Consider the following 57,964-nt stretch of genomic DNA (forward strand, 5'->3'; position numbering starts at 1 on the left):
CCAACCAAACCGTTCTATGATTCTATAAAATACATTTTTTTTGATCAGAATATCAGAAATTTTGGGTGTTAATAGTATTTCTGTGAACAATAAAATATTTTGCCTTTTTTTTTAATTTAGCATGTATGGAAAATAGAGCATTATTTTCATTTCAGATATCACCATTTTATGCAAATAGGAGCAAACTTCTACTGTATGCTTACAGAGATGATTTCTGTTAAACAGATCCAGTTGGATGCATGATTGAATTCCTAAGTACAGTTTTAATTATTTTTTTTTTCTTGGTCTCAGAATCTCTTTTTCTTTTTCTATGCAGTGAATTTGCAGAGCAATTTGAGATCCAGCTGACAGGAGCCACTGGTGGAGCAGTCCTTGGGCTCCACCTAGTGAGCCAGGTCACTATTGCTAAAAGTGACTCCCCCCAGGGCATCGTCCGATTTCTCAATCAAAGTCGAATTATTCTTCCCAACCCTGATACACCCACGGCAGTATCCCTGGTGCTGGAAAGGGCTGGAAGATTTTTAGGGGAAACACAGGTGGGCCCTGGCTGTCAAAGACTGGATACTTTCCAGTGACTAGGTCAAAAATCTGCGTTTTCCTTCAAGAGCTTCTTTGTGGCTGATTTCTAGTAGGATAATTGCAGATTTTTATTAAACGTTAATTGCATATAGTTGCAGTATAACAGAAAATGTTATCACCCTTTTAATCTTCTCTTTCTCCTCCTGCTTGCTTTCTTTTATTATGGTCTTTTTTACTTTGTTTTGGACTAATTCCTGATACCATTGAAAATATGGTTAATTTCATGCACCAACACTAATTTAATTTATTTCAGTTGAATTACTTCCTAAAGCTGGTCAGATTTTTTTCAGTAAATTATTTACTAGGAGTTTTGTAGATTTTTTTTTTTTTTCTCTAAACAGGCCACTGACAAAGTGAAGGTACAAATATGAACCAAGATAGGACTTTCACAGTCTTGGCAAATGACGGAAAAATTGGCATTAAAGGCCGTTAGCTGGTCTTCTCCTAAAAGTTGCCTTAGTCTTCTTTGACTTTCTCTAGGTGTCGTTGGAGAAAACTGGAAAACAATTGAATGGCGAAAATAATAATTTTGAAGTGCTGAACATGACCTCCTCAAAAGCAATCTAATATGTGGGAAATTTTGAAAATATTCTATCTTTAATCAGACTGAAGAAGTATGAATCATAATTTGAAAGATTAAAAACTTTCATTGCAGAAAATATTTGTCATTTTCAGTCTTGATATCACATTTCACAGGGAATGGTTTTGATCATGAATACTCATTTGGGGAGCAAAACTAATTATAAAAGGGAGAGAAACAGAAACTGGCCTTTTTCTTTCCTGTTATGTGCTAAAGAAATCTCAGTTTCTCTTCTTTTCTGTAACTAATATCTAAAATTTAATAAACTGGCATTGTGGCTAACTAACACTTCAAAATTTCCATTTGTAATTTGTCATGTTTATTTTTCCAAAGGATTATATAACTTCCTACATCAAATTCATTATGAATATTTTGTATTCTGTATTAACAGTGAAGATTTAAACATAGCTGGTTACCAGATACAAGAATTTTTATGTCACTTGTGCTACTCTGTCATTTCTCCCCCTAGGAGACTATTATAATGTATCACCACTCTAAATCTGAAACTGGTGTTTTCCACAGATTAATTGGGACATCTTGGGACCCAATTCAGAAGAGATTTTACCTCCCCTGAATAGTGACATTGGTGACCCTGTGAATGGATCATTCTATTTTGGAGAAGGAGAAGGAGGTCTGAGAACTATTAATCTACAAATCTATCCTCATGAAGAAGTTGAAGTTGAGGAGATCTTCATTATTAGACTGAGTCTTATGAAAGGTGAAACAGAAATAGATCCTAAAGCAAACAGCATTACACTAATAGTAAGTCATTGTTGCTTTTCTTTCTCAGATCTCTGTTGATATTGGTATTTATCCTGCAAAGCTTTTAAAAATTAATCATAATGATTGCATAGTTTCTCATTTGACTTTTTTGTCCCTGGTACTACTTAGGCATATTGTTACAACTTCACTTCTTAAAAAAAAGGCAAAGAATCTATCAGTAAAAATTGATACATAAGCCCTGACCTGGCCCTTTTATTTTCAGATTTCTGTGATTCTCTTTAGAGAGAGCATGGATTGGGTCCTCATTTCTAAATGTCGATTTGATGTTCATCCCTTCCTGCCCTTTTCTTCTCCTTCAGCTATCAGATATATAAGAAGGGAGAGAATCTGACTATTGCAGAGCAAGAAAAATGCAAAGAATTGTGGGGGAAGGCAGAGGGAGGTGTCAAAGACAAATTATTGCTCTTGAGATACTGCAGCTAAGGAAATATTTATAAGGCTGTTATAAGAAGCCCACAAAAAAATAAATCTTTCCTAGAGATGGGATTTTTTTTCTGGTCTGTTGAATGTTGATGGAATTAGCTCCTATTTCCACAGACTCCTCAGTTTCTCCTTCAGGGACCCAGGTTTATTCCTTGGACTGGAATGTTTCACCCTGCATGCCAATGAATTGGCTTCTCAATATGCACTGATGTTACAACTCCATTGTAAGTCAGTTCACTATGAGCTCTTGTTGCAGCCAGTGATTCACTCAGGTGGATCTGGATGAGCTCTATGCCAGAGGGCTGAGTTTGCAAACTGATAGTGTTAGAAGAATTTCTGTACACTAGCCCAAGGTGCCTGAGTGTTTTCTGCTTTAACATCGAAATAGTCAGATACAACATTTGAAATAAACCTCTGTCCTTTTCTTCATTGGACAGGGGGATGGAAAACTGAAAAGGGGACATTCATACTTTCTCTGCTGTCTCTTAATATCATTTTGACTCCTGTTCAATTTAGATTGTGCTTAAACTTCTTTATGTATCACTGTAGGATTTTCTCTCAAAAGAGCAAGTTACCCATAGATTTCATATAACACTCTTGATTTATGTGCATGTGCATGTTTGTGTGTGAGCATGCATGGACTTGATATCACTCCTTTCTCATAACTTGATGGTCCTATCTGCTGGCTTTTTTTGTTATTCTCTCAGTCTCTCATCGAACTACTAATGCGCTCTTGAATCTTCTTAAGCGGAGAAAACTCAGTAGGAAGAGCTAATAGATACACGCCCTGTAGGATCTAGCAATGAAAATCTTAATGGTTTGTAGAAGAATACAACTTGCTCTACATTTCTGAATTTTTGTTTGTTTGTTTACAGATACAGAAGTTTGGTGATCCCAATGGAATTGTACAGTTTGCTCCTGAATCATTAACTGAGAATAACTACACAGAACCCTCAGCAGTGGAAGGACCACAAAGCATTACACTGTTTGTCAGACGGATTCAAGGCACTCTGGGAGACATAACGGTATTCTCACTCTTTTCCTACTAAACAGTATAATCTGAAATCATCCTCAGTATCAATGTATGGAGGAATACCTTACTCTGTGCCTTTCAATTGCTTGTTTCTCAACTTCACTTTTGAAATGTTGCATTTTAAACTAAATTTAGCAAGGGCTCAGCCCTACTGCTTGCAGTTTGGAAAGTCAGATTCAGTCTCCCCTGGTCAGGGAGAAAAAAGAAAACCAGTACTGCAATGCTTCTCTCACTTTCTGTCTCCCTGTCCCCCTGTGCTTTTGATGGGAGAACAGAAGAGACTATACTTTCTTAGTGAGCTTTCTTTGAGATCATCACAATTTACTTTTTTCCCAGCCTTTTTTAAAGGTAAGAATGAGACTTTTTTGAACCATCAGTCACATAATTGTTTTTTACCTAAAGATTTTCAGAAATAAGCATATTAACAGGTACTCATTTAATTTTTTTAAAAACTCAATTAATAAAAGCATCTGCTGTGTTTAATGAGAACTCTTCACCCCTTTCTGATGTGAGGAATCTTGGAAACAGGAAAAACAGCAAGGAAATGTTGGTGTGAAAATAGAAATAGCAAAAAAATTTTCAGAGATTCTGTATAGTTTTACATAAATCTTCTGAAGATATACAAAGGAAATCTTTACATTCATAGTACTTTAGAGGAATAACACACTATTTTGTAAGATATTCTGTACTTCTTTCTATGCATACCTAAATCAATTTTTATTTTTCTCACTTGAAACCCATCTGTTCCATATCCTATCTATACTGAATCCTGAATACAAAAGTTTCTGACTCTGTGGGTAATTTCACTTTCTTTTGTTTTGTACATTTTCTAAACTCGTTTCAGGTTTACTGGGAAATACATAGTGAATCTGACATCACAGGTGACTTTCTTGGGACAGAGGGATCTGTTGTCATTGCTGACCAGCAGAGGACAGCTGAGATAATTATCTACCTGTTACCTGATGATGTTCCAGAACTGGATGAAAACTATGTGGTGCAGCTGATTTCAGTAGAAGGAGGAGCAGATTTAGACCAAGAGAAAAGAACTTCAAAGTTCAATGTATTTGCAAATGATGATCCTTACGGAGTGTTTGCCCTGTATGCTGATCAGCAGTCAGTATTCGTAGAGAGAAATCTGGATCGGTATGTTCAGATTAATGTAACTCGGCATGCTGGGGCATTTGGAGAAGTGATCCTTGAGTACCATATCATGTCTCTTCATGAAGAAGTGCTAATTGAACCTGAGAATGAGGTGGGATACCTCATAGTAAAAGATGGTGCCAGCTTTGGAGTGAAAAGGGTGCCAATAAGCAACCAGGTCTGTATTATCCTCTTAGCTCCTATAATATCTGTTGTTTCCATTTGTGTTCATCACAATACAAATGTGCTGGAATAAGGTACTAAACTCTCAATAGTCTCCACTGTGAAGAAGCAGAAAAGAGAGTTTTAATATTATGAATTTCCTATTTATGGAATACAACTGAGTTCAAATATTACATTTTCAGATAATACTTGTAAAATTGCTGCTATACATGTATTCAAATATTCAGTGTTTCCTTCCATCATTGCTTTGTGTTACTATCAGTTCAATATTTTATTATATGTGTGCAAATATTTTCTCAGGTTTCTGTTTTGGATTGTAAATAGTGATCTGTCAGTGCTGACTCATGAAGCAGCAGATAAATTTTCCTGCAGTTCTCTGCGTTCCCTGTTTGTTTGTTATTATTATCACAGTCTTACATCCACACTTACATCCTTTTACATCTGTCTTACATCTTTTTAATCCTAAGAATTAAGATCAAGCTGAGGCCCACTGTGTTAGATACAATTTATTAAAATGGCAATAGTTGCTCTACAAACTCACGTTTCAGCAAACTGCTGGTAAATCACGTTCATAATATTGATGTTTTAGCTCTGTTTCTTTTGAGAAACATAATCAACAACACATTTGTCTTGAAAGCACTGGTTTTTGTATGCAAGTAAAACAAAATCTGCATTGTTCTGCTATTTAATTCTTTGAACTGATGGATATAATTTTTAGTGGAATTAAATTTCTACCTTTTAAATTAAATTCTTTTTCTCAAAGGCATTTATTTTACTGGGCTTGAATTTTACTGTGGAACTGACTAATGTAAGCCTGGTTAGAGGAAGTGCCAAGGATGTGCCTAAAATATTAGGAAAAGCAAAATCGACTGTTCTGCTTATTCCTGAGGAAGCTGCCAATTCACAGGTCAGTAGACTGGCTGCTGTGTAACATTTCTACCACAGAAGGAAGGTACACTTAATTACGAAAGATAGCTGCTATAAGAATTGTCTCCTTAAATTTTTCATCATTGCAGCCAATCTAATGACTGACAAGACTTTTCCAGTTATTACTTGTACTGTATATTATCTTTTCTGTGACACAAATTCTTATAGAAATGTGTTAATACAGTTTGAAAATGTCTCTTGGTCTATAAAATGTAAATAGTGTAAATATTATGGTTAAATTGTACTTTTGTTTACATGAAATGGGAGCTCTGAGACTTAAAGGAAAATAACTAATTCTAGGCAATGTTATCCCTTTAAGTATAGCAGCCCCAGAGTAGATAACAGCATGTATGCAGTATTATATGCAAAAATAGATGGAGGTCATGCTGGGGTTTAATGCAGTTGACAGTATATTTGGCTAATCATTGAGTGGGAAATTTTCCATTTGTCTGCTTTGTATGAGAGCAAGGAAAAAGAATTTGCCTGTTCTAGTATGGTATATGTGCTACAGTTCCCTTTTTGTGTGTCAGGCAAAGACATCAGCATGATGAGTTTTTATCTCTTAAATTTTGTTGAAGTTCTTATTTAACAATTTTAGTTGTCTTGAAGCACTGTTCTGTCTTTTAATTTGTAATTGAACTTAATTCAAATAACCTTTCTGTAAACATTGTTTACTACCATGTATCCATTTATCATTGCTTTTAGAATGTGGGAATTATCGTTTCAGCCCCATTTGCAACTCAAAGAAAAAGTAGATCATACTAGCAAGAATAATTTTGTGAGCAATGTCATGTGGCAACAACTTACTTGCTTTTCACTGGATACATGATTAATGATTTATTTTAGACCTACGTGTATATACATAATACCACAGATATTGCCTGTGAGCATTAAGAGCAAGTTAGTTTGTTTTCCTTTTAAACAACAGACACAGAATGCTATATTCAGTCTTTTTAGTACTGAAATGTCAGTCATACTGTTTCCTTTTTCCTGAGATCTAATTCTGAGAAATCCAAGATGTAGAAGTATTGAAAGAGTTGTGAAGGAAATATGTATATATATACACACACGCATCTATCTATATGCATGCATAGTTATTGTAAAATGCCTGTTTTATAAAATATAGTACACTTTCACATATGTTATTGACCATTTTTATTCAACTTTGTTTAATAAAATCTACTATGTTTCCACAGGTTGGCTTTGAATCTGTGGTTTTACGTCTTACAGACATTGTAGCAGGGACTGGCCAGGCTGTCATAACCAGAAAAGGAGTTTACGGCTCTGTAATAGTTAGCTGGATTTCAGGATACCCACCAGACCTAATCACTGACTTTGCTCAGCCAGGCAATATTACTCCTCCATTTGGTAAGTACTTGTCTGAGGAAACAGATACGAAAATGGCATAAGTGATGATACCACCTTTTAGTTATTTGTACCTCTACATTATTCTTCTATTAATGATAAGTCATTAGAATGAAATTGTATGGTCTGATTTTTATCTGTAAGGATTATGTTTATTTTATAAGCAAAAAAAGAACCAAGCTTCATAGATACTTGGGAGTGTCTGGGAGGTAGACACAATGCTGTGCCCCTGAAGGACGGCTTTATATAGGAAAGACCCTTACCATGCAGATTTCTTTTTCCTAAATAGAGTGGAATTGTGATTAAAGTCCCTATCTCAGCATGTTCTCAGACAAAAAGAGGATTCCTATTTAGTGATTTTGATTTGTGCCCTCTCTTTTCTTTCAGGTACTGTTGTATTTTCCTCTGGTGAGCAAAGTAAAGTAATTCCATTTCAGGCTACTCCAAGCCTAAATAAACATGAGTCATTTGCCATCACTTTAACAGCAGTGCACAGCAATGTGTCTGGTGGGGCTCGCCTGAGGTAAGGACATTACTTACACTTCTGAGTTGCACAGATGCTGTAAGAAGTATGATCTGTGTACAGGCATACACCTTATACAAATTCCTATTATAGTATAGGTAGCTATCAAGTTGTAGTACCTTCTTTGATAAATTTGTATGTCTTGTCTCAGATGGAAACAATTGTCAGTACTGCAGATCTGACCTGATCAGAACTGAGGCTTTTCTCCAATTCCAGTCAATTTCATATCACTGGGATCCAAGGTGCCTAGAGTGTGTCTAGAATGATGGAGACAGTTAAGAAAATGAAGAAGCAAGATTGACAGTTTTAGCCAGGAAGCTGAAGAATGAAAGCAGCTCTTAACAGTTTTCATTAGTGTCCCTAAAAATCCGTATTTAGAAGGTCTTAGATAGCAAACATTATTTAAAATAAATAAGATGAAACAAGAAATGCTCTGAAAACACCTAATTTATATAACTCCCCCTTTTTATTATTAAAACCGAAACCATTACATTTAATGTAGTTTTCCATCTCAGGTAAGTTGTTATCTACTCTTCAAGCTATTTTCTTTTCATTCTTCCTTGTTCATTGCTAGCTAAAAGTGGTATAAAAAGAATGGACGCAGAATAACACTGCGTATGGAGAAAGGTATTGGCTTCACCATATCACGATTATACTGGCAAATGTGAAGGAAGTAAGGATTGAACTGGATGGCTAAACTCCTGAGACTGACCCCTTCTCCTAGGCTTGTCTGTCCTGTGGACTGGTGTCCTCATAGCACCTATTTACCGTGTGAGTCAAATACCTTGAGTATACGAGAATGACCTTTCCTAGAAAACTTAAGGCTACATCCCACAAGAGGTAAAGCTGACAATTACACTGGAGAGTTTTTGGCTCCCTTAGTGGGAAAGGGTCTAGTTTGTTAACCAAAATCACTCACTGTAATTGTAGTGCCTTTGGTAACCTCTGGCACAGAATAATGAGTCAGTTCTAGAGTTAATTGTAAGACCCAAGGTTTAGCAAAGAGTAGTACTCTCTATGCTGATTTTCTAATAAGAAGGGGCTATATTTAATATGAACAAAGTAGAGCTTAAATTTATATTGATAATAGGGCTTAGATCTGGAAAAAATTACTGTGACTAATGTTGTAAGGGGGCAGTTAGTATTTCAAAGCTCCACTATAAGTTTTAAAAAACCCTTCCCTTCCTTCTCTAGCTTCCTGACAAAAACTGTAGATCTGCTAGCATCTATCTACTCCACTGTTTTCCCTTGGTACAGGAAGTTTGTTCAATAGTTAAAACTGGTATTACTTGGAGTGGCTGTATTGTAATGTATCTCCCTGCATTGTGTCCACAATAGAAAGACATCATAATTTCCTTTGCCTCTCCATTTTCTCAGGAAGACCTTATTTTTTTAATCCTTTACTCTGTATCCTGTGCTGTCTCAGGATGCGTTAAGCCCGTGGAGGGCTGTTTGATCCAATCATTGCAAAAACATTTTTTCAGGGAACCTCTTTACATCTTGCTTTGTGTCGTTGCTATTTCTACCCTCTACTGTTACACATTTTTTAAATCCACTTTCTTACAGCCATCATTGATTGTTCACTGGAAATCATTCTGCTTGGATGTTTTACTTTTCATACTTCATATTTGCTCTCTCAGCTTTGATCTGTTTTCTGTTTCAGATCAGGGTTTACAATAGCTGAAATTGAGCCAATGGGGATCTTTCAATTTGCTCTTAACTCAAGATACGTTTCAGTTGAAGAAGATGTTCAGACAGTCACACTATATGTCCAAAGATTGTTTGGTTTTCAAAGTAATCTCACTAAACTGACATATCAGACCATTCCAGAAAGTGCCAAACCACTAGAGGACTTTATACCCATCTACAACGGAGAGCTTATGTTTCTACGTTTTCAGACAAGTGCTGTGATAGAAATATCAATAATTGATGACAGTGTGTCTGAAATGGAGGAATATTTTTTTGTAAATCTGACTGCTGTGGAAATTTTGGATGTTCAACCTGTGAATCCTGCATGGAGTCCACGTTTGAATACAGCTTTCAGTGTTGCAACAGTTAATATCCTGGCTAATGATATTCTTCATGGAATGCTGAGTTTGGGGCCAGAGTTTATTTATGTTGAAGAAGATGCAAACAACAGTACCCCCAACACAGTGATACTTCATATCAGAAGGACCAAGGGTTTTACTGGGGATATTGAAGTAACTGTTAAAACCTTTGGGGGAGTGGGTGCACAGAGTGGAGTAGATTCATATGTTTTTGGAAATCTCTATGGAAAATCAAACTTCACATGGGCAATGGAGGGAGAAGATTTTGAGGAACAGTCAATCTCTCTGACTTTGCTGGATGGACAAAGAGAGAGCAAGGTGTCCATAGAAATTTTTGATGATGATGAGCCTGAAGGACAGGAATTGTTTTATGTTTTCCTCTCAAATCCTGAATATGGAGCTCAGATTGTGGAAGGAAAGGATGAATATGGATTTGCTGCTTTTGCAACAGTAATTATTGCAGGTATTATTTTTTCCGCCAGAAAATTAGTAAATACATCTGAATTAAATAACAGTAAATAACTGTATGTTCTCATGGAAATATTCATGTAAAGACTGGAATTCTATTTGATAATAAGCAAGGTATTCTATTCCCAAATCTCGAGTTTTCCAGATTAGAGGAAGCATCTAATGCACGAAGCTCCCCATGCATGCCTTAGCAACATAGCTTAAAATACATTTGTAGATGCTGCTTATTGCTGTTCTTGACCTGTTTTACTTCATAAAGGGAAAAGGCCAAGCCTGAGTGTTTTTCTTGCAGATGTAATAGCGTTGCAGGCTTTTTTGTTTTTCTTTGTCATTTTGTCACTTTTGCATTGTATGGAGTTTGTACAAAGTATAAAAAACCAGTTTCCGTTTTTGTTCTTTGATACTATGCAGTTCATATCTGCAGTGTAGTCATCCTCTGCTTCTGCAGATGGAGGATAGGAATCGGCTTACATAGACACAAGGGAAAAATTTTTCTTTCAGTCACTGCATGCTACTGTGAGAAAGTGATGTCAAATCTCCAATTTCCCTTAGCTTTTAGATATCTATCAAACTTAGCATTTGAATATAAAACAAGTTTAACCGCAATATAGATTAAGTTTTAGAAACAAGTTGGGAATGCAACAGTTTAGGCTAATCAAGAAAGTTATATGTAAGATCCAACATTTACTGGAAGTTTTGTGTGTTTAGATAGTCTTAACAAAACAAGGTCGATTTTGAGAACCAGAGTTAAACTGTGCTGTTGGATGAGTGTATGCAGCAACCAAGACCATATGCAAGTACAGAGCGTATAAAACATATCTTCCCTTCATGTGCACTGTCTCTAGAATTCACTGTGCAAATAACCAGTTGCCTGGATGTGCAAGTTAAGCAAAGAAGTATGTGCATAGGCACTGGCTAGAATTTGAACTTGTATTGAATCCCACGGAAGTGGTATACCTGCTCTAGAATTACACTCTGAGTACAATAAGTACATAAAGTAAGATCAAGAGACAATTTACATTAAGGAGAAGGGTGAAAGCATGTATCTGTATTTAAGTGTATAGATAGAAAGATACCACAGGTTAAATATTTGTGCATGTGCATAAGCAAACATGCCATTTCTGTTAATCTTCAGTATATATATTGACATTTGATAAACACTGGGTCAGAATTAGATTGCTTTTTCAGTTGCAGAGTAAAGTCATGATTACCTGTAAGGAGAAATCCTTTAGAAGCAAGATTTAATGGGACACTGTGAAGACATTAGTTTCCCCTCATTAACTCTGTTTTTTTTCCCTTCACTGCTGTTTTGCTGAAGTTATTTACATTCCCGTGAGAACAATGCAGTATTTCGCAGCTCCTTAGTTCCATACACTGAATTAAAGATGCAGGAGAAAAGTTTTTGTAATAATTTGGGAAGATGAATAGGTTCAACAACGTTATAGGCCGGATGAATAAGCAAGCTAAAGTCATGTCCTCAGAAGCCCATCTTTATCCCATAACCTACTATGGCAATGCTGTCCACGTAGGGGCACACTGAGGCCAATTTCTGTTTAGAAAGAATATGTTTTAGGTTATGGTGAACATAAAATAATATAGCTCAAGTGATATCTCATAAGGGCATTATAAGCAAGGGTTTTGACACCGTTCTGGACTACTGTAACATCTGGTCTCTTGAAGTCAAGGGACACAGAATTCAGTCAGTTTGCTGAATGCTGCTGAAAATACAAGCTTATGTGCATAGATGGTGCCAGGATTCACATAAGGAATTTACTTTCAAAATTTCTTATTCTGCTGGTTAATATAAAATTTGGAAATGACTACATTTGAAGTTCTAGATAAGTATGGAGTGTAAATTAAGAACAGAAATATTAAAAGAAATTTTCTTGAGGCATCACCAAATGGTTCGTTACAGCATGGATTTGATACCTAGTTTTTTATTTTTTTTTTAGCAGTTATCCATATGGAAATTATAATTTAGTCTCAGCTTAACTTTCTTACTAATTACTTTCATGGACTGGTTCCTATATAGGAAGTGATCTCCAGAATGGCATTTTGGGATTCATTCCAGAAGTACAAAGTGGTCTTGTACTTGATGAAGACTCAGAAAACAGAGAGGTGATGCTGATCGTCTCAAGGCAACCAAACAGGTGCAGGCAACAGCTAATCAAAGTGCATTCCCCACACTCTGTAATATGCTGTGTTGAATCACAGAAGCTGCTGTTACTGTTTATCATAGAGTTTTATAATAAAACTTTGCCTTTCAACTCCTTTAATAACTTCCCAGAATTTGGCAAGTGCACTTTTAAGTTGTGAATGTGATTAGGTCTGTCACTGTACTGGTATAAAGCAGAAACGAAAAAACAAAATATTTTCCAACTTATACCATAAGGCAGCAAATGTGAAAGTTTTGCTAAAGATAAAATATTTGCAGTGCTAAAGGTGTAACTCAAATGCTTATCAAGTGTAATATAAGTAGGTATGAATACTAAAATGAGCAAGTAGTTACTTAAGTGTCAGTACTATGCTTATGTCTTCATTCACACAGATACTGGGGTTTTTTTAATTAACATGTATGTATGTTGCATATTTATGTGTACTTTAAGCAAATATGCTCAAGTACTCTAAGTTCCTTAAACTTACAGGAAAGATAAATTCTGCCTGGCTTTCCAGGCAAATGGATACTGTAGTATTAAGGAAAGTACTTGGGCACATACTTGTCTTCCAAGCACCAATGTCTCATATTCATCTGATCTCATGTTTTCTGAAATAAAAAATGACAAGAATCTAGGTGCCCTAAATGCTTTATTTTCTTCCTGTGTTAGTTTTTGATGATCTGAACAGATTTTAGGGGAAGGAATTTAAATAAAAAGAGAGAATTTTTCATCTTAAAGCAATTTTCCCCAGTGGTAAGTTTTGAATAATAAGATGAAACGTGTGATACCTCTGTGGTTTGTGTTTCCTAAAGCAGCAGTGCTCTCAGTACATATATACTCTTTTGATTTGCTTATAGGGCTTTTGAAGATGTGAAGATCTTTTGGCGTGTGACCTTTAATAAAACAGCTGTTGTCCTTCTGAAGGATGGCATGAACTTGGAGAATGAACTTGTATCTGTGCTGGGAGCCACTACCTGCATGGCAGGTCAAACAATGTGCAACATCTCCATTGAAATAAAACCTGATAATGTAAGTAATTATTGCTTGTTTTTGTACAGCACTATGACGTTGAATTGCAATTTATCAAGATGAAAAAATCTCTCTGATCCAGAGGAACCGATAAGCAGTTTGAAGATGGTAACTTGATATCTGCTTGGTTCCTCTGGAAACATAATGTTTATTTACAGGCTTGTAGTACCTCCATTGTGACTGGTAAAAATTTGGGAAGGAGATGAATATTTAGTTTGAAGAGTAAATTGCAGAGCTCAGATTTTTATAGAACAATAAGAAAAAAAGAATGGAGTTACTTCAGTGAGATGCGTATTCATATACTGGACTCTTATCCTTCACACAGTAGATTTTTCATCTATCAAAGCACTTCTTAGAGTGGTTTATGGAAAGCATATCCTGTAAGTAATAGCATCTCATCCAACAAAAAACTTATATTGCAACTTGTACATAATTTTACATGCCTAAATGTAGCACAATGATCTGTGAAAACTACTCAGTCATAAAGCTGCGTCAGTATCTCTGAGTGTCTAAAAGTCTGTCAGTGTGCACATCCAGTGTGTGAGTGGCGAAGTTCAGTTTAGCAGCCATCATCCACTAAACCCATTTGGCATTTGTTGGTTGAGTATGCCTAAGCCTAAGACCCTTAAGAGGCCCAGCTGGCACTCAGGAATGCATACATCATTGAATTAACACAAAGTGCAGCAGCATTCAGTCATTTTTATTGAAAAGAGAAGGCAAAAAAAAATTTTTGTGTGAACATCTAGTGGTTAGAGCAGTCCCTTAAGAAAGGAATGATTAATGTTTGCCATTTTTTCCTAGTGAAGAGTTTGAAACTTTCCAAGGAATTATCCTAACAGCCAGGCTAGTGACAAAGCTGAGGTCTGGGGAATGGAAAAGGACAAGATGGGAAGGTTTCCACAGTTTTTCTGACTACATTCTAGAAAATAACACAGGATGTAGGATGTGGGAAATAGTGATTTCCCACTAGGGAATAGGGTGTATTCTCTTAGTTCAGTAAGAGGGCCATTTTCCTTCTTCATCTTCAGAGCCAATGAATAAAATATATACATGAATGGGGCACAGCCTGCCTCACTGAGTAAGCTGGGATTTTGAACCTGTTTAGGGCAAAGGAGTGATATCATTATTTAATGACAGCAGTGCAGCAGCTGCAGCGACATGCAGTTGTACCACATGAAGCACAAGCGTGTGCTGCTCTAACAGGTGCTAATGGAAGGCTAAAGGTCCCTATGGCATTCCAGTAAATTTGTGCCAGTCATCAATTAGTCAAGATCATTCCATTTAAAGAATTACTTAACAGCAACTCAATTAAAAATATATGGTATTTAAACCCCAAATATTTCCTAATTCTTCTTCCAGTTCTTCTTCCATCAGATAGCTTATGAATTAGTAACAAATACATTACAAAATGATGAAGTAATAAATGCATTCAATAAATATTTTACATTTTTTTATGGCATATGCATGACATTCTAGCTTTTGCAGGTTTTTACTTAGTCAGCTGTACTGACTTCGTTAGCTAAGAGCTGAATCCTGCTCTCCTAGAATTAAAGTAGAATTTCCAAAAATCCAGAGCTGAAACAAAAAGCTATATTTACTAACAAAAGAATTGTCTTCGATGATCATAATTTTTTTGTAACACTATTGTCTTGTAAAGAACTAGGGGTTTTTTGCAAGTTCACTGCTTCATGAGTGCATGTAATAGGTACAAATAACATATTTGCAATGATTTCTTGAATCTTAGTGATGACATGTCTATTTCTAAACATGTTATGATTGTATTGTAGGTACAAAATCAAACATGGAGCAGAGTGTCATAATTTAATACTGCTACGTTAGTTTCAATAAACAGCATTACGAATGTAGTATTGACTAGGCTAATTCTTTGACATATGAACACTAAAACTCAATAGCCTGTATTTCCACACTGACAGATTTTTCTATATCTTAAGCCTTACAAAAGTCTGTAAGATAGTATCTCTAAACTTTGGGATTTTCAATAAATTCAGTTAAGTGTTCAAGTCTACTGAGATCTGCTTGTAAAAACATGCATAGTATTTAAACAGTAAGGCTGTATGTAAAATATTTTTCAGAACTTTACCAGAATTCAGTACTTGAATACAGTCAAGTTAATTAATTGTGGTTTCAAAACTGCGTATCTCTGTGCAGTGTTTCCTCAGGTGAGTAGGTGTGTACATGCCTTTTTGTAAGGCAAAAAGAAAATGAAAAAGCAAATTCTTCACAAGATGTACATCTATGTAAATCCATAATCTGGAATGTGGAGCTCTTGGAGAGTTTACTGTCATGTATTATGGCAAATTTACAGCCACAATACACGAAAATACATAGCTACTTTATAGCAATAGGTTCAATGTGAAAACCTGACATTTCATTATTGTACATGACAGTGGTGTCTGTTGTAATATTATTTTTAGGATATACTTCATTGTACTTATTGCACGTTTCAGGAAGCATGCTTGTGATAAGTGTTAGTACAAGTAACCCATTGTGTGTACAAAATAATATATCTATTTTTAAAAAGTGAAAGTAATTAGTAGGTCTTATAATGATATGAAAATCATCCCTCATTTACAGGTACCTGAATTTGAAACATATTTTTTTGTTGAGCTGTATGGTGTAAGCACAGGAGCTGCATTGAACAGCAGTGCCAGATTTGCTTTTATAACAGTCCTTGAAAGTGATGCTCCTCATGGTTTAGTATATTTTGCTGTGGGATCTCGTTTTGCTGTGGCTCATAAGAGGACAACTTTAATCAGTCTGCAAGTGCTTAGAGATTCTAGTACATCAGTAACCACAATGGTTAGCTACAGCATGCAGGTAAGACTTTTATTATTATTTTTATTATTTAACTTAAATTTATCATTATTTTTAACATTAAATCATTGTTCATTCTCTAATGTAAATGTGACTGTAATTAGCATTTTTTCAGGAAACAGTCAAACATTTGCTGGGCCTATATGGTCTAGTTTCTTTGATTTTCCATTAGCAAAAAGAACTTGTTCTCATTGCATTGTCAAGGATGCTTTTGGTCGTAGTACCTTCCAATAGCATCAAAGACTATGGTCAGTAAGGCATTAAATACATTTCTTTTTTTTGGTTCTAAGGTTCTTATGGGACTCTAGTTTTCAAGGCTTCTTTCTCTGAAATTCAGTTTTTATCATGATGGGTATGACTACAAGATTCAAATACCAACACAGTTGCTGTGTTAGGTCACGAATTTATTAATACACAGAGCACACTTAGGAAAAGCGAGAGAGAACTTTTAACAAATTTCATTCCATTTTCTTGAAGTACTAAACTTGAAAATTGTTCTTCCAATTGAAAACCTCATGTGCCAAAGTCAACTTTATCATCCCCATTCATTTCTGTTATATTTACATCTCTGACACCAGACTCTTCTAACTGTTGACCCTTTTATCTCTAAATGAGTACCTCATTATTATTAACGGATGCTGAAGATTCTCCTTTAGCAGAAGTAACACAGCTGCAAAACCATGATTCCTTCCACTTCCTTATAGTTGTGAATCCAACATCAGGGCACAGGCTGCAAAATGGGTTCCTCCAAGTTTGCCATCGCATTGGAATACTGCTTAGCCTGATCTACTTTGAACATGTGGGATTTTATGCCTAAAAGCATTGTTTCGGGGGAGGGTTATTGTAACGAAGTGTTGTGTGACCAGTGTACTCACTCTTTGTAATAAAAGGTGTTGTATTCTATTGATATATTGCATACATACCTGTTTTAACTGCATAGGTTTACCTGGTGTTTCCATGCATTTATTATACAGTAGCTGGCCAGTGTTTTAATTAGATTGTGTGATAACAAATTTCTACATTCTTTCCAGCCAAGAGTTCATTATAATTTAGCTGTTAAATGGAGAAGAAATTGCTACTGTCCAGTGTATATTTCAGCTAAAATATAGGGGGCAATTCCTTATCCATTTATATTTTTCATATAACAATCCTTCTTTGGACATTTTATGTTTTGAGGGTCCATGGCCAAGTACCAAAGTATTGGTACTATTGGTACCTGTAAAATAAGAGACAGACAGGAAGCATGAGGTGCTAACTGGAAACAGATATTTGTCTCATTCCTACAAATGTTTCATAAACATTGTTCTTGTCGCTAGTGCTTTCATTACCACTTATTTCTCTGTGTCCTAATTCTCAGTTGGAAGGGATAAACAAAAGGAAACTTCTCACTGGAATTTGCACAGATGATGTAATCATGTTCTAGAGCAATTTTGAACAGATACACACTGCATTGATTTACCAAGTTCTCCTATGAACTCAAAAAATGTCTGATTTATTCCATAAGTAAACTTTAATAATTACAGCTAAATGTTTTCAAAAGGAGTCCAGTATTTCACAAATAAAAATCCTTGTTTTTTACAGTTGGAGACCTTTACTCTAGAGTCAGTATACAATATGTACTAATTAAATGAAGAGATACTCTTGAAAAATCATACATTTGAATAATAGCCCAGAATGTTAGTTTCCACTTAAGGAAAGTTTATTATATTACCAGATGTAATATCAAGGTTATGGCAACTAACAAAAAGAGCAAGAATTTGAAGAATGAAACAGTATCTGCAAACCTCATGGAAGGTAAAAATAGTGTTACTTCACAAGGAAATGAGGCCATATAGCATTCCTAGATAAGTTCATCTGTCTGCCTTGCATATGTATTCTATAGCGTTTGCTTTGCCTTTGGACCTAAATGGATTGTTCTTTTAAATACATATACTGGGACTGAAAATATCATGAACTGATATTAGTTTGAGCACAGATTTCCAAAACCTTTACTTTGCTTTTGTTTAGTTTTTATGTATCTGTAGTGCCTGTCTGTACCCTGAACTGACGGACTTCATGCTGCAGATATAAACTTAACATCAACTGCTCCAGAATTCATCTTATGGATGTGTGAACGTTTCTGTAATTTCTATTCAGTCAGAAAAAATTTGTGATTTTTGTTCTGGAAAAGAAAGAGAGGGATCCTGTTTACTATTGACAGTATAATTAATTCTTTCTGTAGGTTGTTACTAACTGCAAGTGACAGATTACTATTTCAGGAAGATATTTCATTTAATGTAATTGTTATATCGTTCTTCAGTGCATTTTGAAAGAGGACTTCTTTTTTACACATTTCAATTTTACCCTTTTAAAGTATGTGTGTTCTACAGCAGCTGGTTTTGAACAGTTCTATCATGAAGTTACCTAAAACTCTTTTGGTTTGTTTTAAGGAGCTACAAAAAGCTGAACCTGTTGGTCGGACCTTCATATCTCCAGCTGTGGCAGGACAAGATTTTGCCAGATCTGAAGGTTTATTGACTTTTGAACCTGGACAGAGAAATACATTTCTGGATGTGACCTTGACTCCAAAAACAGGATCTTTAAACCCATTTCCTAAACGTTTCCAGGTTGTACTTTCTAATCCCACAGGCGGTGCCAGAGTGGATGACGTGTATGGTATTGCTAATGTCACCATTGTCTCAGATTTGGACTCCTTGCCAGTTTGGGGGCTGATTGATCAACTGCATCAGCCTCTTGATGACACCATTTTACACAGAGTCCTCCAGAATCTGAATGTCAAAGTGGCTACAGAAACTACAGAAGAGCAGCTTACTGCTGTAATGCTTATAATAAATAAGGTAAACCTTTCCTGATCTTTCTTGAACGATCAATTACCTTAATAAGAGTATAACAACACGTTGACCTGTGATGACATCAAGGTTAACATACACAGCAGTAACTCAGAGGCACAGGCTGCAAAGGTAAAAATAGAAATTGTGAGGTCCTACAGTCAAGGAAGAAGTTCCTCTGCCACTAGTTAGGATGGTGGCAGGAAATCAAAAATCAAATAGGTTGAAAAGAGCAACCAGTATTAGTTTTGCATACGTACCTATAGCTCAAGATTTTCTGCTATGCAAAATTTTCCCTTTGGTGCTGTATTTCCATAGACCTTGTTATGGTTTCTGGATGCTCAGGCCACATCTTTGCTGGTTTTAACCCTGGCACAAGACAGTGAGGCCCCAGGTTTGCTCATATCTTCACAGCTGACTGCAGTCAGCACACAAGCAAATCCTACCAGGGCCAGCTGGACTCTGCTGTGCTATTAACCAGGCATGTAGCTTGTGTTTTTTCCTGCAATAGCTTTGAGAATCAGGTTGGCAGGGTAGCTGAGCACTTCAGCATTGCACTAAGTTCTGTGAAAACCCTACGAGTAGTTTTATGGCTTTCTGGCTCTCCTGAACTTGTGGAATAATGCACAGGAGCTGGAAAATGTTTAAATACCTAAACACAAAGCAGTATAACAATATTCATGAACAACAGTTCATTTTTGATAGTTGCCATTTTGACACAGAAAAGAGAGAAAGTAATGTCAGAAATTCTCAGGACTCAATAATCTTTGATTTGCAAAAGAATGAAAAATGCCACATAGTTTCTTTAATAGTCAAATCCATGTTGATAAACATATCTTTATGCAGTTTTGACATAGACTATGTCTCACGCCTTGGCAGCAGTGATCGGAAGGTGGAAAAAATATTCTGAACTTTCAGAATGAAGGTTGGAGCGAAAATAGAGGTCTTACTAAACCGTTCAACATGAGGAAATGTTATAAGCAGATTTCTGTGCATAACATATTGCTTGATTTCTTCTCCTTTCATTAGGTTACAGATGTAGGTGAAAAACAGTTACTCACTGATAAAAGTAGAAGTCTTTTCTATGAGATACTCTGTGCTCTGGCTAGCCCGAAACGCGAGGACACACGAGGATATAGCCTGCTTGCTGAGGCAACAGAGAAGTTTGCTTTTTCCCTTTCAACTGGGATAATGTGTGGATCACCAGGAGAAAGGTTAGTAAACTTGAATTCGTTATATGTTTTGGAAATACATGACAACTTACCAAATAGTGAAAATTGAAATGACATTTTTAGAAAAGGGGCTGTCTGTCATCTAGTATGTTGCATATATGAAGATGTGTTGCACTCTGTCACAATCTTACAAAGTACTTTATTGGCACTATGAGATGGTGTCACAAATAGTTGGTACACAGATACAGGATAGCTGTGGGAGTAGGAGTCAGGAGATCTGGGATGTATTGACTCACCTTTAGCTCAAATATTGCCTGGAAAAGTATTCATTAATCTTGCTAAGAAAATAATATGTAGTTGTATGATGGAGACCTATGTTCTAAGACTTAAATGAGAGTAAGTAATGCAAATTTTCTACTGGCATTTTGTAATTTCTGTGTGCTTGGTTTTGCTCACTTGAACATTATTTAAAATTTTTTTAAAGCTACTTGTAGTTTTTACATGAAGTTCAAATTTCTGGTTTTGTCTGCAAGTGCATAATATCCTGTGGTCAGGCTAATGGGCAGGGGAAATAGGTGACTGCAGAAAGAGATGACACTCATAATTATGAGACAGATGGTTTTAAACAGTGGGTTTCTCCCAGTGTAAATCAATTAAACAACTGATAGTTGAATTTAGGAAAAAAAATAAACAACTTTTTTCCCCTCAGAAAATCAGCATAGTTTAGATTTCTATCTCAATGTCTTTTGGGGATGTAATTTTTCTTGCCGTTTCCTAAGCTGTAGGGGGTATGAGGCCCATGTCAGCCAAAAGACAGTAAATGGCATAAATACCAACACTATCCTGAACAATATCCAGAGCTTGAAAGTTCAAATTCTTTATTCCAAGTTTTTTTGCATCATCCGTTGGGAAAAAGAGGTAAAGCAAGGTCATCCATTTAAATGCCTCTCCTTTTTGCAGACTCATCTCTACATCAAGTTATAAAGATGAGTATTATGATAACCTAGTTTATCATGGAGCGGTTTTGATTGCAGATCATAGTGAGCAAAACCCAAAGCAGAAATGGAGAAGCTGAAATACATAATAATTTAGCCCCTCTTTTTGTTTTCACAGACACTGAAACTATCTGTCATTTAAATGTCATAAAGCCTAAAAATGATGGATGAATAAAGGATTAATTACAAATACATTTTAGAGTCATTCTGTGAAGAATAGTGAAGCTCAGTTCCACTTACCAGCCTTGTTGCTTTTCCATTTCAACAGAGGTAAAAATATTCTTGACAGCTGCCCGTACATTGCAATAATGGCTCACAACTGGTTTCCTCAACAAATCAATGGACACAGATTTGATGGAAAAGATGGGGATTCTATTCAAATACCTGAACATTTACTAGAGGTCTCTGTTGTATTATCGCCTCCTCAAGAAGAGAATTGTGAATCTGTACAGTTCACAGAATACAGCAGTCAGCAGTGGTTCCTTACTGGAGATAAAGAGCTTGCCTTGAAGAACAAGGTTTGAAGATAATGCAATTTTTTTTTTCAAGAAATTAGTTTAATTTAGATATTGCTCAAACCATCTTAAATGTATTTAAAATAACATGAACATTTTTGTCTGTGTGTCTGAATGAAATCAGCACTGATTGTTGAATTTTAATATTAAATTTGTATTTATGTTGTATGTGTTGTTTCAGGTTTTTTCTATGAGTTTGAAGGGTCGGAGTTCACACCCTTTGAAAGATAACAATGAAGTAATTTATCGGATTTATGCTACAGGAAGTCGGATTGTTCCACAGAAGTCTCTATGTCTCCTCTGGAATCAAGCTGCTGAAAGGTTATTCTGTTAATCTGTTTAGTTTTCCAGTTTCTACCATGAACACGTATATTTGCCTAAATTGTGATAACTCCGATTAGATAATTTCCAAGTATAAAATTGATCCATTTACTATTTGTCTTTTTTCCTTGATTTTTCTGACCTCTGTACCGGCACATAAAACTTTCTGTATAATAAAATTCTTAGTTGTTCTAGCTCAGACATTTCTCAGACTTCTACTCCTGACTTTTTTCACCAAAATACTGTTTAGATTATGTAATGATGTGTTAGATAATGCCTAACAAAACAAGGCCATAAATCCCAGAAATGCATCACTTCATTAATATTAATGACTTTGTGCTCTTCACAATTGTTATCAGAGAACACTTCAAGTCCATTCTTACAGAAGTAAAGAATTACACCTGCATCTCTGGTATTGCTTCAAGTCACCAGCTGAGAATGTTCCTAACTTGCTAATAGCCACTCTTTTCTTTGGGTCTATGAAAGACACTGTGTAAGTGAACCAAAAAACCCCCAACTGTTAAGGGGCAGAATAGGGATTTATGTGGACCTGTATCCCGTCTCCAGTAGTGACTAAAAGTAAATGCCCAGGGAAGAGTAAGATCAGAACAAGCAGAATAGTAGTTCGCCTAATACTATACCCTCTAGTGACTCTATGAGCTGAATGTGATTTTGTGTATTTCATACCTCAAATGATTTGTCTACCACAAACTTATCTAGTCTTTCCTTGCATCATCCCGAATTTCAGCACATCTTTTGACAAGGAACTCTATAGGGCATCATTTTTTTTTTTTTGATTATTTTTAATATTGTTCCTACTAGCTTAAGTTGATGTCTCCTGGTTTTTAGAAGAAATGGTGAACTGCTGATCATTTTCCATTCTTGTTGCTACTCATACCATTTAAAACCATGGAATAAAGTTTTCTGTGTATACTCTTCAATGCTCCATTATTTGATTAGCCTGTCTTTCCTGTTCACACAGTAGAAATGAATTTGAAGAGAACTATGTTCTGTATCCTGCTGAGATCTAGTTGGTTTAGACATTACTTCATTAGACTGACTGGATTATATCAGTCTGTCATTGATATAAACTATTTCTCTTCAGAAAGGAGATGCAGCAGAATTTACCTGTCTGCTCTCCTTTTATCTAGACACTATATCACAGAGCAGACGTGATTTCCACTAGAAATGGCTTAAGATGTCACTTGTAGTATCCTTTTTCAAAATCAGTTCAGCAATACTGAAAGAAAATAAAACATTAATTTTAGTTTCAAACCAACAAATAACAGTATCAAATGAAGTGTTCATAATGGGGTAAAGTATTGTGCAAATTAAGTAACAAGCTATTTGAAAAGTGTGACAGACCTGTAAAGCTTGCAAAAGTTTTAAAAACATGGCCACAAAAATTCTCTAGTGAAAAAAATGTTCATTATTATAGATTTACAATTTTGTTAATTATAAAAGTAAAAAAAAGGTGATAAATAGTGTTTTAATTTCATGTAAATGTGCTATTCTGAGACCTTCACCTGAATGATTATACAAAACACCTATACAATAGTTTAGAAAGCTTGATATTTCAGAGATACAACAACAATTTTCAAGCCTCCTTACCATGTAAATTACACAAGTCCATTTCCAACTTTGTGAATCTTTTGTTTTGCAGCTGGCTGTCTGATAGCGGGTTCTGCAAAGTGGTTGATGACACGTCAGACTATGTGGAATGCTCTTGTTCTCACATGTCCATTTATGCAGTTTATGCCCAAACAGATAACTTGTCTTCATACAATGAGGCTTTTTTCTCTTCTGGATTCATCTGCATTTCGGGTTAGTTGATTTAAGAGTTTTCTCTTACTGATGGCCAGTAAGACTGATCGATTTTTGACATATTTAGTAACTGATGACAAATTTTTTATTTGGAGGGGTATTAAAGGAGTGTTAATTAACTTAATGATATTAAAGTTACCATCTGATCTGGTATTTGCACACTGACAAATTTTGCCACTGAAAAAAACATGTCCAGCAAAACAATATATTTCCTTATCATGTTTTATTGAACCGTACAAGAGAGAAATATGTCATTCATTTAAGGGGAAGAAACTTAAAATCCTAGATTCGCCTGCATCTCTAGCAGCAGTTCAGTTGTCCTCTTTGTCAGATCTTTTGGACATTTCTCTATGTAGCCAGAAAGATATTTGACCATTTACACTCAGAAGTGATAACTTGAGGGAGATAGATTCCACATCACCCATGTAGAATTCCATTACACTCTGCTGCCTAACTGCTACCTGCTATCTTGGGAGAAGCCCAAGGATTTAACCTATGAGGATCATGACTCACTTCATTGACAACTACGATAGCATTTGCAGAAGCTGCAGAACGTCAGGCAAGAAGTAGGAGATGTAAGTTTTAAACTCCGCTTGGCTTCTTAAGGAGATTGAAATTACATCTTTCACATTGCAGTCAGTTCACTATTACGTTGCAGGCAATCCCAGATGAAAGTAAATTTTTCTTTTTGTGTTCATAGGCACTGTGCAAGCAGGAACCTAAGAGTAACAGGGTCACTAAAGAAACATGCTAATGGGATTCTTAGTCTAAAGGCAATCTTAGTCTAACCTTGAGGCACTTAAATGGGGTTCTGGGTCTGCTCCTTCTGAGGTTTATGACTTCTATACGAGATCGTCACTGTCTGAGTAACAAAAACAGTGCAAGCAAATAAATCCCCTATTTATCCTCTCCCAGCAAACTCCCCTAATGGACTAAAGCTAGGATCCTTAACTGTTTTAAAACCTCAGCCATACAAAGTAGACAAAGAACGAATAAAACCCTCTGGTTTTCACCTCCTTCATAGAAATTGATTGTTTTATTTGACAATAATGGAAGAATTTTTAGCAGATAAAAATAAGCAGATTTTAAAATACAGTTAAGCTTCTAACTTAGGTTGTGTTACTGAAAGTAAAAAAAAAAAGACAAACTATGATAAACAAATGTAATTACTGGTTTACAGAAAAAAAAAAAAAGTAAATTGATGAGACAGATATGCCATAGAATGCAAAATGCTATAGAAACTGAAGGAAAAAACAATACAAAGTAAGCCAATATACTGTAGAAGCTGAAGCTAAGAGAAATATTTTGCTGAACTGGAAACAATAAAGACCTACAGATCCTTGTTCAGCACTAGTCTTTTATTGTAGTCATGTGTCATAAGAATGTATTTTAAAAATTAGAATAGTTTAGCCTGGTTAAGGGTTTGCCTTGAATATAACTACGATGTCTTTCAGCTTCTTTGGCTGCTTGAGGGTATTTTCTTATGTGATTATATATGTTTAAATCTAGTGATTAACAAATTGCTTCAGATTTAAGAGCTATAAGGATATTATTTATTTCTCTAAAATCTCCATCTAGATGTGAAGAATTTAAAAGAAAAAAAGAAAAAAAGAAAAAATAACCTCACAGCGCAAAATAGAGTATTATTATTTCTGAAGTTTTCTTATGGATATAGTCGTATAAGTATCACTTGCTAATTTTTGAAAGGTTTAGAAAAAATAATTTCTGCAATGATTTATTTCATTGATATCTTACAAGTAACTTGTAGTTGAGCAACTAATCTGTTTCAAGATAGAATAAGAGATCTGCCTTAAGTATCCAAATTCCTGCTCTTCCTGGGGTGTGGAAGTGCACAAACAATTAACTCTACATGAGCTTTAGCAGTGTTTTCCTTAGTGGCTCAGCTTTCCCAGGGTCCTTCTTCAAAGAACTGCTTACTGGTAGGTGAGGGGCCCTTCCCATTTCTGTTCTGTTCATGTTCACAATGAATTAGTGAAATGAAAAGTGGTGTTATTCTTTCTGAATGCTGCTGTAATAGATTTCTACACTGAAAACAGATGAGGTGGGAGACTGGCATTTAGAAGGTTATATCTATCTCCTAAAGCAATGCTACCCAGCTGGTGACAATTTTTTATTTATTTGTTTCTAAAGGCATTTTTGGATGCAGTAATACGAGCACTGAAGAGTTAGCATTGCTTTATGTTTGACTGTTATAACAATCATCCATATCACGAAGAAATTTCAAAAAAAGCTTTGCAAAAATGACTTGTTTACATTATGCAATTATTTTAGCTCCCAAACCTATGAAAAAGTTAAGTAGATGTTAGTACTTGAGTAATAAATTCAAGAGTGATCCCAGTGTGAACCAAAGTGAACATATTGTCTCTGTAAGATTTGGGCTTCTTTTTTTGTTTTGTTTTTTAATGATCTGCACCGTAAAGAGATCCAGCATTGTTGTTCTTATCTAGCACATTTTATTAGACTAAGCTTTAAATTTCCTTTTTGTTTTGTTTTGGTTTTGTTTCTGTGTAGGTTTCACTTTGGCTATTATCTCCCACCTTTTCTGCACCAGGTGTGCAATGTTTGCAGCTAAACTTCTCACTCACATGATGGTTGCTTGTTTGGGTACTCAGGTAAGAAAAAAGGTTGAAGTCTCTAAATGTAAATGAAGTACATCTTTCCTTTCCTTTCCTCACTTCCTTGGCCATGTCTGAACAGACCTCGTTTTCTTCTCCACAGTGTAAACATTTTTGGAAGATGTAAAATTTAAACATATGTAACTTATAATTAATCCAATATTCATATCCTATGTTGGGAATTGAATTGCAATTATATATTTTCTGAAAATATTTAGAGAAAACTTATGGATGATATAGCCACATGAGAAGATAGTCCTGTATGTGGAATAATAAATGTTTTGATGATGGGCTGTGTGATTGAGGCAAAAGAGTTCCATCATTACCATAATTATTTATTAAATAGATTAGTGTCAGTAATCATAAGTTCTGTGGGAAAGGTTTATTTTGAGTAGTAGATGATGAAAGCTCTTTTGCACTCTAATATTTATAGGAAGGTATAGTTATGAAAAATTTAAATAATAAAAGAGAATAAACTGTAGAAAGTCTTCCTAGTTCTCTCATAGTAGTTCAAATAGTAGGTAATAGAATATCAGCAAACTGAAGGAGCACATAAAAGGAGAATATATCTTTCTGTCTTGTAAAATATAACTTCCTCAGCTTTGGTACATCTGGTGGAATTGACAGCTATGAATAACTTCAAGTATTTTAAAATTACTTTATGGAAAGGAGATTTAAGAAGGAGATTTTTATATATATATTTAATGCTATAAAGATAATATAAATACAAATTTAAATATATGCTGAAGGCAGAGATACTGAGAGAATGTAGGCATATTAACAGGTAGGTACTTAGAGGAATGTGTCATGTCGGGGAAATACTCTGTAGATCATTGAGATAGCTCTATGTTACCTGGAAAAGTTTAGCAACTGACATATCTCTCAGACAAGCTTTTGTATACTGCCATGGTTAGTATATAATTTTATTCCTGTTACCTCATGATACAGTTCTTTGTTGTACAATGGAGTGCATTGATAATGTTCATTACACAACTGAACTTAAAATAGAAGGAGCGGGAAAGGTCTCTACAGCCATTCTAGACATCACTGGATACCAGCAGGTTTCTTGCATCTTAGGGCATAAGAGTATTTTGACATCTCAGTTCTTGATTTTTGAAACACATACTTACTGTTTTTTGATAGTTCTGTGTCATTACATGGAAAGCTAGTTTGTTCCAGAGACCTGTACTGTACACAGTTACTAGCATACAAATGTGCAGACTTAATTTGGGACACATAGCTCATAACACAGGTAAGGACTAGCATGTGGAAATGTGTCGAGATTATAAAAAACAAGACTACTGAGAGCTTTGCAGCTCATTTTACAGCCTAATGACAGATTTTGCAAAAGCTTCTTCTACTTTTCCTTTGCAGTGACTGTTGAATTCTTTGTGTTCCCAAAATTGTTTGATATTTTGTGTATAATGGAACTATCCTTGTCCATGTTACATTCTTTCTATCTCCAATACTTTTCCATTTCTTTGGCAATATGTTGCATTTGCAGTACAGAGAAGCTTGTTTCTTTTTACAGTGAGTTTCTTTTTCACAGAAGTCTCTTGGGTTTTTTTCTATAAGGACTCCGTACTAGGTCTTTTGGACCCATTAAAACATTTTAATTTAACAAAGAATCACACAGAATGATTGAGATAGGAAGGCGTCTCTTGATGTCATCTTGTCCAGCCCCCGTTCTCAAGCAGGGATACTTAGAGCTGGTTGCCCAGGAAGCATATCCAGATGGCTTTGGAATATTCCTGAAGATGGAGACTCCACAAGCTCTGTGGGCAACCTGTTCCAGTGCTTGGTCACCCTCACAGTAAAAAAAAAAGTGTTTCCTGGTGTTCAGAGGGAAGCTCCTGTGCTTTAGTTTGTGCCTGTTGCCTCTGGTCGAATCACTGGGCATCACTGAACAGAGCCTCGCTCTGTCCTCTATGCATCCTCCCTGCACGTATTTATATATTTTGATAAAATCCCTCTGAGCCTTCCCTTCTCCAGTTTGTACAGTCCCAGGTCTCTCAACTTTTCCTCATAGGAGAGGTGCTCCATCCTTTACTTATCTTGGTGGCCCTTCACTGGACTCTGTCCAGTCTGTCTATGTCTCTCCTGTACTGGGGAGCCCAGAACCGGACGCAGTACTCCAGGTGTGGCCTCCCCAGCACTGAGTAGAGGGGAAGGATCACCTTCTTCGACCTGCTGGCAATGCTTTGTGTAATGCAGCCTGGGATACCATCAGCCTTCTTTTCTACAAGAGCACATGGCTGGTTCATGTTCAATTTGACATCCACAAGCATGCCCAGGGCATTTTCTGCCAAGCTATTTTTTCAGCTGGGTGGCCTCTGGAATATAATGGTGCATTCATTCAAGCAAAGTTAGTTTTGCTATTTTGACACTGATTACACAGTTAAAATCATAGAATCATTTAAGTTGGAAAGACCCTTAAGATCATTGAGTCCAACCGTTAACCTGACACTGCCAAGTTCACCACTAAACCATGTCCCTAAACGCCAGATCAGCACATCTCTTAAATACCTCCAGGGATGGTGACTCAACATTTCTCTTAAGTCTGTTACATACATTTAGACCTGTTGAGTAATTTTGGTTGGAAACCACATGTGAAAACTTTCTGGTTTAAACTCCTGCTCAAAGCAAGCCCAGCTTAGATCAGGTGGCTCAGGACCCTGTCTCATTGAATTCTGAGTATCTTCAGCAGTGGAGATCCCACAAGTTCTCTGGGCAACCTGGTCCAGTGTTTGACTACCCATTGTGGAAATTGTCTCCCAATATCTAGTTTAAATTTAATTTTTTGCAACTTGTGTCCATTGTCTCTCATGCTGTCAGTATGCATCTGCAAGAAAAGTTTGGTTTTCTCATATCTAGGCATTTCCATGAGGTAATTTATAAGAATGATAAGATTTCTTGCTCCCACACTCTTAAAACTGAAGAGCCCCAGGTCTTCTGTGTATTTTGTGGTCTGAATATCTTGGTGGACCTTACCTGAACTTGCTCTGGCTTGTCAGTCTCCTTCCTGTAGTGGAGATCCCAACTGTATCCAGATGTGGTCACACAAGTGCTGATGGTCTGAATATCTTGGTTGACCTTAACTGAGCTTGCTCTGGCTTGTCAGTCTCCTTACTGTAGTGGAGATCCCAGCTGTATCCAGATGTGGTCACACAAGTGCTGGAATAGAAGGGAAGAATCACTTCCCTTTATCTTTTGCTAGTGTAAGTCAAACAGCAATACTGGGCTGCTTTGCAACAAGGCATCCTGCTAAGTCATGGTCAACTTGACATGCACCAGAACCTCAGATCTTTTTCTGCAGGTCTACTGCACTGCTGTTTGGCCTCAGCCTGTGCTGTTGCATGGTGTTACTCCGTCACCAGCAGTATGACTTTGCATTTGCCTTTGTTGAGCTTTGTCAGAAGTTAGCCCATTTTTCCAGCCTGTTGAGTTTCCTTTAAACAATAGCCTTACGGATCACCTGCACCCAGATTTTTAGGTCCTCTTCAAACGTCCAGTATGGCCCTCTGCCCATCATCTATGCCCAGATGTTTTAAATAGTGTCAGCCACTGTATCTCGACTCCTGAGAATTCCCACTGCTAACCAGGCTCCATCTGGACTTCATACTGTTGATCACAGCCCCTTGAACCTCATGGTGCGGGCAATTTTCCATTCACTTTATAATCCATCTAACCAAAGTATGTCTCAGCATTTTAATGATAATACTGTGAAAACCACAGAAACCATGTCAAAAGCCTTGCTAAAGTTAAGGAAAACAACATTTGCTGCCTTGCCTGAGCTGGTCCTCTCCTTATGGAAGGAGATTGGGTTAGTCAGGCATGATTTTCCCTTCATAAATCTAAGATGGCTGTTCCCAGCTGCCCTTATGTCCTTGCCCTAGGTACAGCTTCCAGCAGGATTTATGCTGTAACTGACCTGGGGACTGCAGTCAGGCTGGTTGGTGTGTAGTATAGAGGTATTTTTTCTGGGAATGTAATCATTCGTCTCTATACCTAAAAGTCAATCAGAAGGAAGGACAAATAAAAATAAATTGATGCCTCACCTGTACAAGAAACATCTTTAAACATGGTATTAAAGGCTTGTTTTCATAACTATCTATATCTTAAGTGAAGAGTTGAGGCCTAAGTGCATGTTCAAAGCTCTCAAAACCCCCAAATAGGTCATATGTTAAATAGTATCCCAAATCAGAATTTTTTGCACTTTGAGGGATTATTTGTGTCACCTGCCTTGGTTCTCAGTTTCGGTCTAGTTATTTCATAAGATACCTCCATCATCCTTAGAGTTACTTAGCTGCAGTAGTAGTTAGTGAACTTACTTATTTCTGAAGATACCCTGAACATGACTTCCCTGATTTACTGGTAGATTTTTAATTCCAGGTCTTAACAAGCTGCTAAACTCTTGTTCCTCCGTTCTCAGGTCAGTGCTGCAGCTGCTTTGCTGTGAAATGAACATCACGCTGTCACACACACACTTGCCCAAGCAGGTACAGCTATGGGAAACATTTCACTTGAACAGCATATTCAACTGAAATTCAGTTTTCATGAAAGTAGTCTAAGTCAACTTCTCTCCAAAATATGTATGGAAGAACCTAAACAAGGGCATTTTTAAAGCTTGACCTAAATGGGAACTAAAATAAAAAGTTGCTGCATTTTCTGTTAAATGCAGTTTTATTTAAATTAAACATATCACTTTTAAATTTTCATATACTGATGCGCAAGCATATTGTCAGTAGTATACCTAGCAGTTCTTACCTGCTGATAATTCCAGGTTTCAGACAGTAACACTATTGTAATCTCATGGGTTTCTTCTTGAGGCTGGACAGGAACATGGGCATGGGCATGGGCATGACTGGCGACCAGCTTAGGTAGAGACTAATGGCCTAGGGATGAGTTTAAATAGAGCTGCTGGGCCTTGGAGCAGAGGGTGTAGGTGGAGATTCCAGTTGGGACTGGTCAGGACCATTAAGGTATATTAGTGCACTCAGTGCCCTGACATAAAGGCAGCTTCTCTCATTTTTATGTTGATCTCTAGTAAGCGATTTAAGCAAGAAGGGAGGGTTTGAATGTCTTTGTTTTTCAATCTTTCTTCTGATAAGTAGAATAAATTTTGAGAATTAGTAAAACTATATATAAAGAAAAAGTATCTGAAAGGCATGTACTTCAATGGGTGGAGAAAAGTGGGAATTGTTAACATGGGAAAAGTTACAGATGGTAACAGATTAAGATAAAAAAGGATTTTCTGCGAAGGTCTAAGAGCCTAAAAAGGCCATTAATGCGTTTCCTTCTTCATGTACAAAAGTAATACTGATAAGTCAGATACCTCTGGCTACTGGAATATCGCCGTCAGTTCTAGCTGCTGAAGGACTTGGAAAGTGAGAAAGTTGACCTCAGCTTGGGCCCACAGGCTTTTCTGACTGCTAGCTGTTTTTTGTTTAAATACACTGCATTCAAACTTTTATATGAAGTACTGATCTGTGCAGAATACTTCTTAAGAACAGTTCCATGTGGTTTGTAAACATAGTAATTTAGTTTAATTACAGACATACTGTTTAGAATGGTTCCAAGTCCTTTTGTTATTCATCCTCAACCCCTAAAATCCATGGCTTTCCTGATCTCTTTTCCTTTTGCCATGCAATTATTCTGCAAGTTTAGAACAAAACTTTTGAAAGAGGATTTTAGCAGGGTAACTGCTTAGCCAGTTAGCTAGCTTGGAGAGGAAGTCGACGGCTTGGCAGCAGCTGTTGAAGGAAAGAAAGTGGCTTTAAGGCTGAGTGAAAAGAGAAGGGATATGTTTGACAAGAGTGAACTGAAATACTGTGCTAGCTGTTCTGAACAGCTGAAGGAAAATCTTTTTGCTGTTACTTGTGTTGTGATATGTTGGCATATGTTCTGCGTAGATAGGAAGCCTAAGTTTAACAGAAAACTCTAAATAGAAGATGTTTGTACAGCTATCCCCACCTACAAGTATATAGACAGTATACATATGATTAAATATTTACAATACAATTAAAAGTTTTGTGGTTTTGGTAACTAATGACTCTGTATGAGAGGAGTTATTTAACCTAGTTTTAGCTGAGAACTTATTACATCAAAATCAGCACATAATAATTCCTAGTTTAAATATAAAGAAAATGTTAGTACATTTTTATCTAGTAATATTTAGGTAGTGGTAGACACTGGATTTGTACCTGTTAGCTCTCAAACCACTCTAAACAATGAAGGAAACTGGTGTTTCTGTGTATAGTTACATATTTACCAGAAGAAAAAAAAACTAAGAAGCTTTTCAGGTTAGCTCCCCTGTTTTATACATACATGAATAATTAGTTTTCCTCTAATAACTGCACTGGATGTTTATTAGGCTTGTAGTAATTTTTTTAATTGCTATCAGTGCAGTAGTTACTATTATCTGTAGATGGCAGTCAAACCTTTTCAGCACATTGCTCAGAAATCTGGTCTTCCAAGGCTGTTCCTGCTTTGTGGTTGCTCACAATAATTCGTTACTCTGTAAGTGATGGGGAATGGTGATCCACAATGTTCGACCTTAATTTCATTCTTGGTGTGTCTAGAGCTTCCAGCGTTAATGGAGCATTTGTAAAGTATTCAAGAATTGGAAAGACATAAAAGTCTAGATATTTCTAAAGTGCTTTTTATTTCTTTCTGTTCTGATATTTACTCAAAGAATCATGGCGTCTCCAAGAAACATTATTTCTTGAATCATTAATTAGTCATAGTATTTTGTTTGCTTGTTTAACCAGCATGTTGTAAGTTCAGGGGACAATACCTTAAATGCATGAGGTAAAAAATTACTGGGCTGAGATTTTCAGTTTTGGAGTAAATTTATGTGAAGATTTGTGTATTTGAAAAATTAAAGTATAATGAGAACATACTTCACAGTGTCTCAATACAGTCATACTAATCAATAAAATTCTTCTTTTCAAAAAACTATAAACCTGGATTACAATATTAATAGGAACCATTGCTTATGGCACTTGTGCTTTGCCTGGGAATTCCCAGGCAGAAATACATGAATAAGCACTTTGTACGTGGCTTGTGCATGTATACTCAGCTTGATGCGTCTTGTCCACGTTAAACTTCAGTGTGGATGCACAGGCCATGTCTGCAGCACATGGTGAGTATTGCAAATGATATGAACATGTGCTATGTTCTCCATTGAGGTTTTTTGAGTGTGCGCTGCTGACTTGCTCTGTATATGTGCAGCAGCTATTTCTCTGGAATATTTGCACATTCCCAATCTGTTTACAGCAATAATTGTGTACAAATGGCCTGTTATTCTTCTGGCCAGTTATGCAAAATTAAAGTCTAAGGGTCAAACAGAAAAACAGACATATGGGGAATTGTATCATCCTATTTTTGTCAAATAATAAGTATATATTTTCTAATTTAACCAGTCCTCAGGATATGGTAGCACTTAGCATCATCATCCATCACTGTAACATCTGTAGTAATTACCAAGCTGGCATGCCAATTTCATCCTACCATTGACTTTGATAGAAATGCATGATGAAGAATTATACTTACTGTGTTTAACTCTTTGAAAACTGCATTATTCAAACTGAGCAGAAATATAAACATACATGTCAGTTATGTTTTTTAAGAAGAAACTGTGCAAACAATCCCAGTGTAAAAAAACTGTTAAACATTTATTTGAAAATTATAAACTGCATCCTTGGTAGAATTGTTGTTTTCTTGTTTAGACTTACTCAGATTTGAAGGAAGACAGAAAACACAATTCAGCCAGAACCAAGATAAATTTTAAAGTTGCGATGAAATCTCCAAGAGGTGATGAAGGAGCAGGATATGAATGAATGATCATACGACCTCTAGCTTCTGCCATTGTGTAACAGTGAAACTTCTGCATTAATTGTGAAATGTTGCTTCTGCTGTATTGTTGTTAATCTCAACCCTTCTTTTCCAAACTAGCAGAATTCTCACTTTCCCCCCAACATAATCAGAACATAAAAGAAATTTTCGTATATACCTAGATAAGGGGGAGTTTGCAAAGCATCTTCCAGAATGAGGTGGGTAGAGTGATCCTTTGTACCATCCACCACAGGGGCAGCTCCTGCCAGTGTGTGGCTGAGCGCCTGCCTCTCTCCTGGCAGTAGAGAGAAGCCTTCATGTCAATTCAGTCAATTCCTTTATGGTAAGCCCGCACTTTTTAGTCAACTGATGGAAAATGCTAATTAAAGGGTTGTTTCTGAAGAAGCCTGGTGCAGAGCTTCACTAAACTCTGTGTCCATATGAAATAACTCTTATGGAATAGGAAACAACAAATATTTTTATGCATTACTATACAGTTAGAGTCCGGTTGCCTAGGGTGAGGGAATTTGCTTTGTAAAACCTAATTGTCTTTGAGGACAGCTAGGCCTGAGACTTCCTTGCTCTGATTTCCTTGCTGTAACCTGACAGCAGTAAATAATGCTGAACATGGTAGCATCAGTCCTTCGTGAAGTTGAACAACCCATAAGGTTTGAGTGGGCACAGAGGAAATAAAAGAGAACTGCACCCAGTGATCCAGAATTGATGCCCACTCTAGAAATTCAGCCCCATGTTAATGTGTTTTATCCTGTTATTCTTCAAGGTGAAATGTTTCTGTAAGAAGAATGACAAGTAGTAGGTAGTCTTCTTCCACCCTTAATGTCAATGTTCCTATCTTTGGGATAATGATGTCTAAAAATTCTTATTTAGATAAGGAGAGATTCTACAGTTGTTACTTACAATGGAAAGTGGAAAATCCTCTTCTGTTAGAGGAATATTAGAACTTATTCAGTAAAATTGGATATTCTTTGTATTTTTGAATATTTGATGTCATTAAATTCATGAGGACCTTTCTCAATTGGGTACTCAGCTCTTAACTCCACAGATGGGATATCATAATGGCTAGATATCTCAAGGATGTTATGCAGTCTCTGTCCCATGCAATTTCTCTGTCTCTGCAGAACTTGTGTTAAGATAATTGTGCATTATTCCATTCATCCTGGGATAAGTGAACTTTCCATAGGATGGGCAGATTTTCCTGCTAAACCTTTCGATGTCATATTTCCTAGTAAAGGAAGACAACCCTTCTGGCAATTTGATCTCAGAGGAATAAATAAGTAAATATTCTTGGAAGTCCTGCTTACATTACTTCCACAGAGACTGGAGTCACACTCAAGAGTCAGCATTAGACTTCAGTTGATACCACATGATTCACTTAGTTGATCAAGTATAAGAATGACAATTACGTTTTCCAGCAACTTTGTCCGTATTTCTGTTAAAATTAGAGTTCTGTACAGCATAGCTAGCTGAGACACTTGTTGGGGCTGTCAGAAGGGAAAGATGCATCAATAAGAATGTTTATGTGGGTAAGCTGCTTTCACCAGTTCCTTACATGGCATTTGTATGATCATAATAAATAAATGTTAGTTGCTTTACAACAACAGTCACGGTGTTCCAGGATACGTGATGTATATTCCCTAGTCTTGCTGATAAAATGTCCCAGTATAATACAACATGCAGCCATTTATTGGAGTCTCATATGTTTTCTTTGTTACTTTTGCAAGAAGAATTAGCCCCTTTCCTCCCAGTGACTATGTTAGTAGGTGTCATACGGAATTAGTTAATTACTTACTAGCTGATTTTGGTAATTCCTACCAGTCAGAGCACAGTGTTAAGCTCATGCAGCTTCTTTCAGAAGCAGTTTCAGCGTAGTAATAAGTAGAACTATTTGGGCATTAGTTTATGTAAAAGACAATTTCATAGTAGAATAATCTAAATTGACTGATTTTATAGAATTTTATAGCATTTATAGAAATATAGGTTTATGATCAGTAAGGCTCTGAGGGCCCATATCTGTTACATTATGTTACTACTGGTGAGGCTGCAGTATCCAAGCAGAATCAGATAGTCAAAGCTGGAGCTAGTCAGGGATTTGTAGTAGAAGAAATTATAATTTATTTCAAGACGTCAGCGACTTTATAAGCTGTATTGATCATATATACACACATACATTTTAAATATATATATAAGCTATCCTCAGGTGATAGATAAAAGTGTCTGAGGTCCTTTAGAATTCGAGGGTCAAGAAAACTTTATCTCAAGCAGTGGGGCCCCCGATCATCAGAACAGGTATTATACATGACATAATGGTGAGGAAGGACTGTTACCGTAAAACAACAAGCGGTTCATTACTCTAATCACCTAAGCGCCATGTGAGGAAATAGGAAGAGTAGCTTACCCACAGGAAGCTTATTGCAGTATCTTTCCTTTTTTTTTCCCGGTAGAGGGAGTCATTTTGCCCATGGATTCCATCAGATCTCAAGTTGCTGTGGCTCCGAGAGCCTTGATATAGACATGATGCCATCTGCAGCTACATAAAGCTAAAGCTCAGGCATAAGTAGAAGGCAATGCACATGCTGTAAGAACGGGCCTTTAAGGTCTCAGTTTAGGGAGTGCGGAGTTGTGGAAGCAGCAGAAATACCTCTCTGCCATGGAAAGAAGGCAAGAAGTTGTCTAGTAGTCATGGCCAGGTGATGGAGCATGTAAGAAATAAATCTCCAATACTCACATAATTTAAATGTTATGTTACGTTTTCTCATCAGCCAACACAGAATTTTGGTCTCTTGCTGATAACTTATTGCTATGGCAGTACCCATTTATTTCTACTTTTGCTATTCATAGGGATAATGTTACTTTACCACCCTTGTTCACTTTTCTGATGTTGAGTCACCATGTAATGTTAATGCACAGGCTGTTAGTATCTTCTTATAGATTATCTCCTAGCGTTTGCCAAAGCTCGGATATATGAGCAATACTGTAACATATGTTAGAATGCAGTTACATTATCTCACACCTCCTGTCCTCATTGCAAACAGTCAAATGTTCTGTTTATCACTTTAAAGTATAAGATTATGAGATTTCTATCAGCTAATGCCTTCCAGCTCTTTTTTCATTATACCCTGTTTTTTCCCAACATCACAGGCAGTTGTGGACCACACACAGAGAGGAATAGACAGCAACATTCCCAAGTTGCCTGTTCATTGCTTTTCTCTGTATCTTACTGTGAAGCAGGTTATACTGCCTGCCTCTGCTTCATGCTTTTCATTGTCATTTTTCAACTCTTACTCCCATTTTCTGCTTCCTTTCTTCTTCTCCCTTTGGTCTATCCATTCATGTGTGCCATTCTGCTTTAATAAAAAGGTAGATATCTATTACTTCTCCTAACTAGCAAATCTCCTATTGCTCATTTCCCCACTAAACACTTTCCTCTGCCCTGTCTTGGTGGAGAGAAGAACCTCAGCAGTTGCTGTTACCCATAAATTCAGGCCCTAGCAACAGCTGTGCAGTGTTAATCCAAAGTTTCCAAAACATTCTTAACTTAGCTTATCTTTTGGAGGCAGAAATCCATAGGCTTTCATGAACAGTAGTGCCTCAATGGTTTTCCTTTACAGCTAATTAAAATTATACTAACCATTGAATGTTTAGCTTCTGTTTTTACTCCACCACTGTCACTTTGTTTGCTTACTTCCATGTGCAAGAATATGTGCAAGAATATTTTTAAAGGGTCTTTTTCTTTCCATTTTTAGTAGTTTTCTCATGATCTACTTCTTCATATCTCCCAGGCAGCTAATATTCTGTACAGAGTAGATTAACAAGTCCTTTTCAAGACTTAATTGGATTAATTAGTGGCATACATGAAACCAGAGCCTGACCTTGCCAGATTCATACGGCAAGCATGTTGGGGTCCTAATTCCATTTGAAAATAACTAAGAAAGATTTTCATGAATACCAGCTTACTAATGATCACAGTTAGCTGTGATTAAAGACACTTGTATAATTTTTGATAGTTTAAACGGCAGGCTATAGTAGGATTTTATACACTGGTGGATTGTGTTCATATGGTGATTTTTTTCCTCTTGTTGTATAGAAAGTGCCAGTTGTAAATGACGTTATGTGGATTTATAAGAATCAAACAAACAGGTCATAACACAAAGACACAAAGACTTTTTACTCGCTTAACAAGAGAGGGCCAGCAGTGGCCTTGGTTCTCATGGGGCTAAGTATAAACATGGGCCATTCTGCATACCAATCCTACTGATACTTCAGTAGCAACTATACACATTGAGCGTTACCAGGTCTGAAAAGCAGACAGTGTCTGAAAAACATGTAGCTGTACTTTCAGAAAGTGCAGTTACTTAGAAGGAATTTGATTGAAAGAAAAACTCCTGAAAGGAGAAATGGTCCTGTTTCAGCCGAACCAGGACAAGGTCATGTCAGTATTTTGTGCTAAATAAAACATGATTTGAAACAAAGACACTAATATAAATGTAGATCTGAATAGACTCTGAAGAATGGCCATGAAAATCATAAATGCTGGGAATGGTGGTGAATGATCAGTGAAATAATTAATGAATAGTTTGGGCTGTATATTATCCAGAGGGAGAAAGCAGGAGTATAGAAACTATATGTTTATATGCAGAAAAAAATTAAACTGATCGTGTTCAGTCATGAAAAAAGGCTTAAAACCCATGGTGGTTCATCATAGACTGTGCTATATTTCCATATTTCCATTTTAATGGGAATCTTTTTTTTATTATTATTATTAATGGATTTGGAAATTCAAGCAAGCTGAAAGATTGCTTGCATAAGAGGGCTTCATATAACAAAATTGCAAAGTGTATGACCAGATCACATAATCTACTTCAAAACACTGCACAAAGCACTTCAAACCCCCTGAGGTGCTATTTTGATGGGAAGCCAGTCACTGAAGAGACATCATATATCAAATTCTGCTCAGTTCTTTCTGCGTTAATAGCTAGGCAGCTGTTGGTCAACGGTTCATTCAAAGAACATGAAGGAATCAGGAAAGCTCTTTTTGGAATAAGATAGATGAAAGAATAGAAGCCAACTTCTAAAACACAAGGCATGTGCATCAGTAGAAATTAATTTGTGTGGCTGGAACATTTGCTCAGGATGATAGAATTTTGTGTGTCTCTAGGACTGAAGAGAGAGGGCAATAAGCAAACAAGATGTGATTAACTACTTTGTTTTACTTCACAGCTGGAATGGGATAGGAATCTTGCCTTAGTCGATAATTGTGGGTCAGCTGGCAAGAAGTAATTTGTAAAGCACAGGAATTCAAAGTCTTAAGATTGGCTGTCTTTGAGCAAACAAACAGAATTGAATCAAATGAACACCCAGCCATCTCATCATTTATCCAGGCATATGAAATGTTTGCAACCACCCAAAAGATAGATTTTCTGATGAAAAATGTTAGCCGCCCTCTGCCCCAGTATTTATCCCTGGGCCTTCCACAGGTAGTGTCCAAAGACTTACAGCATTTTATTGCGTCCTGCAACAGTTTTAGACAAATACTGCTCTAGTCCGTCGTCTGATAGAGAACTGCCTATTGCAACTGGTCCAAGCATAGATCTTTCACCATTGCATAGAAGCAGGTGGCAAAGGGGACATCATACAGATGTTTTCACTATGTTCTATGAGGTCAGGTGGATCCTCCTTATGTGTGCTTTTAGGGTGACTGCGCTCTGCAGTGTCCAGGTCCAAAATCAGAAAAACTCAGCCTTGAAAGTAAGTCAGGAAATAATTTCTCTTTTTGAGACAAAAAAAAATTCTGAAACAATAATTGAAGCCCTTGTTCATGATGGGTGACCTTTTTTTTTTAATGTGCTCCCACAATGAAAACAAAGTTTGAAAGAGAGGGATTAAGGAGTCATACAATGTAAATGGATAGCATGAAGATACATCAGTCCTCTAAATCTAACATAGGCAGATATTTTGTTTTCCCACTGCCTCTTTCATAGGTGTGCATGATTCAGCACCAAATAACTCAGAGGCAGATAGAGAAATGCATAGCTGAAAAGTGTAGATACAAAACTGTCTGTTCTGTGTAAGTTCACACTTAAAAGTGGCTCATAGTTATGGCTATTTGTTACTTCTGAAGCATTTTTAAAACATTGCAAGTTGTGCTTGAGTATAATCTATGATCTAGATACAGTAGGATACTTCAATTAGAGATGATTACATGAACATTTTTAAAAGGTCTCCACAGGAGATAAAAGACTGAGCTCTGTAACAAAATTTATCCTCATATTAAATCATGCTCTTTAATTGGTGCAGATCCTTGCAGTCTTTTACCTTGGAGCAGAGTTTTGGGTAGATGGGTGGTTAATGTGTTCCTAAACCCTCTTCTTAACGATTGCCAAGGCGTCAGTTCATTGTGATACACAGAGTCCTACCCTTGACATGGGGCAGGTTAAAGTGATGTTAGTCTATTAATCTTTATATTTTGTATAAACATATATCTTGCCTTGTACTTTATGCAGACCAATATATGGCATTAATACTTTGCAGCTCATTACTAACTTTTAGCTGATATCAGACATGATGGCAACTAATCACTTCAGGATAATTATTAGTTTCAGTGTCTCAGCTTCCCAACTTTGAAGAACAAAAGCTTTCAGGATATATTTGATGGTAAATGCTATCTGTTGTTAAAAGATCTTTTGTTAACATCAGACTGTTTTCCTAAAGCCTTGCTTAAATGTGGTTTTGCTGGAAAAGGAACGGAATAGAAGCAAATAAGGAAGTTGGATGAAATGGTGTTCACTGTGGGATTAATAAGTCTAAAGCATTAGCTCTTCAGCCACCTTCTGTGTTATAAAATCCTATGAATTAGTGATGGAAAGGTCACATTTATCTTCCTCTACCTATGTGAAATTTTTCCTCCATGATGAATTCTTGGTTATGTTTATTTAGTAGTTTTAAATTAATCTAGCTTTAATGCTTCTAGCATTTAGATTGTAAGCTTTCTTTGTTCTGTACCTGTATGCTCAGTATTACTAAAAGGATAAAATCAAAGGTGAACTTGATCTTAATTGTACTAATAGATCCTTAATTGTACTAATAGATTCCTATGTCAGGAAGCAAATGTAAGGCTATTCTCATCTGCTGTTTAGAAGCATGAATGGAAAATGGGTCTCTTTATCACAAGCACAAATAAGAAGTAACTCCTTTGAAATCCAGTGATAGCCGTGGATTGAGCCTGTGGCTGAGCTTGGCTTACTCTCTCTGGGAGCAGGAGTCACTGGGAATTTCCCACCAAACCCTCACTGTCTCATTGCCCGGAAGATTTTCCTTCAGATTTGTAGTAAACTCTTACTAAGCTCAGCCTAGTTTAGAGGCCCAGAAAGTATGCATTGTAAAATAATAAAATGTGACGAGATCTCTCCGAAGATAACTGTTCACGGCTGTCAGTTTTAACATCCTGCTGCAGTATGTAACACTTATCCACATGCACAGAACTGTGGTAACTTTCACAGCATTTGCTAATGCTTTAGGTCTTTGAGGTTTAATTTTTTTATCTTTATATTGAGACCGTTCACTTTTGGAGGCGGAAACACAACTTACCACTTTGCTGATCTAAGCAGTCTGCCCAAAGGCATGTGTAATTCTTTCCTCCAACTTCCACAATGGTAAGTGTCCTCACTAAGCTTCACCACAGGAAAAAGCACCTTCAGAAACTGTCTTTATCTGGAGATCCTGAAATGTACAGATGTTATTAGTGAGCCTGATAAATGTCAGATCCCAGTAGATAGTCTGTTTATCAAAGGAAGAAAAGCAGCAGTTTATTTTTCTAACCCCTGAAATTAACGACACATTATCTTGAAAATGTTATAATATTCTACAGGATTCTGCTGACATTTAGCTATCTATAATACGACAGTTGCCCCTTTTTCAAAATTAACTGCCTAATTAGTTAATATAGTTTTACAAAACTGGAAACATTTCTTTATAAAGCAAAAAAAAATTAATGTCAGATTTTATTTTTCAGTAGTTCATTGCCCACTTAATTAGTTCATAGTTGTATACAGGTTGTTCACTTGTAGCTTCATTAGTTTATGAAATGCCACACTATTTGTGATACTTACAATGTACTAAACATTATAAACAGAAATTTGAAGAAAAGAACTCAACTGAGGAATTTTTAGAATAAAGAATCCACTTTGGCTTTAGCTCCAGCAAACATCTTTCCTGCCTGAGGTTTCCGCTGAACACTGCATCGTATTACCCTTTCAGAATATTTTAAATTGCTGAGGGTTGTTGATTGAGAGAGATATATATAGCAGATGACTCCAACTTTGTATGTCATCACTTGCCATCAGAGATGGAAATGTAAGTGTTGTAGCTTCACTTGGCTTATTTCATATTTCTCCACAATTTAGTCTTCAGTTGACCACAAGAAGTTGCAGTGATGCTGTCCTAACATGCACTGAATGATCTTGGATGCTAAATAATCCTGTATGTCCCTGACTTAGGCATCTGGTACATTGCACAACTGTAGTCAAACACTGAGGGAACACCAAACTACAGAAAAGAAATGCTTTGTAAGACTTCATTTAGCACCATCCTAATTTTTGAGCAATTATACAGGTAACAGTTGAAGAAGTTGTAGCTATAGTAGCTAGCTTTCCATCAAGGTCCAACATTATGCTTTCAAAACCTCAGATAAATTTACTGCATTTATTTAAGGGGAGAGAAGCATGACTTTTAAATAGGATTGCAATTCTATAGAGTAAAATAAATGGATAGAGTCCCTGTAATTTAAGTTTCAGCATTTCTAGTCTGCAACAAAGGGATTTGAGATGTATTCTCAACTCAGGCTTGACATTCTGCTTTCTAATATTGTTTCATGCCCATTTGTCAAGACTTTCAACCAAGCATTGTAGATTATTTTCATCAAATGAAAGAAAGAAATTAATGAGGTTAAGAATAGGCTCTTGTTTGATAATTACAAACTAATATGCTTTAAATAATCTATCAAATTATGAGATGTCATTTACTCACTAATAAAGGGAATTTCCTTAAGACAGAAAGAGGTAGATGGTGGTACATGCCCCAAAATAAATTATTTGCTAGGTCACATTGTTGAAGATAATTTTTAATATGGCCAGCTCATTCTAACTAAGATTTACAGAGCTTTGTGTAGCAGCTTCCTATGACAGACAGTACTCTTCAGAAAAGTCAAGTATCACTGATAAATTAAGAACATGTATTAGTCATCTCAGACTGTAAGTTCCCTTTCCTTTCCCTATCCTACCAAGACTTCCTTGCACATCGGGTGGAAATCTGGAGACAAGTATTTTCCTTATAGTTTGCTTTTAGCCTCAATCCAACTATGTGGTCAGTTCAATAGCATAATTGCCCTCTCTTTGTTTATCATGACACATCAGAATAATAGCAGTTGTTGCACTCTCAGATGATACAGGATTTCTAAAACTGATTCTGTTTTTAAGTTCTATGTTTGGATTTATTTTTGCTTATTTATTTTAAAATTTCCTTTTGCAATTATTGTCCTGCTAAAAACAATGTATATTTTAAATCCAGTAATAATATGCTTTATGTAGTATTATTCCAGGATGTGTTTAGTGTTATCATATCCACGAAATTCAGTTCCAAGCGTAATCCAACTGCTGAGCTCTGGTTTGCTAACTTTCAGTCAGATAGAGTCGAATATTTACCCTGACCTGATTGTATAATTACAGTAGTAGCCTAAGGGGTAGACCTTGCCCTGAAATGTTTGGTCTTTAAAATGTTTTGAGAATGATAAATTGGAAAATATATTTAACAAGGGGAGTGATAAATTTACTTCTGCTGAACAGATCAGCAGTATGTAAGAAGCAAATGGATCTTATTCAAAGCTTATCTCATCCTACAAATGTTGATGAACTTGGACTGGGCCCATGTAATTGGTGTTTGTTCTATGTGGTATTAACATATTACCCCCATGTCGTGGTTTAACTCCAGCCAACAACTAAGCCCCATGCATCTGCTCGCTCACTCTAATCTAAGAGAATCAGAAGAGTAAAAGTGAGAAAACTGGTGGGGTGAGATAAAGACACTTTGGTAGGTAAAGCAAAAGCCATGCACACAAGCAAAGCAGAACAAGGAATTCATTCCCCACATCCCATGGGCAGGCAAGTGTTTAGCCATCTCCAGGAAAGGAGGGCTCCATCACAGCTAACGGTGACTTGGGAAGACAAACACCCTTACTCCAAATGTCCCCCCCTTCCTTCCCTCTTCCCCCAGCTGTATATGCTGAGGATGACGTCATGTGGTGTGGGATATCCCTTGGGTCATTGGGGATGGCTGTCCCGGCTGTGCCCCCTCCCAACTCCTTGTGCCCCCCAGCCTCCTCGCTGGTCTGGTGAGAGGCAGAAAAGGCCTTGGCTCTGGGTAAGCAGTAAAGCATCCCTGTGTTATCAACACTGTTTCCAGCACAGATCCAAAACATGGCCCCATACCAGCTACTGTGAAGAAAATTAACTCTATCCCAGCCAAAACCAGAACACCCCACTAACCATTTGGACTGTAGGTCATGTAAAACTTTCTGTGTTTCACTAAAATGCCTATCCATCAGTGTTGATAATATAGCCATATCCTAGATCAGATTACAGAGCTTTGCTGGTCTGTGTGGAATTTTTCATGTTTTCGTGTTCTTTCCTAGATGAGATTTTTTTTCTTTCATTGTTTAAAACCTGTGTGGTCAGAAAAATACTGGGACTATTACTTGCAGTTTTCCCTATTTTTACTTTAGCTGCTAAAATATCCCTCCTAACTTTAATAAGTATGGAGCCAAAGGTATGGAGTAGGTTAAAGAATAAGTGTGCTTTTATCCTTCTTCTTTCATTGGAGTTGTAGCAAGTCTGGAAGTCTGTTAAAAGTGAGAAAAAGTTCTGTAGATCTACTTTATAATTTAAAAAAAAAATTTGTGTCCTCTGTCTTCCCAGTTGACTGCCCTTTCCTCAAGGTACTGAGGTTTCTTTCTCTCTAAGCCCAAGCAAAAAGGCTGCTATTTGCTTATTTTAGGGAGTTGGAGGTGAGGCTTTTTTTGCTTTGGCAGACTTTTTTATGTTGGTATAGATCATCAGTGTAGCACTTAGTGATTCTGAATCCACTTTGGGAATGGGGAGCTTTTTCCCCTAAGTGGTAAGATTCTCATCAATTTTGGCCTTGTCTTGTTTTCACACTTCTGAATAAAATCATGAAAGTTGTGACTCCATATGTTTCTTGTCAGTGGGCCACTTCTTCTCTTTCTGTGTTTTTGCTGGTATTTGTTCCAATAACAAATCTGTTCATGAGAGTTCCTTCTGTCATGTAGTTCTTCGGTCCAGTGCTTAGCAACATTTGAGGTGACTCAAGCAGAGCTGTGAACAGAGAGCAAGTTTGACTCAAATACAGCTGCTGAGTAGGTATGCATCATGGTAGAAATTAACTGGTCATTAATAGACAAATCGTAGAACAGAACACAGAATAATTAGGATTGGAAGACCTCTAGAGATCACGTAGCCCGACTCCTTGCTCAAAGCTCCCCGTTCAAATGCAAGACTATACAGAGAACTGTGTAGTTTATATTTCATTCTGATCAAACAAGTATATACTTAGAAGCGGCTTGTTTCTTGCACTTCTAATGTTTCTGGATGGATTTGAAATTCAGAACAGGATTCAGAGAGTTTTTTCTTGTTATAATTCAGATTGACCCAAATTATAAATCAAAAGCTTCCCCTTGAAATGGATCATAATTAAACAGTAGTTTAAATACTGTGAACAGTCTAAATAATTCCAACCTCTATTTATTTTTCAAAATGCTCTATTTAGTGATTACACTTGGAGATGTGAATTAAGATACTTCTGATGGTTTAGCTCTGAAGATCATATTGTTGCCTGCTGAATTTTAGAAAACACATTTATTTGGTTAATTTTAACAGTTCCAGTGCAGGTATCTTATTGTATCGTATGTAATTCTGGGTGATGTGGAGAGAAGATTCAATCTTCATCACTTTGGTTTCAGAGATAAGTGTTTTTAACTTAAGAGTTACCAGATACATTAAGTTTTTAATATTGTTTTCTAAACTGTTTTCAAGCAATTCAAGCGAAACAATCAACTGAGACTTTCTCTCACACTCTAATGAGCTGCCTCAAGTGACTGTGTAGGTGTATCTGAAATGCACACTGTCACCATTTGCTGCTGAAGACCGAAGTGCCAAAATGCTGTGCTAGAGGTTCTTCTTGCAGAGCAGGTTTGACCAAAAGCAAGACTACTGCGTATCTCTCACAGAATCCTTTAGAAGCCTAATCTCCACCCTCATTTCATTTTGTAATCTGTTTCTTTTTCACGTGGGCTCTGTTGATGTAATCACTTGTTCCTCTCAAACTCAACTTTGATTTAGAATATGGATCAAGATCAAGCAGTGTAGTGTAAGGTTAATTCCTGTCAATGGTGTCCCGCTTCATGTGAAATGAAGATACATCCTGCTAGTATGAAAACAAAGAACCACCTATTCAAATAATCATTTGGAGTGTTAAAGCATAGAAACAGAAATGAGCAGTAGTCACAAAGGTGTCCAACAATAACAAGTATTTCCTTTTTTTTTTATTATTTATAAATTCAGAATATGGGTGAGGAAGTTAAGGCAACTTCTAAAATTTTATAAGAAGAAAACTGTACGCAGAGAGGTATCGAAAGGGAAACATCAATGCTTATTTTTGCTTAGGTGGTTACATTAGTAGTCCAACTATATGTTTTTTAATTAGACATCTAAAGATGGTCTAGCTGTCTTGGATCAGTAATTTAAATCTTATATAATAAATTATGCAGTAGAACATCAGAACTGAAATTACATATGATAAGAAACTTTAGTAAAAAGTTTAGTTACTCGACTAACTGAAAGTTACTAGTTTGGGTACTGGACTTGACACATTTGTTTTTCTTAGCTGTCCAGTTTTTCATCAATAAGTCATGATTTAATTTCTTAAGAAATGTCAATACAGAAATATTTCAAATTTGGAATTTCTTTCAAAATCATTGCTCTAAAAAGCATGTGTTTATAATTACAAAAGTAATTCGATTCCCTTGACTGAACAAAACAAAAGAAAAATTAATTTTGGTTGGTTTGACATGGGTCTGTTTATCTAAGTGGCATCATAGTGTCTAAACTCTGTTTAAAGGCTTAGATTATGAATGCTAAATTAATTTTATTAATTCATAACAAACTATATGAAACTACATATGATAAACTATGTAAGTCATATGTGAAAATGAATACATACATGACAAAAACTCATTGTGGATTTTGTCTTTGGGGTGATAATTGCTGTGACATTCCATACAATGCCATCCTGCTTGAGTCAGTTGGCCAAGTTGCAGGCATTTCCAAGACAACACAAGCACAGTAGTAATTTTATATCCCTACCTGATATAACCACAGACAGACAGTGTGGGGCTTTTTTTACAGAGCAGAAATTAAATGGTTGGGTTGCAGTTCCCGGAAAAGTTGCTCTCATTATTTCTGGCTTATTTATGTTTAAAAAATAATAACAGCTAAGAATAAGACACTATTCAGAAACTTGTATTGCCGGAAATGATGACAGTGTTAAATAGATTTTCTTTTTGTAAAGAGGTCCAATTACTCCATTATTAATTATATTATTTAAGTACTCATTAAATGTGACATTATTTAATGGGTTCATGTTCGTTTAAAACCTTCATTAAAAGATTGCCGTGGGGGGTTTTGTAATCTTGTATTTTTCCATCCATCCCGTGTTGTATTTCCTACTGTCCCTATGAATTCAGAAACTTATTTGTTCGGACAGTGAATTTGTGATCTCAGGCCCTTGATGAAGGTGAAGATTATGTAGTTTTTAGGTCATATAAGAAACTGGAAACAACTAAGCTTCATTGATTTCCATTGTCCTGTTTGAAATTGTTGTATGATGTTACAGTGAAGTTTTATATCTTCTGTGGGCCTTAATATTAAGTGGCAATTTCCTGTCTTCATAGGAGTGTCCCATTAAACAGTACTGAGTTTCACATTTGACAAATGGCAGAAGTAGATACAATCCCGATATGGAAAACAGAATAACTAGGTACTTCTATATTTAATTGTGAGTGCATCTTCTACACCATATAGTTCATAGAGAAGGAAGAATTAACACACAGTTGGCATTGCTGTTCTTCCCTTTATGTTGGACAACTGGTATTTTAATATCCTAGGATCACAGAAAAAGAAGTCTTTCATGTCTAACACTGTTAAGTGGTGTAATTTTTTTGTATTTGTAATCACCCTAATTATACCTGGAGGTAGACTGGTAAGGATGATATTACTGAAATATTTTTGCCAAAACTTAGAAATTTTACCCTCCTTTGATAATTTTTCTGAATTATGACTATTAAGAAGTAGTTTTCATCTAACTGAAATTTTATGTTTCCAAACAGAGGGTTTATATCAATAATCAATAATCAATTTCTGTCACTTTTCTACTTACTGTAAGTTACTCTTTGAGTAGGTTCATTTATTTCATCAGGCCTGCTTAAGAGTAAGTATCTCAAGATGGGAGAATCTAATTCTGGAATCTGTTTCAGAACTGGGAAAATCTGATTGCAGTACACTGGCACTGGATCTTGTATTAAGGATGTTTTGAGGATCTTCAGTGAATTAATATAATTCCTCACTGTGTCAGTGAAAAATAAAGTATAAAGTATATAAAACTTTCCATATTTTAAAAGTGTGTCTAAACTGTTCCAGACTAAAAACTGACTTCTCTTTGTATACATGAATAGATAGCCACATATAAGTATATGTGCATATATAAATATATATATATATGCACAAGATGGATAGATGGATATATACACATAGGTAGAGTTAAAAGAGAGAGCAAAAGACAGAGACTAGTTAGACCAGACAAGCTAGACTAAACTAGCTAAGACAGACTAGAAGACTAAGCTGAAAACATAAGTGCTGATGCAACTTATGATAAAAAAAAAGCTACATAAAATGACAGTCTACAGGATGCATGTGTGTTTAAATATATTTTTTTTATTATATCTTTTCTATAACAGCATTCCAAATGTGGGAACCTGCTGGTTGTGCCCTTCTAGAGCCTTCCTGGTTTTTCTCCAATTTATTCCTGAAATCTCACCTGTTCAGGAGACTCTGCTTCTTATTTTTGCAATGCCAACTGGTTTTGAAGTATTTCAAGTGTCTTCCAAGATGGATTGATATTGAAGAAATGTCATCTCCTCTTAAGAATCTGATTACATATGTTATAGTTAATCACTCAGCCTCTTGGCCTTCTGGATTCATGAGGCACAGTTCACATGAGGCACAATTCATTTTCCTCTGAATTGTCCTACAGTGATTCAAAGTGGAGAGGCCAGAATACCCCCATTACTGCTCTTTGCCAGGTTAAAGAAAATTTTTTTCATAAGCAGACAGACAGTATGTTTCCTTCCATGGTAGTTACTGGAATTTTCCTTATTTTTCTTTCTTTCTTAAATCTTGATCAGTTACTGCTTAACAGTGACTCATACCATGCTTGTGCTCATTGTAGCCATCTCTCTATCCTCTCCTGCTTCCCACCCTTGCTACACTGAAATTCTGTATTTACTTGATTTCTTCCTTCCTTCTTCAGTGGTCTCTCTGTCTAAGCCTACTTCACTCCTTCAGTGATCATTACCATCTATGACCTCTTCATATCTAGTCCTTAGCTCTGACTGAATGCTGGATGCTGTAATTTGACTTTCTGCTGCTCTCTTAAAAAGCCTTTCTCCTTCTGATACCTCCCTGCAACTCCTGTTACTCCCCACACTAATCCCAACATAAACTTCTTCTATTTAGCTAAGCTAATTAACTCTGTTACCTCTTTTTTATTTAACCAGTAGCCCTTGTTAACTCTTCAAATGATGGTCACTAGTTGTTATTGGGCACTGTACTCTCCTTATTCTTTCATGCTGTGGGACTCCTTTTAATGTGCTCAGTTACCTTCTCTGTGGTGGTGAACATGAGAAACTTGTCTTCTCCTTTCCCATGAAATATGACAGCAGGTTGCCGTTCAGGTCCAAACCAACTTTGTTTCATGGCAAGCAAGCCTTCTCCTTTGAATTGTCCCACTGATGTGCTGTAATTGTGTAGATGACTGTGGCATACACAGTTCAGGTACGTTTTGAATACCTAATAAGCTCTGATGAGAGAATGTTAGGAGTACACGTAGTTTAAACTGAGATACTCCAGCCAGTAGCAGAAGTGTAGGTAGTCAGTACTTTGAGGAGACGTGAAGAGTGATCAGAGTCAGAAATCTGAAATTAATAAGAAATAGCAGCTTGGAGGGAGAGGATCAGTCACCTGTCCCCTAAATTTTCTACATTTAAGTGATTTATCTTCTCAGAAAATTGTTGCTGTTGACTGTTGCATGAGGGAATGAAAAAGTTTTTAACAGAACTGATAAGACTTTCGGTCGTTTTTTAGAAGCTGTGAAGTTAAACAGAAGAAAAGCTGTACAATGTCAAGGGTATTTCTATACTTAACACTCAGAATGAAGTATAAAATAACACCATGTTTTCTCTTCACTTATTAACCTGCTTGCTTTTGATTATGAACCATGTAGAAGCTTTAAAAAATTGAACGTGCTGATTTTGTTCATTTGGTGCTTTGATTAACCAGATAGGATGTTGGTTACCTAAACAGTATCATTCTGTGTTGTTCCAGGTGACTAGGATTTAACAGAATCTTTTTTTCTCAACTGTATAGGTATGTAAGCCTTGCTTCAAAAATAGGAACAAATAGAACATGTAATATAAGCCTACAACTCTGTCTAAGGTGTATCGAGGCACTTCCTGTAAAGTAAGTCCTCACACCTAATTCCTGAGCAGTATCTGCTTTTGTCATTTTTTCAGATTTATGGAGTTGAATTTTCCTGATTTATTTGATAATCACTATTCTGTGGTATTCTTCCCAAGTAGTTCTGCAGCACATGAGCAGACCTTACCATAGCTTCCCCTTTGAAAGGCTGGTTTGTGGAACTGTGTTCCTAAATCTGCACAGGAGGCCCTTTATGCTATGCATTATAACACAGTAAAATGCAAAGAGCTCTAAGTTACCACTAATTGAATGTGGTTTAGTCTTGCAAACCAGAGAGCTATGTTAGTGTAGCATTCAACCCAACCAGATTAGTTCTACACAGAGGCAAGGCATATTTCTTTCCATCTAGACCTGATGCAACTGTTCTCTTTCCAAACACCAGGTAGTATTTGTGCATGCTGCTGTACTGCTCTGTTGGGACATAACAGCTTATTGTCAAGGACCCGTGTGCTAGACACCTTTGCAAATGTGCATGTGTCATTAACACACTTTGACTCAATTTTTAACATTCAGATTAGCAGTGTGGTGCAGTATATGCACTTCTCCTCAATCTCATCTGCTTTTATTTTTTACCTGTTCTACACCAGGCTCTACCTTTGAATCTTCTTGTCTGCAGAACCACCCACAACATTTCTACTGGTAACAAAAATAGGATAAAGCAAGTTACATCATTAACTAAGAAATAAGGTTGGACAATTTAATTCTTAAGAAGGCTCTAATGCCCTCTCCTAGGTGAATGATATCTTTCTGTAAGATATATGAGAATATTTACAAATAAAGGCAGCTTGGAAATAAATAAAAAGAACATATACTTACGAAATTGCCAATGTCAGGAATTCATGATTTCTAACAAACTGGGCTACTTCTCAATTTAATATACAGTGAGATAGAAAAAAAGTATATCTATATATCTATTTGATGTTCTTATCATAAGGTGTTTTTACAAAGCAGAGGGTTTTGACTGTGATCACATAAAAGACTAATGTATTTTTGTTTGTATAACTCAAAGAAGAGTCCTATTTCCAATGTGGTTTTTTCTTTCTGTTGGTTTTCTTTTCAGTATACTGTACTGACTGTGGTCAAGATTAAGTGAATTTTCTTGATAACAGCCTCTATAGTGCAGTGTTGATAACAGACCAGTGTTTTGGCTGTTGCTGAACAGTTCTTGCAGGGCATCGAGGCTTTCTTTTTTTCCCGATCTGCCTCCACAGCGAGTGGGCTGGGTGTGTGCAATAAGCTGGGAGGGGACACAGCTGGGCAGCTGACCCAAATTGACCAAAGGGATATTCCATGCCGTATAACGTCATATTTAGAAATAAAAACTGAGGGGTGAGGGGATGGTCTTGCTTGGAGCCTGGCTGGGCATCCGTCTGCTTGTGGGAAGTGGTGACTGATTGCTTTTGTATCACTTGTTTTTATTCCCTTTCCTTCATTTGCCAAATTGTCTTCGTCTTGACCCATGAGTTTTCTCGCTTTTGCCCTTCCGATTTTTCTTCCCCTTCTCGCTAGGGCAGGGGGAGTGGGTGGGTGGCTGTGCAGTGCTTGGCTGCTGGCTGGGGTCAACCCACCACACGTACGCCTTGAGCTACTGGCAGCCTGGGAACATTTCAGCACACACACCCCCAATGCAATTTCAAAAATAAAAGGTAGTGATGAAGACTTAGAAAGGAAATGATAGCTTTGTGCTACCTTTCACAAATTCTTTCAACAAACTTTATGCACTTCAGCAAATGTGAAGTTTATTTTCCATTTGTATGAATATTTTCCCCATTACTTTCATATGATCTAGCTGAAAGCTAGGGAGGAAAGTATTTTCATAAATTTTATTATTTTTCTAATTTTTAATTTTCCACCATCTTGCAGCTGATATTTTCATTGAAAAAAACCTAGTTTTTAGGAAGGAGAGGAGCTTCATAGTAAGATTTCATTTCTAAACACACAACTATAACAACACTGAAATACTTCAGGAACAGGCATTTGTCCTAAGCAAATATTTGTGACTGAAAAAGAATTATCTTCTTGGTGTCAAGTATATGACATTTCCTTTCTAGAAGAAAACACTCTTCCCAGTAAAATTATAATGAAAACCGTGAGTGGGTTTTATGTATGTGATAAATGTTCTAACTAATGTTTTAAATGCCTAGAAAAATAGACCAAAAATCACTCTCACAAATTTATTAATATCATATGTATGATTAAATTTGATATCTATCAGTGAACAAATTTACCCAAATACTAGTTTCTTGCAACAAGTTCAATGGAATTTTCTTACCAGATTTTTGGCCAGCTGCTTTTCCACATGCATGTTTCAATATCCAGAAATATATTTTCTGCTTCAATAAAGAAATATGTAATTTATCAGTAAAGGCCACCCATTCCTTTTACTCTTTATATTTCTGGAATTTCAAATACTACTGTAATTTGTTTGGCCTTGTCACTGTTGCCTAGATTTCCCTCAATCTTCTTCTGCCCAAGGATTAAGAAATCTCTTCGCCAAATCTCACTTAACTATGCCTTAAGCAGCAGCAATGAAGGGGTTTCTTTTTGTTTTTCAAGGTCTACATCTGCCTGAAAAGTAGAATATACCTCTCCAGGGCTTTTTTTTCACCTTCACTACTATTTTAACCTTTACTTTGCCTTGTTTTAGTGGATGTAGAGTAAAGGTCACAAAATGTTATTTTTATTTAGTTAGTACTAGATGGTAGAAATAAATCTGCATCCTGTTTTGCAAACTTGTCTATCAAAACATGGAATAGCAAAAATACCAAACATGATATATCAAATGCAGATTTTTCTCGTTACTTCTGAAACCTGCAAATAATTCCATAATTGCTTGATAAACATAGGCCTAAAATGAATATAATGTTGATTTAGGAATTACATTAACAATAAGCCTTCCAGTATATTTGAGGGGAAAAAAGCCTTACTATGTTTTTCTTAGTTTCTTGGTATACATCTTCACTAAAAATCAGAGCTCCTGAGACATTTTCCAAAGATTTATCTCATTGTTTTATTTTTAGAATAAAAAGCTTGGATTTATTTCTGACCAAAGTGACAGAGAAAAAGAGAGACAGACTAAACCTGGCTCTGTTGAATGTTATTAAAAAATAATCTGGAAAGATTAATAGGAACCCTGTGCAGTATGAGCAGAGACTTGTTGGTTGAGGTGTCCCTCTGGGATAAAGAGGAATGGCTCAGCAGGCAGTTAATTCTCCTGAGCTGTTACTTCTGTTGAAGGCTTCTCATGCTTCTCCTCTCGTCGGCACCCTGAAAGCACTTCAAATGGTCTTTAGGTTAGGCCTAATTTGGAACATGATTTTTTTTTTAATCTTTTTCTTTCCTTTTCAGAAAAAAAAATATTTTTTTTTCATGAGTTCTACAGAAAAGTCTGTCTTTTTAATGACTGTTTGTGACCCACAGATGTCAAAGAAACTTAGAAATTATCCAGGTGCTTGCTTGACAGTCTATTATCAGCTGTTAATTCTACCAGAGAATTTTAAGTGCATTTTTCTGATTCGTTCTTTGTATTGTTACTAGTATATGAGGAGATTGGGAGGGGTTCTTTGGTGGAGATGTTCAGGTTGGATAAGATAATGCACATCTTAGAAGAAAATTAGAAGCACGTAAGCCTGGAAAGAAAGTTTATACTGCACTGCAACATGAACATAGCAAAATGGATGAGGGATATAAAAATTTTTGTTATGCATAACAGGTTGTGCTGGAGATCTGGTTTAAAGAGGAACCTACAAACATGGGGTTTTTTTATGTCTTATCATTCTTCTTCTCAGATTCAACCTTTTCCTCATTGGGTTTTTCACTCAGCATGTGCTGCTGAGATACAGTGATATGATTTTGTCTCTTTGGTTTCTTTTTTCATGAACTTCAAACATGTATGCCTCAGACTTGACATCTCCCATCTTGTCTTCTTAGGATCCAGTTCTTCTTTCCTTAAAAAGCAACAACAACAACAAAAAAAACCCGAGGTGTGCCAGCTTCGTTAAATGAGAGGTAATAAGGCTCAGTGTGCATATGCCAATGAGTCTGTAAAGAAAAGTTGCCACACCTTAAACCTCAAGCGATGTTCACCAGCCAACATCACTAGGATTTAGCATACCAGCTCCTATTTATTCAAACTGTTGCCACATGAGCTAATATTTCAGCCATGTTTGCCATAGACAGAACGTGCCAGTTCTCAACTTATCTCCGTTCTCAGTACTGCTGTTGTAGAAGGACTTTGTCATCAGTGCTGCATTCCTTGGCTTTTATCAAACAAGCTTTGACTGTGAGGAAAGCGCAATGCCAAAGATGCTGATGTCCCAGTGCTGCTATTGCAACTGATGCCTGTTTGATTTCTCTTTCCTTTTCCCCATGTGCCTATCAATGAACAGGTTCATTTTTATAATCTGTTTGGATTCAGTCACAGCCTTGTGAATCAGCAATATATAGTGACCTTGGCAGGGTAGTATCAGACTGGCTGGGAAGGTTTTTCATTGCTGTCTCTTAGCGATAAATATTTTATACCTAGTACCCATGCTGAAAAAGTGCATGCTAACCCCTGTATATAAAACTCCCCCTTTTTTTTTTTTTCTCCCAGATGTATTAATCTGGTTTTAACTTGTGAAATTCAAATAGAAATTGTGTGCACATTTACGATGTGACTTTTTTAAAAGCAGGGGCACTAGAGCATTTGTCCAAGTAAGGATTTGTGAGTGTTGTTGACAATCAGCTACAGTCAGTTTCCTAAGAGTGAAACTTTAATATAGAGATACTGTCCCACATAAACTACACACCCTAATGTGAAATGTTTTGGCATGCCCTGTCCTCAGCCCGGATAAAGATGGTTCGTTTCATCTTGGGACCTGACTACCAGGCTATAGGCTAGTCTGGGTGGGAGGCTCCCTCCACTTCACCTTTTCATGCTGTGCCAGCTCAGAAAAAAAATATCTGAATTCCTTAGGTCAAAGAGAGGGAGCAAGAGGGAGCATGACTCTGTGGCTAAATGATTGGGGCACCCACTTAGAAGAGGGGAGATCCTGCTTCTGATTTCTGTTCGAAAGACTACACAAGAGACTGATGTTAAAAAGTTATTAAAGTTCAGAGATGTGGGTCTGCCCCCCATGCCAATCCATAGGTTGAGGAACGCATGGAAGCCAAGTCTTTACACTTCTTAGGTGGATCTTACAACCACTGACTTGTTGTATACAAGAAGGGCATTGTTACTGTTTTTTAAAAGAAAAAGATAAGTCTCCTGCCAAAGTCTAGAAGAAATTTTCTGGCTGTGAATCCTTATCAAATATCAATGCCTTGCTGCAACTCTGAATTGCAAGCCTAACTTCCGAGAAGAGGCAAGTTTTTATGAAGGTTTCTCCCTTCTGTGTTTGCTGTTGATGGGAAGTCATGGTTTGTGCAGGCTGTACTCAAAATGCTGGGGGCTCTGAAATACTTTCACAGGAGACTATGGCAGTGATGGGAGACTGCGGCAGACCCACCCCAGCATGGCCTTGTATGCACCAAAGCATGTTCTTATTGTCTTGTCTCTTGATTGACTACCTTGGAGAACTGTTTGTAGCATGTCTGGTTGGAGCTGCCTTTCTGACAGAGGAGTCAGACTCCTCGTTCAAAGCAGGGACCCAGTACAATACCCAAGCAGCTACATTTTAGGGCTGAAATCCGGTTTTTATGTTTTTACTATTATGTTACCTCCTTAAGATCACACAGGGCATTTATGGTGATATTGGGAGCTCACTGAACTCCTAGACTGTAGAATGGCACCTTAACTATACTTTATCCATATCACAAAGCTTTATTTGCGTTTAAAAGACTGCCTTTTCCCACTCTGATGAATATTTAGAGAAAACAAGCATAGTGTTGAGAATGTTTGGCAATAGTCTGAATGATATGCTGTAACAGCTTCCATGGTTTATAAGATATTATTAATGATATAACACATTCTGTAAGTTTCTTAAATATAGATCATGTTAAGATACCTTGCCATTCTAGAGCTTTTTGTTTTTCACATATACCTGCTTTTCCCCTTACTATTTAAATTGACAATATCAGTTAATTTGCAGTGGGGCTTTTAGTTTCCTGTGCAAATTAATGAAGTTTACCCTTAGGCATAATTCAGATATTGCCAAGCCTCCTCAACTCCCTCCTGCAAATAACAACAAACTGTTAAAAAAACGTTTCATACACAGAAATACCTACATTCATGCGTTTCTGCAGCTATTTTTTATATATATAAAATCGGAACCAACTTCATCTTTAAAACAACAGTGAATAAAAAAACAGCTCTGGAGAACATTGAGCAATATAAAAAAAAACTTCTGAGAAATCAGTGTTGAGGTTTTGTTCTCTCATCTGGAGAGAAGATCCTGGGTCATCTCTTACTTTACCCCAGATTGTAACCTAAACCAGTAGCAATTTGATAGAACAAAAAATCCTAGATATGCAGATCATTCAATTCTGTATACTAAGTGTAGCTGTTAATCTTTTTAGTCCATCAAATATCTTTGTAAGTGCTGTTAATGCTCATGCTTTGTTCTTTACTTGCTTTTTTTTCTTACTTGCATTTTAATAAAGAAAATGTGAACAGATAGTAATATAAAAAAGATCAAGAATAAGATAACATTGTTCAATGCGCTATAAAAGTAAGCAGTTTATAAAAGAGAATACAGTTATTTAATTTTCTCTGCTAAGGATGTGCTTTCTTTGAAAGAAAATTTACTGAAAAATGAAATCCTGAGGAGAAAATAAGAAAGATATTAACAAAACAGTGCTTTCTTCCCAATCAAATGAATAGGAACAGAAAGTAATTTTATTGGCCTTCATAGAAACATAAAATCATAGAATCTTTTAGATTGGAAAAGA

At 36.5% G+C, this 57,964-nt stretch overlaps 1 protein-coding gene across 1 annotated transcript; it reads left to right on the forward strand.

The window, feature by feature from the left end:
• Positions 1 to 316: 316 nt before the first annotated feature.
• On the forward strand, positions 317 to 26,360 carry LOC104159377 (G-protein coupled receptor 98-like; the record flags this gene model as incomplete). Its single annotated transcript, XM_009697269.1, has 17 exons — positions 317 to 536; positions 1,682 to 1,921; positions 3,241 to 3,390; positions 4,243 to 4,716; positions 5,485 to 5,628; positions 6,845 to 7,016; positions 7,401 to 7,536; positions 9,200 to 10,047; positions 12,085 to 12,202; positions 13,066 to 13,237; positions 15,833 to 16,075; positions 18,502 to 18,909; positions 19,930 to 20,114; positions 21,336 to 21,585; positions 21,764 to 21,903; positions 23,567 to 23,727; positions 26,260 to 26,360. Coding segments are annotated over 17 exons (4,162 nt in total), but the record flags the coding sequence as incomplete, so codon positions are not given.
• Between the last annotated feature and the right edge of the window lie 31,604 nt (positions 26,361 to 57,964).

Source organism: Cariama cristata, unplaced genomic scaffold (assembly GCF_000690535.1).
Source record: "Cariama cristata isolate BGI_N322 unplaced genomic scaffold, ASM69053v1 scaffold4413, whole genome shotgun sequence".
In the NCBI taxonomy this organism is placed as follows: Eukaryota; Metazoa; Chordata; class Aves; order Cariamiformes; family Cariamidae; genus Cariama; species Cariama cristata.